This window comes from Halichoerus grypus, chromosome 9 (genome assembly GCF_964656455.1).
Source record: "Halichoerus grypus chromosome 9, mHalGry1.hap1.1, whole genome shotgun sequence".
In the NCBI taxonomy this organism is placed as follows: domain Eukaryota; kingdom Metazoa; phylum Chordata; class Mammalia; order Carnivora; family Phocidae; genus Halichoerus; species Halichoerus grypus.
In genome coordinates this window covers 144,893,726-144,962,777 of record NC_135720.1, presented here as the reverse complement: position 1 = coordinate 144,962,777, position 69,052 = coordinate 144,893,726, and the positions used below count along the sequence as shown (strand labels likewise).

The 69,052-nt window shown below is 54.8% G+C and overlaps 4 protein-coding genes across 7 annotated transcripts in view; 2 read left to right on the top strand and 2 right to left on the bottom strand.

The window, feature by feature from the left end:
• The first annotated feature begins 13,258 nt into the window (after nt 1-13,258).
• TRIM40 (tripartite motif containing 40) lies at nt 13,259-24,773 on the top strand. Its single transcript, XM_078054380.1, has 5 exons — nt 13,259-13,603; nt 23,279-23,374; nt 23,878-24,102; nt 24,337-24,359; nt 24,521-24,773. Exons 1-5 carry the CDS (start codon nt 13,259-13,261, stop codon nt 24,771-24,773), a joined length of 942 nt encoding a protein of 313 aa, XP_077910506.1.
• A 1,625-nt stretch (nt 24,774-26,398) lies between these two features.
• Nucleotides 26,399-34,021, bottom strand: LOC118547706 (tripartite motif-containing protein 10). Its single transcript, XM_036111289.2, has 8 exons — nt 33,594-34,021; nt 32,955-33,445; nt 31,843-31,938; nt 31,231-31,461; nt 30,576-30,598; nt 30,218-30,333; nt 29,242-29,274; nt 26,399-28,292 (listed from the first exon to the last, which is right to left on the bottom strand). Exons 2-8 carry the CDS (start codon nt 33,381-33,383, stop codon nt 27,775-27,777), a joined length of 1,446 nt encoding a protein of 481 aa, XP_035967182.2. The 5' UTR covers nt 33,384-33,445; nt 33,594-34,021; the 3' UTR covers nt 26,399-27,774.
• A 1,551-nt stretch (nt 34,022-35,572) lies between these two features.
• On the top strand, nt 35,573-42,251 carry TRIM15 (tripartite motif containing 15). Its single transcript, XM_036111285.2, is given in 10 exon segments — nt 35,573-35,668; nt 35,670-35,802; nt 35,805-35,865; nt 35,867-35,939; nt 37,101-37,196; nt 38,366-38,596; nt 39,299-39,321; nt 40,468-40,583; nt 40,948-40,980; nt 41,749-42,251. Coding segments are annotated over 10 exon segments (1,365 nt in total).
• Nucleotides 42,252-58,701: 16,450 nt separating this feature from the next.
• The window catches only part of LOC118547707 (tripartite motif-containing protein 26), a 20,949-nt gene continuing 10,598 nt past the window's right edge, over nt 58,702-69,052 (bottom strand). For all 4 annotated transcript variants that reach the window (XM_036111292.2, XM_036111290.2, XM_036111291.2 and 1 more), the window contains exons 2-8: nt 67,539-68,008; nt 67,332-67,427; nt 65,760-65,990; nt 62,149-62,171; nt 61,565-61,680; nt 61,295-61,327; nt 58,702-60,887 (exon numbers count right to left, since the gene is read on the bottom strand). In XM_036111292.2, coding sequence (XP_035967185.1) covers nt 60,205-60,887; nt 61,295-61,327; nt 61,565-61,680; nt 62,149-62,171; nt 65,760-65,990; nt 67,332-67,427; nt 67,539-67,976 — 1,620 coding nt within the window. In that variant the 5' untranslated portion in view covers nt 67,977-68,008 and the 3' untranslated portion in view covers nt 58,702-60,204. The remainder of the gene's footprint in view (nt 60,888-61,294; nt 61,328-61,564; nt 61,681-62,148; nt 62,172-65,759; nt 65,991-67,331; nt 67,428-67,538; nt 68,009-69,052) is intronic.

Genomic DNA, 69,052 nt, shown 5'->3' with positions numbered 1-69,052 from the left:
TTTCTCTGGAGAACCCTAACACCGTCTGCCCACCCTCAGTCATCACACTGCTTGTGCAGTACATGACATCAGAGAAGACTGGCAGGAAATGGGATGGCCGCTAAGGATCTCAACAGACCCCTATCAGAAGACATGGGCCTGTTTGACTTCGCAGCACAGATTTACTGTGTCCGTAGCCCAGCACAGAGCCCTTCGTAATTCTCCACTCGGAGAGCCACCTTTTGATAAAGGCACCCACAGACAGAGACGGGACTGCCTTCCGGGAGGAATCCCGTGGCGGGAGGGGCAGATGCAGAGCTGGTGTTAGCAGAGGGGACTCGAGCGCAGGGCAGTTGCCTTCTGAGCTCAGGCTGGTGGTGAGGTCTCCAGGCCTCTGTGCAGACGGCTACGGGCTGGAAGGCATATGTCAAAGTCCTAACTCGCAGGACTTGGGAATGCAACAGCCTGTGAGGCTGGCTCTAATCTAATCTGACTGGTGTCCTTGTGAGGACAGAGGTACCAGCAGTACTCCCGCACACAGCAAAGACCGTGTGGGGACACAGCAAGAAGCTGGCCGGGGGCCAGTCATGGGGAGAGGCCCAAACCACGTTGATCTTGGACTTCTAATCTCCAGAACTCTGAGCAAGTTAAGTACGTTGCTGAAACCACCCAGTGTGGGGTATTGCGTTATGGTAGCTCTAACTGACACACAGACTTACTCCCCCATGGATAGTTCTAGAGGCCGACCTGCATCTCCCCCCAGGTCGGAGTGCCCAGCTCCCCACGGGGGTGTGCCCCCTGCTCCTTGCACTCCCCCCCCCACAGTCATGCTCTTGGCTGGTTGCTTCCTCCATCACCAACCCCCCCTTGCACACCCTCTGGGCAGCATTTCTACCTGCCAGACATAGCTCTGGGTGCTGGTGACCTCAGCCATCGGGGCACAGCCGGACAAGTCTGCCAACCAAACGGAGCGCCCGTTAGACGGGAATATGACGGAAGAAAACTAAAGCAGGATGGGGCAGGGGAGGAGGAGGGAAGGGCCCAGTTTTCAGTAGGGCGCCAAAACAGGCCAGGGGGTGGTAACCCAGCAGCGCCTGGGAGGCACTTAACAGCGGCACGTCCACGAGGTTACGGCTGGCTGGTGGAATTATGGCTAATTATTTTCTTCTCTTCTGTGCTTTCCGGATATATTGCAGTTAACAGGCTTGTTTTTACAATTAGAAAAAACCCACAATAAATATTACTTACAAACCAAGTCTTCCAGCCACTCCCGTTTTCTCCGAGACAGAGTCCGGCAGGTAGGGGTCTCCAGCGGCCTCCCCGCCTCCACCCAAACTCATCTTCTGCTCCTCTCAGGACAAACTGTCTTGTCCAGTCAGACAGATACTCTGTGACCCACATTTGTCAACTAGGGTTGCCTACTTTATTTGGCAAATAAAAAGTACGGGACACGCAGTTAAATCTGAATTTCAGAGAATGAATAATGCAATTATTTGAGACATACTAACAAAATTATCTGAAATTCAAGTTTAACTGAGTATCCTCTCTATATTTTATCTGGCGACACTATAAGTGATTTTCCTTGGCCATCAGCTGGAATAATCTTTTCCATCTTCCCCAATCTTTCCACTTAGGTGGGGGCATGGGTGATTTGGGGGTGGGGGGACAGAACCACAAGCCTGTCAACTCCTCCATAAGGTATGTCGGGGTGGCTTGAAGCTTTCCTGTACATAATGCAGGACCTTTGGGGGCGCCTGGCTGACTCAGTTGGTGGAACATACACCTCGATCTCGGGGTTGTGAGTTCAAGCCCCATGTTGTGTGTAGAGATTCTTTAAAAAAAAAAAAAAAAAGTGCACCTTTGATCAGCAGCCTCTGACCCTGGAGTAGGGTAAAAAGGTGACTGGCCAAAGGCTCTGAAGTTTTCCCCAGAAAAGAAACTGTATTCTAGTCTACAGGATATTTATTTCAATCTTCCAACTATTTTAATTGAGGTAAAATGTCCTTAGTCATTTTTTCAACCCTAGTGTCAAAAAAAACCTACATTTTATTGGTTTTAGATGAATAATGTAAGGAGCCTGTTAAAACTGACAGCTTTCGTTGCAGACAAGAGTGCATCCCTGTTTGTCTGCTTCCCTGTGGCTTCACAGGCTCCCTCACCCCGATCCTTAGCTGCACAGGCCCAGCCTGCAGTGGACAATGCTCCCCCGTTCTCCTGCGAGACAGCCCTGCGCTCTGGCCAAGGTGGCAAGGAGAGCCGTGTGCCCGGCGGCCAGAAGCTCCCAGGTTATCATCAGCATCGCAACGTGCAGTGTGCAAAGCCTCTGAGCCCGGCCGCTGTTACAAGGAGTCCACAGCACAGTGTCATCCTGCCCCCAGCCAAACTCTAGACAAGCTTTCCCTTCAAGACTGTGAGAATCAAGTTTCTCCCCCATGACCACGTCTCTCCATCTTTATGTCCTCAGCACCTACCCCAGCGCCTGGTGCAAAATAGCTGATTTTCACTGCTATGTTAAACTGAGCCATTTTGGGACTCCTGAGTGGCTCAGTCGGTTAAGCGTCTGCCTTCGGCTCAGGTCATGATCCTGGGGTCCTGGATCGAGTCCTGCATCAGATTCCCTGCTCAGTGGGGAGCCTGCTTTTCCCTCTGCCTGCCCTTCCCCCTGCTTGTGCTCTCACATGCTCTCTCTCTGGCAAATAAAATCTTAAAAAACAAAACAAAACAAACCCCCCAAAACCTGAGCCATTTTATAGAGGCTTTATGTGCTGAGGTGATACAAATCTTTAGGCTACCTTGTTAAGTGAAAATACAACAGTGTTTAGTGCCCAAAATTTTGCTTAATAAAAGGGAGAAACACAAATATATACTTGATTTACTTCTACTTAAAGAAAACACTGAAAGGACACACAGAAAACTAAAAGAATTTCTCTGTGGGGGCAGGGATGGGTTCGTGGCAGAGGCCTGAATAGAGGCAGGGTGGTTGTAAATTTTCTCAACGTACATCTTTTTATGTATTAATTATTGAACCAAGTGAATAAGTGTCAGGGGCGCCTGGGAGGCTCAGTCGTTAAGCGTCTGCCTTCGGCTCAGGTCGTGATCCCGGGGTCCTGGGATCGAGCCCCGCATTGGGCTCCCTGCTTGGCGGGGAGTTTGCTTCTCCCTCTGCCTCTGCCCTCCCCCTGCTTGTGCTCTCTCAAATAAATAAAATCTTTTTAAAAAGTGAGTAAGTGTATAACCCTTTAAAAATTAAATTACATCGTGAGAATTACATTAAATATTTTATTTTTTGGGCGCCTGGGTGGCTCAGTTGGTTAAGCGACTGCCTTCTGCTCAGGTCATGATCCTGGAGTCCCTGGATAGAGTCCCGCATCGGGCTCCCTGCTCGGCAGGGAGTCTGCTTCTCCCTCTGACCCTCCCCCCTCTCATGTGCTCGCTCTCTCTCATTCTCTCTCTCTCAAATAAATAAAAATCTTTAAAAATAATAAATAAATAAATATTTTTTTGGCTGTATCATTTTGTCATGAAAGAGGCTGAACAGGAAATAGGGAGCTACTCTCTCCAAATCACTGTGATCTTTCCACTTCCTGGACTCACGATGCACCAGCAAGCCCACCAGACTCCGTTCCCACGACTTTACGACTTTGGGGCCCAACACTATGTCAGTCTTTTTTAAAATTTTTTCCCCAAGTCTGCTATGCCACTTGTTATAATTCCTAGTTCTCTGCCAGATCTTCCCAGCTCGGCTTTGATTTCCTTGAGCGCATGGTCTGCGTCCAGCAACCCCAATGTCTGAAGACCCTGTGGCCTCGTTCTGTTGTCTCCTGTCTGCTTTAGTCCTGCTCTCTTCTCCTTCTGGTGCTGGTTATCTTTGCTTGTGAGCTAGATATTTGGAAAAGTATCTGCAGAATCGTTCGAGGCCTACAATATTAGTTTCTCCCCGGAAAGATTTTCGTTTTTGACATGAACTGTCTAAGAGTCACCTTAAACAAAGTCAACATGACATTTTGGGGCCTGGGACTTCATTTCTAGCTCCTTTAAAGGCTGCCCAAAATACAGCTTGGCATCTCAGCAGCCTGCAAAATCAGCAAATGTCCCCAGAAAGAAGCAACCCCAGGTGCCTGGCTCCCCTCTACAGCACCCTTTCCTTTCCCAAATTTTGAATTTTTCAGGTACTTTAAAAATATTTTATCCAGACTTTTTAGTTGTCTTCACTTGCAGGAAGTTGGAATTCCCCAGTGCACCCGTGGAGGTGGAAACCCTTTGTGATCCAGGCTCTGGTTTCTCAGGGGTTGGCTTTCAGAAAACCTGCTTTCCTTTGTTTCCTTTAGTAGACAAGTCTTGAGCTCGCACACAGCCCCCCACGCCCCCAGTCTTGCATCCAGAAGACCCAGGCTGCACACCCAGGAATTCTAGCTTCCATACAACACCAACATCAGGAGCTGCCCTGAGGCATTAGGGCCCCTGATAGGTCTCAGTTTGCAGACCAGGATGTGACAGGAGCTTGGAGCTGAGTAGCTCTAGAGGCAGAAAGAGGAGCCAAACAGAAAACAGTGGTGTTAATGATGCATTAAAAACCTGTAAGTGAGCAAAGATTTCGGAGGCCTCCACTTCTAGACAAAGCTTCTTCATCCCACTGGTTTGGGCTGAACTGTTCCTAGAGCTTTTGCTAAGTGGATTGGTGCAGGGCTGACTTGAAGGGCTGAGGTTCCCACAGAGAAAAAGGTCAGTTTTCTGAGGCTGCCTCTCTGGTGGGAAATGGAGTGTTGATCTTTTCCAGAGTCACTTACGGAACTGGCTTTGGTGAGCACCCTTTCAGGACCCCGGGGCGCGTCGCTCCATCTGTAGGATGGAGATGGCGCTCTGCTCCAGGTTCGCAGGACCGCAGTGCGCGGTGGGGCAGGCCAGGCGGTGGCGGCGCGGACAGTCGGCGGACGGTCCCCCCGGGCGGCGCCTCCGCGGCCGAGAGCAGCTCGGTGTAGGGTGGCCGAGTGGCCCTGGTCAGGGGACCGTCTGTCGTTGGGTGGCCGTTGGGAACGTTCGGGTGGTTGGGCGCGGGCGGCGGTGGGCGCGCTCGGGAAGGAGCCGGGCGCACGCCCCCCGCGCCTGGGGGACTGAGGGAGTTTAAAAATCAACGGATTTGGGGTCAATCCTGATTCTATTGCCCCACTTTCCGTGTAGGTGGAGCCCTGCCTAGAAGTCGGCAGCTGCGCGGGCGGGACGGAAAACAGCCCGGAGCGCGGGCTCCCGAGCGCGTGGCCGCGGGGCGCACTGGCGGGGCGTGCACCCCGCTTCGCACCTGCCGCTGCCCCCCACCTGCCGCTGCCCCCACCTGTCTCTGCACCCCACCTGCCCCCTCACCCCACCTGCCTCTGCACCCACCTGCCGCTGCCCCCACCTGCCTCTGCACCCCACCTGCCCCCTCACCCCACCTGCCTCTGCCCCCCACCTGCCGCTGACCTCACCTGCCGCTGCACCCACCTGCCGCTGCCCCCACCTGCCTCTGCACCCCACCTGCCCCCTCACCCCACCTGCCTCTGCCCCCCACCTGCCGCTGACCTCACCTGCCGCTGCACCCACCTGCCGCTGCCCCCACCTGCCTCTGCACCCCACCTGCCCCCTCACCCCACCTGCCTCTGCCCCCCACCTGCCGCTGCCCCCACCTGTCTCTGCACCCCACCTGCCCCCTCACCCCACCTGCCTCTGCCCCCCACCTGCCGCTGACCTCACCTGTCTCTGCACCCCACCTGCCCCCTCACCCCACCTGCCTCTGCACCCACCTGCCGCTGCCCCCACCTGCCTCTGCACCCCACCTGCCCCCTCACCCCACCTGCCTCTGCCCCCCACCTGCCGCTGACCTCACCTGTCTCTGCACCCCACCTGCCCCCTCACCCCACCTGCCTCTGCCCCCCACCTGCCGCTGACCTCACCTGTCTCTGCACCCCACCTGCCCCCTCACCCCACCTGTCTCTGCACCCCACCTGCCCCCTCACCCCACCTGCCGCTGCACCCACCTGCCGCTGCCCCCACCTGCCGCTGACCTCACCTGCCGCTGACCTCACCTGTCTCTGCCCCCCACCTGCCGCTGCCCTCACCTGCCGCTGCACCCACCTGCCGCTGCCCCCACCTGTCTCTGCACCCCACCTGCCGCTGCCCCCACCTGCCTCTGCCCCCCACCTGCCGCTGCCCCCACCTGTCTCTGCACCCCACCTGCCCCCTCACCCCACCTGCCCCCTCACCCCACCTGCCGCTGACCTCACCTGCCGCTGCACCCACCTGCCGCTGCCCCCCACATGCCGCTGTCCCTGGAGCCACTCCCAGTTCTGCGTGAGGACCTCACAGCCACTCTCCTGGCGGGGCACTCGCCATCCCCACACTGTCCTGGGCGGGAGGAGTGGGGGGCGGCCCCAGGCTGGTGGGGCTTGAAGCTGACACATCGCGGGACCCCCGTCAAAAAAAGGACACAGGGCCGCCTGGCTGGCCCACTCGGTAGAGCATCTGACCCTTGATCTCAGGGGTGAGTTCAAGCCCCGCAAAATAAAATGGAAAAAATAAAAAAATAAAAAGGATCCAAAAATGGGAAAACGTAATTAGGAGGCAAAGTGAATATTTACTTGCAATAACGGCAAATTACAAATATTAAAAAGCTGACCACAAACATCAAAACATCCACAAACACATTTTTAACTGTCTGATCACCTCTATATTTCCCCTATATTTTTAGCTTAATACCTTTTGATTCCATCTTTACTTGACAACAATTTTTAATACATTTTCTCTGACAAGAATGAATAATTTGATATTTCCTCTAGCATGGTTAACACGAGGTTTTTAAATTGAAAGTTTAGAAAAGTTAATTTCATACCTCTGAAACAAATAATGCAATATATGTTAAGAAAGAAAAAAGAAGAATGTAGCAGGAGGGGAAGAATGAAGGGGGGGAAATCGGAGGGGGAGAAGAACCATGAGAGACGATGGACTCTGAAAAACAAACTGAGGGTTCTAGAGGGGAGGGGGTTGGGAGGATGGGTTAGCCTGGTGATGGGTATTGAGGAGGGCACTTTCTGCATGGAGCACTGGGTGTTATGCACAAACAATGAATCATGGAACACTATATCTAAAACTAATGATGTAATGTATGGGGATTAACATAACAATAACAAAATTTAAAAAAAAAAAAAAAAGAAAAGTTAATTTCAGTTTTACAGTGATTATTGGTAATGTCCGTTTTCAGTATTGTTAACTTTGGGAAAACTTCTATCAAGACATTCTTAGGTGAGCTGTACAATTTAAGGGCATTTCAAGTTTTCTGGGGCGGTGACTAACCTTAAATTGCTAAAGGTCATTGGTGTGTTTATTTTTAATTCATTGTTGTAAAAGTGTATTATGAGTTCTAGATTCTTTGTAGATGCCCATATTTCATGCCAAATCAACAAGAAATTTTAAAAATTTCCATGTGTTTATAGGTTTATTCTTTTTCATCAATTGATTTTCAAGAGATCTAGGAGTATCTTCTTCTATTTAAATGTTTATCTCCTCAGTTGTTGATTTGGGTTTGATCTGAAAATATTTTTCCTTTCTGTTCACTTTCTGATGTCAGAATAACTTCTGTTGATTTCATATAGAAACATGTGAAATATAATTTTATTTTATGCTGTAGATAATTGTAATACAAATATAAATAAATATATTCCTGAAGAAGAGAACTTGCACTTTGACCAGACACTGATGGACTGAATCATGCACTTACAATTGTCTGGGGGTTGGGAGGGTTTGCTGGCTCCGCCGTCCCCAGATTTCTGGTGCGTGGAGTCACATGACATATTCTTACCGTGACACATCTGTGGGCCCTGCACTTTAGTCCCGGATGCCGGGTGAGTTGTCTCAGTGGGCAGCGGAGGTGTTCCTGGAAGCCCTTTGTATGCAGAGACACCCGGCAAGAACTGATGAACCCCCCAACCTTGGTGGAGGCTCGGGATTCTGCCCAACAGCGGGAAGGGCACTGAGGCAACCAGCCCCTCCTCCAGGCTGTTAAAAGACCCTTGAGTCCTAAACACCATATGATCCACTCACGTGTGCAGCATAAGGAATAGCGGGGAGGACCACAGGGGAAGGGAGGGAAAACTGAAGGGGAAGGAGTCAGAGAGGGAGGAGAACCATGAGAGACTCTGGACTCCAGGAAACAGCGGAAGGTTTCAGAGGGAGGGGGGTGGGGGATGGGGTAGCCGGGTGACGGACACTGGGGAGGCCACGTGATGTAATGAGCACTGGGTGTTGTATGCAACTGATGAATCACTGACCTCTACCCCTGAAACTAAATACACTATATGTTAATTTAATTGAATTTAAATTTAAAAAACTAAGGAAATAAAATTAACTGAAGCTGGAAAAAAAAAAAAAAAAGAATCCTTGAGTCCTGCGGGGTCAGCCAGACGGACCTACGTGGACACTCTGACTGTAGGGGTGGTAGGAAGGGCCAAACCCCCCCACCCCCAGGGGCATTTGTGTGCAGGGCTGACTGTCAGCTCTGGGTTGGAAACACCTGTTTCAACAAAAGGATGGCGCTACGCAGTTAGCCCCTTCCCCGTAAAGGGGGATTTGGAACCTCCAGTCCCAGACTCGCGGAGGGAGGCGTGCTTGAGAATCAACAGGAGCCCACAGTGCAGGCGAGGCGGACTGAGGGTCAGCGGTCGCTGGCCGGCACAGAGGACTCCGGAGGCCGTGTGGCTGCCAGAGTGCACGGCGGGGGTGGGGTGGGGGTGGGGGACTCCTAAGGTGTCTGCCCAGCTCTCCGTGTCTCCTGAGTCTCGCATCTTGGGGCCCTGCTCCCCCCGACCTTGCTTTTCATAATTCCAGAGATACCTTAAGGCTCAGTGTTAGATGTTCTGTTCTTACTTCTTTGACATTTTCCTGGCAAGCCTCCTTCCTGGGCCCTCTGGCCCGGGCTGCCCTGCAGGCTGACTCTCCTGGGCTAGACCCTTCTTCCTCTTGCACCGCTGGATGCCCCCTTCCCCTCCCAGACCTACGCATTGACAGTTAACTTGCCTTAGCCAGAAATCTCTTGCCCTGAGGAATTACAATGCCCGCTTTAAAGCTATCCTTTTTATTTTTAGTTAAGTTTTTTATTTGATTTATTTACTTTTAAAGTAGGCTCCATGTCCAGCATGGAGCCCAATGCCGAGCCCAACGTGGGGCTCGACCTCAGGACCCTGAGATCATGACCTGAGCAGAGGTCCAGAGTTGGACGCTCCATGGACTGAGCCACCCAGGTGCCCCAAGTTCTTTATTTTAATTCCACTGTAGTTAGCACAGTGTCCTATTAGTTTCAGGTGTATGGTACAGTGATTCAGCAATTCTATACATCACTCAGTGCTCATCCTGATAAGTGTCTTCTCTAATCCCCGCCTATTTCAACCATCCCCCTGCCCTCCGTGGAGCCATCCTTTTTAAAAAAGAAATACCGCAGGGCCCCTGGCTCCTGGCAGCGTTGTCCCGTCCAGAGAAGTGCATGGAGCTGCGTCTTGTGTTGGGGGACAGCGCCCCCTGCGGCCCATGGAGAGACAGGGCCACGCACAGCTGAAGGAACCCCTCCTTTGCCTGTTCCAGGCTGGGGGGCAGGTAATCCAGGTAAGAATAATTCAGAAGGTACCTTGAATTTGAGGTGGTGATGATGCATCCAAGAATCTGTACGGAGACCAGGAGCAGAGGGAAGGATGTGGATGGCTCTGGGGCTCAGGGGGGCCACAGGCCCACGTAAGCTCCACCACCACGGGGCAGAGTGGACGGCTGCATGTGGCCTCCCCTGGAGCGCTGCCCTCTCTGCGGGCTGCACATGTGCAGTGGGCAGGCTGCCCAGCTGTCCGTGGGGACCTGAAGGGACGAAGAGTGCGTGGCCGGGAAGGCCTCAGGCAGGAAACCGGCTGAGCGGGGCTCAAGCTGATGTGAGTAGTTCAGGGTGGCCGCAGGGAGGATGCAGGGAAGCCTCCGACTGAGGCAGCAACAGGGGGCCAAGCAGAGGGAAAAGATGCAAATCATCTGACTCCTGGCTGTAATATTTTACAGGAGCTAGAATCGTTCAAAAATGTACTGAGCGCCTACTCTGGGCAGGAGCTACGGCACGTAGGCCCGAGACGGGGTCGTAACAGCACCTTCCAGTACCTGTGCACCTCCACTCCCAGCTGGGACGCCTGACCCACTGTCCGGGATGCAGGCCGAGGGGCCCCCGACAGGGAGCTCTAAACCTCTGGAATTAGGACCATGATTCAGGCTTTTTTTTAAAGATTTTATTTATTTATTTGACGGAGAGAGAGCACGCATGAGCAGGGGGAGCAGCAGAGGGAGAGGGAGAAGCAGGCTCTCCACTGAGCAGGGAGCCCGATGCAGGGCTCGATCCCAGGACCCCGGGACCACGACCTGAGCCGAAGGCAGACGCTTAACGACTGAGCCACCAGGCGCCTTGATGCCCAGACGTTTTGCTGAGTCTAGAATTCCTTTCATTCTAGCGACCGATTGTCCCTCTTCTAAATCATGTGAAAACTTAAGTAATGGTTTAAACTTTGTTCCAAGTTAAAATGTGCAGGTGGGGTCCCCGGGGAAAGTCCCTGCCCTGTCCTCTAGTCATCCAGACATCTGATTTCAGTGTCATTGTAATGGGATTTTCTTCATGTGAGTGAGATTGAGCATCTTCTTATGAGTTAGAGATATTTTGTAGTTTTTCTATGAAGTGTCTGTTTACTCTGCCCAATTTTCTACCTAAAGTTAGTATTACTTTTGTTATTTGTAAGCACTCTTGCTATGTCGGCAAATCAGCCCTTTGAATTTGATGATAGTTGTAAACATGTTTGTTTTTACGATTTCATCTGGTCATTCGTCTCTTGACATTGCGTTTATGGTTTTTTTCCGTGGAGAGATTTAAGAAACTGTTTATTACTGAAGCATAGCGGACCAGAGTGTTACTGCGTTTCAGGCGTACAACATGGAGGACGGACAGTCACGCGCAGTCCGCGCTGCTCATCACCACGAGTGCAGTCACCGTGTGCCCCCGTGCAATATCATCACAGGGTCCCGACCGAACTCCCTCCACGCAGATCTTTCTAGATGGGGTAGACTCTGTCTTTCGGTGCACGATGTCTACGCTGAAACATTCTTGAGCTAGCGTGAACTCAGATAGAGTGGACCCTTGCCTTGCAGTTGTTCGGTTAGCTGGTAGGAAAATCAAGAGAGCAGCGAGTGACTGTAGACACTACCAGATGGTCTAGGTGCTGTTTCTTCCCGTCTGTCCAGAATCCAGCTGTTGGTCCCCTGTCCACTTATCAAGCTTGTGCTGAGCTCTAAGACACGACATTCTGTGGTGAGGGAGCCTGTGCTCAGCACGACACACATCGGGACCGGGGTCCTGGCTCTCCGTTTGCCCCGTGTGGCCGTGGGCAGGTTCCCCATCTCACATCATGAAATAGGACAGGAATGTGGAAGGATCAAGGATTAAAGGCTGAAGAACAGATGCGGTCAGGTGGAGCTTGGGTCCAGTCCTGGATTGCTGATTTCAGGAGGTGAAATCTCAATTCTGCCACGGTTCAGAGGGAGGTCGCTGGACTGAGCGAGTCAAGGAGCTGAAGGGGCTCCATGCTGGATGTTCGGGGGCGGGTGGGGAGAAGCTGGGGGCCTCCTGCACACAGTCCCCGTGTGTGCGTGTGCATTTCGAGAGGCAGCTCTGTGGAGGCCGGCTTGGAAGAGGAGAGTGGGCACGAGCTCCCTGGCTCAGGGGAAGCTATGCAATGAGGTGGTGCGTGCAGCGAGGAGGATGCCACCCACCCCCCCATGCGCGGAGCTTCCCGGGAGCTGCCTCCTCGGAGCGGAGGTCAAGGACCTGGGCAGCAGGCCGGGGCCAGTGGGGTAGAGGGAGGGGCTACGGAGTCAGGCTCTCCCAAGAACCTCGGACGTTTACAGCATCCATGGCAGCTGTTTTTGTTTTTTAAAGATTTCATTTTTAAGTCATTTCTATGCCCCACGAAGGGCTTGGACTCAGGGTCAAGAGTCGCAGGCTCTAGCGACGGAGCCAGCCCGGCGCCCACCTGTCAGCCTCTATCGGCGGTGCCCCCGGGCTGCTGGTGTCAGGGCAGGGGCCAGCCCCAAGACAGCGGGCTGGGCTGTCCCGGGGTCGTGCGTAGATGCGGGGCTCAGGACCCGGGGCTGCACAGGCTGGGGTTCTGGGGAGTGTTCGCGCTGACAGTTGGCTCTTGCTCGTGTCATATTCACACTGAACGCACTGAGACCTTTGTCCTCCCCGTGTGCAAACAAGCCACACCCTCTCCAGCCAACGTCCACCTCACCCATCTGCTACCCTAGACCCGTCACCCAGCCCTGTGAGCTTCACCTTCCTGGCAATCCAGTGTTTCCAGCGAGGGGCCTCCTCACCTCTCCCCCAGTGTTCCTGGCACACGGGCATTGTCCGAAGGACACACGGGAAAGAGAGCCGTTCACCTGCTGGCTCTCTGTCCAGACAGCCCGGAAGACGTCCTGGAGTGGAGCACAAGGGAGCTTCTCGGGAGGAGGACCAGGCGAGAGGTTTGGGGATGCGGGAGTGAGGATGTTTAAGACAAGTGCGGCCGTCTTGGCCCCTCTTTGGAGACACTCTGAAAGGAAGGGAAAAGGCCTTCAGACTTCGCACAGGTCCCTGGTCTGCTCTACATGCCCTGTTCTCTTTCTCACCGTGGAATCCATGTAACCCCGGAAAGGATGTTGGTTGAGAGAGAGAGGCACGGATGCAACGGCTGGACTCGGTGGCAGTAGCCGAATTCTTGGACTGTTGCCACGAGCCTCCTGCTGTCCCGTGTGGGAGAGGACACGCCGAGCCCCCGCCGCATTGTCTCCACCTCAGGCCCATCAGCGAAGACGACCAGCTTCAAAGTTCATGACGCTCTGGCCTCGTCACTCTGAGCTGTGCAAGGACAGAAAGCTCTGGAGAGGAAAACAGAGTTGGCTTCTGAATCGCCGGCTTGCTCCCGACGTGTGACAAAGAAGAAGAGATTTTCAGCGGCTGGAGGGAGCGCGTCAAGGCTGAGCAGAGAGCTTTGCCACGGGTGCAGACTCGGGCGTGCGTGGTCGGGCTGCGGTTCCAGCCACAGAGAGCGGGCTGTTGCCTGACGTCGGGGCCGAGCCAAGCTCTCTCTGCTGCCCGGGGGCTGCCCCCCAGCTGGGCCTTCTTGTCTGGCCTGTCTCGGTCCAGGCCCTCCAAAACCCCGCAGGAGAAGGAGGCCCTGGGGCCGGGAGGCCAGCAGAGGCCATGGTTCTTCCGCAGGAGGACGGCCGGGGAGAGGGCGTCTGCGCCATCTGCCAGGAGCTCCTGAAGGAGGCCGTGAGCACCGAGTGCGGACACCGCTTCTGTCGAGGGTGCCTGGCTCGGCACGTGGCGAAGGCCTCGGCCTCCGGAGTCCTCTGCTGTCCCCTGTGCCGGAAGCCCTGTTCCGAGGGGGTGCTGGGGCCGGGCTACCTCTGCTCCAGCCACCAGAAGAAGGTGTGCTATTTCTGTGAGGAGAGCAGACTTCTGGTGTGTGGGGAGTGCCTGGCGTCGCCTGAGCACCAGGGGCACTGTGAGCTGGCCGTTGGAGACGCGGTCAACCACTACAAGGTAAGGCCCGGCCACCACCTGCCCCAGAGCCCCCTCCTACCCTCTGCCCACACAGGCTCCAGAACTGACAGTGTCCCGGTTCTTCTGCTTCATCCTACTTTGGACCCTTGTCCTGGCTTTTCCACCATACACGTGTCAGTGCACTGGTAGGAGGCTGAGCGGTGCTGTGTCTCTGGTGATGCATTCCCAGGAAGCGTGCTTTGCCCTCAGTTTGCTCATCTGTAGGATGGACTTGAGCCTGAGAATGCACAGATCTTTCAGGACTAGACTACATGGTTCCCCTGCTTGATAGAACTAGAAATTTGGTGGGAGATGTAATCAGCTTTTGCATATGCTGATAATTATCCTGCATATATATATATTTCATGAGACTTTTGTAACTATGGTTTTTAAAATTTAAACTCCAGTATAGTTAACATACGGTGTAATGTTAGTTTCAGGTGATTCATCACCTCCATACGTGACCCCATGCTCATCCCAGCAAGTACACTCCTTCATCCCCATCACCTGTTTCCCCCACCCCCACTCACCTCCCCTCGGGTGACCATCAGGGTGTTCTCCAGAGCTCAGAGTCTGTTTATGGTTTCCTCTCTCTCTCTTTCCTTTGCTCATTTGTTTTGTTTCTTAAATACCACACAGGAGTGAAATCATATGGTATTTGTCTATCCTGAAAATATATTGAAGCCTGGAAATTAGTACGTGATTCTCTCTTTTACCTCTTCCTTTGTCTCCCTCCATTCCTTCCTTCCTTCCTTCCTTCCTTCCTTCCTTCCTTCCTTCCTTCCTATAGTGGTTATTTTTATCTTATTCAATTTTTTATCATAAAAGTTACATGCTTTTGGTAATACATTCAGTCAACACTGTAAGGTATGAAGTCAAAATAAAAATCTTCCTGCTTCCCGAAGGTAACCATTGTTAGGTTTTTGTGTATCATCCTTCCAGAGAACTGTGCGTGTGAATGCACTCTTTAACACTCCCCACCACAGATTCTCCATTTTTTTTGTAACTCATTTTTGTCATCTATAAGTACATCTTGGACATTTTCCCATTTTCCTATCAGTGTGTATAGATAAATTTTTATGAAGTCTTTTTCAACCACCACACGGTACGCAATTCTATGAGTGCACCATCAACTGGCAGACATTCAGTTATTTCAAGGTTATTGTTTTGTTTTGAGATCGCATAGAATGTTTCGGTGAACATCCTTCAACACGTGTTTTAGAGGACTCAGCATATCCAAGATAACATTTTGGTGACAGTGTGAGTTAACTTCCAAGTGAGGATGGTTTTTCCCGTCCCAGTTTATTGAATAATCCAGAGTTGCCCCACGGATTTGGATCCCAGCTTCATAATCTGCTGCATACGCACATACAGTTGCATATTTTCCTGACTCCCTCTTCTGTTCTGTGCTTTGTCTATTCCTGCCTGTGTGCCCAACCATTGGAAATACGGACCTTTGCAATGTGTATTAACGTCAGGTAGGTCTTAGAACCCTCATGATACTCTAATATGTTAGATTTTTTTGTGGATATTCATTATGTTTATTTTGCCCCTTGGCTTTATCATTATTGTTACGAACCTGCCCACCCTCCAACCCCAACCCAGTTAGTATTTGATTGGGTGGAAAACTGACATATTTTCACCAGGGTGTCTTTCTGTCCAGTAATGAAAGACGAATATTCAGAATCTTCCTTTAGATACTTGACTTTTTGAGAACGTGTTCTGATACAGGAGGAGAAGGGGGAGTCCAGGTTGGAGGGGAGGATGGGAAGTGGTTACATAATTTAGAAAGCCAGGGAGGCCAGGTTTCTTCAGTGCAGGGCACATGGAGAGGTCTCCCACCACTCATGAGCCCGGCGCAATCACTCAGTGATTTATTCAGCTCTGTGCTCTGTGTAGGATGTTGTATGGTGTTGCAGGAAGCAGAGATGATTCAGAATCCTTGTCCTTGGGTTTGCCTTTAAATTATGACAGTAAGCCTGAAATAAATAACAATATTTGTTCACTTGTGAAAGACTTAAATTCCTGGAGTGTGTCAGAAATGACCATATATGCTGGGAATACGATGGACAAGACAGATGCCATCCCTGCTGTGAGGGTTCTGCAGCTGAGGGAGGGAGACAGACAAGAAATCAAGCAAACTCTGAGTTTTTTTATGAGCTAGGAGGAAAATAAACAAGGGTCTGACATGGGAGTAATGGTGGCCCACATCCATGGGGCCGGTGAGGGCCTCATGGAGCAGGTGACGCCCAGCGGGGACCTAGAGAGGAAGAGTTTGCAGGACCAGGTCCTGAGAAAGGCCATCATTTAGATGTGAGGTCGAGGGTGACTTGGGAGGAGCCACCCACCAGGGGCAGGGCCGGAGAAACACCATGGGCGCAGCATTCCAGATGCTGGAGATGGGGCACGCGGTGCGTCTGGGGGTGCTGAGCACAGGGCCAGGGGCCGCAGCAGGGGCTCGGGGAGGGGCAGGAGAGGGGTCTGCGCTGGGGGTTCATTCCGGGTGGTGGCGCGAGTGTTCGATGCACTGGGGAAGGTGTCAGCAGACAGCAAGCAGGAGGTGTGGCTTGGGAAAGAGAACCCAGGGGTCCCTGATGCTGGGTGATGTTGAGCAGTTTTTCATGTGTCTGTTGGCCATTTGTGTGTCTTCTTTGGAGAAATGTCTGTTCATGTCTTCTGCCCATTTCTTGACTGGATTCTTTGTTTTTGGGTGTTGAGTTTGAGAAATTCTTTATAGATCTTGGATATCAGCCCTTTGTCTGTAGTGTCATTTGCAAATATCTTCTCCCATCCTGTGGGTTGCCTCTTGGTTTTGTTGACTGTTTCCTTTGCTGTGCAGAAGATTTTTATCTTGATGAAGTCCCAAAAGTTCATTTTTGCTTTTGTTTCCCTTGCCTTGGAGACGTGTCTAGCAAGAAGTTGCCTGCAGCTAAGGTCACAGAGGTTGCTGCCTGTGTTCTCCTCTAGGATTTTTTTAAAAGATTTTATTTATTTATTTGAGAGAGAGAGAGATTAGGAGAACTAGTGGGAGGAGGGGCAGAGGGAGAAGCAGACTCCCTGAAGCACAGGGAGCCCGATGTGGGACTTGATCCCAGGACCATGGGATCGTGACCTGAGCCGAAGGCAGACGTTTAACCGACTGAGCCACCCAGGCGCCCTCTCCTCTAGGATTTTGATGGATTCCTGCCTCACATTTAGGTCTTTCACCCAGTTTGAATTTATTTTTTGTATATGGTGTAAGAAAGTGGTCCAGTTTCATTCTTCTGCATGTGGCTGTCCAATTTTCCCAACACCATTTATTGAAGAGACTGTCTTTTTTCCATTGCACATTCTTTCCTGCTTTGTCGAAGATTAGTTGACCATAGAGTTGAGGGTCCATTTCTGGGCTCTCTATTCTGTTCCATTGATCTATGTGTCTGTTTTTGTGCCAGTACCATACTGTCTTGATGATGACAGCTTTGTAATAGAGCTGGAAGTCCGGAATTGTGATGCCACCAGCTTTGCTTTTCTTTTTCAACATTCCTCTAGCTATTCAGGGTCTTTTCTGGTTCCATACAAGTCCTGTTCCAGCTCTGTGAAAAATGTTGCTGGTATTTTGATAGGGATTGCATTGAATGTGTAGATTGCTTTGGGTAGTATAGACATTTTAACAAGGTTTATTATGATATGGTGTCCTTCTTCATCTCTTATGACAGTCTTTGGTTTAAAATCTAGTCTGTCTGATATGAGGATTGCTACTCCAGCTTTGTTTTGATGTCCCATTAGCATGGTAAATGGTTTTCCACCCCCTCACTTTCAATCTGGAGGTGTCTTTGGGTCAAAAGTGAGTCTCTTGTAGACAACATATCGATGGGTCTTATTTTTTGCCCAATCTCCTACCCTATGTCTTTTGATTGGAGCATTTAGTCCATTTACGCTGAGTGACTATTGCAAGATATGAATTTAGTGCCATTGTATTGCCTGTAAGGTGACTGTTACTGTATATTGCCTGTGTTCCTTTCTGGTCTATGTTGCTTTTAGGCTCTTTCTTTGCTTAGAGGACCCCTTTCAATATTTCTTGTAGGGCTGGGTTGGTGTTTGCAAATTCTTTTAGGTTTTGTTTGTCCTGGAAGCTTTTTATCTCTCCTTCTATTTTCAATGACAGCTTAGCTGGATATAGTATTCTTGGCTGCATATTTTTCTCATTTAGTGCCCTAAATATATCATGCCAGTCCTTTCTGGCCTGCAGCTCTCTGTGGTCAGGTCAGCTGCCAGCCTAATGTGTCTACCCTTGTAGGTTAAGGACCTCTTGTCCCAAGCTGCTTTTAGGATCGTCTCTTTATCTCTGAAATTCAAAGTTTCACTATACTATGTCATGGTGTTGACCTATTTTTGTTGATTTTGAGGGGAGTTCTCTGTACCTCTTGGACTTGAATGCCTGTTTCCTTCCCCAGATTAGGGAAGTTCTCAGCTATAATTTGTTCAAATAAACCTTCTTCCCCCTTTTCCTGCTCTTCTTCTTCTAGGACTCCTATAATAGGGATATTATTTTGCTTTATGGAATCACTTAGTTCCCTAAGTCTACCTTTGTGATCTAATAGTTTTCTTTCCCTCTTCATTGCAGCTTCATTATTTCTCATCATTTTATCTTCTGTATCACTGATTCATTCTTCTGATTCGTTCATCCTCATTTTTATGGCTTCCACTTGGGACTGCATATCGGTTGTAGCATTTTTAATTTCAGCCTGACTAGATTTTAGTTATTTTATCTCTGCAGTAAGGGATTCTCTAGTGTCTTCTATGCTTTTTCAAGCCCAGCTAGTATCCTTATAATCATTGTTTTAAATTCTAAGTTCAGACATTACTTACATCTGCATTGATTAAATCTCTGGCTGTCATTTCTTCCTGTTCTTTCTTTTGGAGTGAATTCCTCCATCTTGTCATTTTGGAGGAAATAAAAAAGAAAGAAAAAATAGAAAAAAGAAATAAGAATAAAAAAATAAAAAATAAAAATAAAAAAATTTAAAAAATAATTAAAAATAACATAAGATAAAATAATATACATATAGGAAGCTAGTACCTAGGTGTGTTTTGGTCTGCTTGTTATGAGAAGCTTGTTAGAAGAAAGGTAGAAAGAAAGAAAAGAAAAGGAAAAGAAGAAAAAAATTAAAAACTAACATATATATAGATATATAACTAATATATGTATAAAAACTATATATATATATATAATACAATAAAAAGTTTAAAAATGCTCTTTCTGTATTATAACGTTCATTTTCAGGCAGTTAGCATTATAGATTCAAATAAGAGTCTGCTGGGCTCATATTTCCTGTAAGCTACTTTCCTGACATTTTCTAGATGCACAATCATGTAGACATTGTCAGGCTTGGTCATCAACACCATTCCCCCTCATAAAATGTAATGGGTGATTTCATTCTTATTCATATTTTGGGACACTTTTGGCTTCATAGGGAGCATATTTTTGAAAGCTGGTAATTTGTTTTGGCTACTGTATTAGGAAAATGTAAATTTTGGTCTGTTAGCCACTTCTGTTATGCATTTTGTGAACAAAGCTTTTGAGAAGGAATTTCAATGTTGCTAGATTCTCACATTTCATTACTACTCAGTGCCCTTTTCGGTCAGTGTTTCTTACTGTGAAACCACGTTTTATCTGATATCTGATAGGATCACAAACGTTTAAAAATATTCATTATGACAAAAGAGGTCTTGCACTATTCCCTGTATTTCAATCTGTCCTTTTTTTCCCTGCGGGATATTTTAGGAAAGCAAAAGTTTGTACAATTTTTATTTTAAATTCTAATGAGTGCATATTCGTATGACATTCACCCACTAAATATTATTTTAATGCAAACATGGAGGGATCCATTTATTTATTATTTATTTTTTATTTTTTTAAAGATTTATTTATTTGACAGAGAGAGACACAGTGAGAGAGGGAACCCAAGCAGGGGGAGTGGGAGAGGGAGAAGCAGGCTTCCCACTGAGCAGGGAGCCCAATGTGGGGCTCGATCCCAGGACCCTGAGATCATGACCTGAGCCAAAGGCAGACGCTTAATGACTGAGCCACCCAGGCACCTCTGGAGGGATCCATTTAAAAAAAAAGTGAACTTTACCTTATTCATTTGAATATTGGCAATGATAGGTCTGTATTATCTTTGATTATTTCATGCATTTATCTTTATTACTACCTTTGCTTTCTTTTTTCACTTACACAATGTTTGCCGTTGACTTCAAACTTTTTATTAAAGTTTTAAACTATATAAGCAGAGAGGGAGAAAAACCATGAGAGACTCTTAATCATAAGAAACAAACTGAGGGTTGCTGGAGGGGAGGGGGGTGGGGGGATGGAGTAACTGGGGGATGGACCTTAAGGAGGGAACCTGATGTGATGAGCATTGGGTGTTATACACAACTGATGAATTATTGAACACTACATCTGAAACCAATGATATACTACATGTTGGCTAATTGTTAAAATAAATTTTAAACTATACCAGGAGGTAAGACTGTGGCTTTTCACCTGCATCTTGAGAATCGGTCTCATTCTGACAGGCAGAAACAGGTAGCATTCCTGGCAGAGGGAAGTAGGTGATAAGGCTAGAGGGGGTGTGGCTGCATGGGGTATGTTCAGGAAGCCACACGTAATTCCTTTGGTTAGTGGGGAGACTGTGGGGAGGTTGGGGGGAGCACTGGGAATGGAGAGTGGGGTCAGGTCCCTGAGAGCCATGGACACGGGGTTAAGGAGTTTGGGCTTATCTTTGGTAATGAGAAGTCATTTTGAAAGAGGAATAACATGGGTCAAAGATGAAATATGACTGAGGTGTCCAGCAGGAGGAAGGAGATGGTGAGTCCAATGACAGAGCAGTGGACTGCACAGAGGAGTGGCGAACGGGATGACGCTTGACGTTCCATATTGACTTTGAGCTGCTGGTAGGACAGTAGGAGAGACTTAGCTCTCAGCTGGAAACATGGGATCGCCTGTTAGGGGAAAATATCTGTGTTGGGAATTAGGATGAAATCTGAAGCCTCCAGAATGGAAAATTAAGGGCATAGTGTGGAGATGGAGAAGGGTTCAAGAAGCAACCCGAGGAAGGCTCCTTTCCCCGGGAAAAGTGCAGAAGCAGAGGGGCAGCAGTGGGAGGGCCCAGGACAAGGAAGGATGGGTGAGGGTGGGGGAAATGGGGAGGGACATGGGGACAGTCACCTCAAAGAAGAGAGGCCCTCTGGATGGATTTCATTCCCAGAGATCTCTGGGGACCTTGGAGGGAGCGGTTTCCAAAGAGAAGTAAGCGCCTGGCTGAGCAGCGCAGGGACCCTGAGGAAGTGGGGCCCAGAAGGTGGGCAGAGAAAGAACAGGCTGGGGGAATGTGAGGTGAGGGCTGTTTGTTTGCTTGTTGGAGCTTTTGCGTTCACCTGGACATCTCCCCTCCCCATCTCCCCTCCACCTCTGCGACCCACGGTGCCCATTTACCTCCACCCAACTCCTTCTGCCAAATGCTGCAAGTGACACCTGGTGACGTCCCTGTCCACTCTGCCTACTTGGCTTTCTGATTGCTTGGATGTTGCTGCTGACCTCTGGCCTTTGACCTCGATTCATCCACAGACTCTGAGGGCCAGGAAGAGCTTCCGAAGTCACCTCCTCCAACTCTAGGCTCTGCCTATACATCTCTCCTTTGCCAAAGCAATACATTTTGAGAGTTTACAAGAGGAAATGAGGCAAAAAATGATAAAAATAAAAAAAATGCTCCTAATAAATAGCCAGCAGCAACAACATCTCCTAAAAATATTTTTCTGACCTGCTGCAGGAAAGATGTAGTGAATGAAACCTACTCTTCAGTTAGCAGCACATCCTTATCTTCAGCCCACAAATGCCCTTCTTGTCTTACTTATTTTTCCACTTAATTACTGTTCCTCCCCCTCCCAGGGCCACCTTTGAAGTCTTTGTTGGATTTTTATTTGTAGACGGCTTGGTAAAACACATTGCTGCATCGTGCGCTGATGTGCTGAATTAACACAATACTACTGTAGGCTCGTTCTGCTTCTTGATTTTCCTCACTGCCACGTTGCCCTTGCACATTCCCAGGAGCGGACTGGACATGACCCAATCTCTCTGGTGGCACAGGGATGCTGTCGTGAGCCTTCCTCTTAGCACCGACGTGAGGGAGCCCCTGGGACACTTACCCAGAGACAGTACCACTGGATCATAGAGGAAAGCACACTTAGGTGGCTGAGCCCGTGCACCTGTCACCAGCCTGCCCGCCAGTCCTCACATCACAGTCATCTCCTCTCGCCCAGGGGTTATCCAGGTGTCTGATTTGTATTAGTCTGACAGACATCCAGTAATGTTTCGTCGTTCTGTTAGTTTCCATTTCTCTGGTCACTGGTGAGCTTGGGCTTCAGTTCACACACGCAGCCCTTTGCATGCCCTCTTCTGGGAATTAACTATTCATGTTCTTTGCGAACCTTTCTCTTGGGTTCCTGTCTTCCTACTGATGTGCAGGCTTTCCTTTCCGTATTCCACATCTGAGTCTCTTGTTGGTTTTGGACACTGTGCTGTGATCTCTCAACCTGGCCTTTCCCTGTGAATTTTGTCCATGGTGTGGTCACTGAACCACAATAGTGACTGTTGATGGGGGTTCATCTCTAGACAGCTTTCCCTCCCCGCAGGTCACGATTTACTCTTTGACATTATTTTCTGCTAACTTTATAGTTTTACCTTCACGCCTGGGTCTTTACTCCATCTAGAGTCTGTGTCACGTATGGGTCCAGGGAGGGACCCAGCTTAGTTTTTCTCTATTGTGAGCCAGTTTTCACAGCGTGGTCTTCTCCAGACTTGGCCCCTTCTCTCGCTGATTACGTTCTACTGTCTCTTTGTGACCTCCTTGGTAAACATGGGTCTGTCCCTGAGCCCTGGCTTCTCCCGCCTTCTGTGTGATCTTGTCCCCGGGACTGTACCGTTTTATCTCCATGGCTTTGTCAGTCCTGCCATCCCGCAGGGCACACACACCTGTGGCTGGTCCGACAGGGGCTACCCCCACCTTCCCTTCCACTTTCATCACGAAATCCTATGTCGATAGCAGCACCAGCTTTGTTTAGTTTCCCTTATTGTTTGTCAAAAACTTGAAAGCAGATTTTTTTAGGAACTGAAATCCTGTATTGTATACAGATATACAATATATCTGTAGCTTCAGGGACATAGGGACCCATCGAGACACTGATTTGGAATTGAGAGAGAGGCCTTGCCTCCTCGGGCTGTGGGTTTGCGGGCCCCGAGGCTCTTGTCCACGTAGCCAGGACGGGGCAGGAGGTGCCAGAAGCCTTCCGTCTCCGCGGAGTCAGTCCTGCTAGACTGGCTTCACGGGGTGCACAGTCGCAGGGATCCCCATACAGCTTCTAGGTGTTGGCAGAAAACACCCTGGAGTCAACGGAAAAAGTCCTGCTACTGTGTTATTTTTGTGTAGTTAAGGCTTTAAACAATTACCCATTGCTTTCCCCGACATCGTCTATTCAGTGAGCTCGGGTGCCCCTTACCCCAAGCACGGCGCTTCCAGCACGCTCTGGTTTTCGGCAGAACTTTCCTGTACCTCATCCTGGGATCACGAGCTCCCGGGGCGCGCCATCGAGCACCCCCCGCACCCCCAGGCTGACAGACAGGTGTGTGCATCTCTCTAGGAACGGCTCAGCCGCAGGAACAGGAGACTCCGAAGAGACCTGAGGGCGCTCTGCCGGCTCAGAGCGCAGGAGGAGGAGAAGCTATGGGCAGTGCAGGTGGGATTCGCGGGGTCCCGGGAGGGGCGCCTCCGAGGCTCCTGGCGGCCGGACGCCCTGTTCTGGCCACCGTGTCTGAGCAGCCTGATGGGTGTGTCGGGAGGGGGGCCTGGGGGCCAGAAGCCTGCGGGCTGGGTGACTCGGGTCACGTCCAGCCCTGTGATCTTCATGTGGTTTAAACGTGCATTGAGGCCAGTCCCATCCGCCCGGCTCGCAGCGACCATCAAAGCCGACGAGCAGCTCACCACTGGAAATCACACAAAGCGTAGGCCTTTGTCTCTGATGGGCGAGGCCTCCCGAAGGCTGTCTGCCCCTCTTGCTCCTGTAAATGTGGGGTCTCTCCTCCATCTGGGATGGGCAGGCAGCTCCGGGCTGGCTGTGCTGTGGCCTCTGTGGACGGTCCGAGTTGGGGTGGGGGAGAGCGTTCTCGCGGGAATATCCAGAGGCTGAAGGGCGGGGAGGGGCGCACCGACGCCGAGTCTCTGGGAATCTGCTTTCCGTAGGCCCAGGTAGGCTGTGGGACCCGCAGGCTGGGGCCTGAGCTGGAGGGCCAGTCGCGGAGCAGGAGGGAGCAGGAGGCCCCCCTCGGGCAGTGGCCAGACCCGCTGGAGGACACGCCGGCCCCGGGTGCCAGAATCCTGGACGTGTCGCGGGCCATAGCGCAGCTCCGCAGCCTGGTCGCAGCTCTGGACAAGACCGCCAAGGGACTGGGTGTGGACACGCTGAAGGTGCAGACCGCGAGCCCCCCCCGCCCGAAGGCTGCGCTCCTCCTCAGTAGCCGGCGGCACCTGCTGGCTGGTGTGACAGGGACAGGCTTCCCTGGGCCGCGTGGGGCAGAGCGGGGTGCCGGGGAGGGGCGCCCCCCTGGGTCTGCGTGGCGTCCGGTGACGGGTTGGGGGGGCTGCAGGTGGCAGGAACCTGGGAACCCACTGTGACTGTCACTCTCTTGCCCTGTGTCCTAGGAGGCCAGCGACTTACTGGACAGGTAGGAGCCGTCCCGTCTCCCGCACAGCCACACCACAAACACACACCTGCACTCGGCCTCACACGGTCTGGGGGACCCCTGGCCCGTCGCTCGTGTCCCGTCATGCCGCATGGCCAGGGGACGAGTCCACAGGGCATACTGAAGGATTTCTTTGTTCCTAGGAGCGCGCCACAGAAATTAGAGGCTATGTACCCCCAGCTGGAGAAAAGAATCCAGCCGTCCCTTCTGCCATCCTCAGCGGCTCCGACCTGCCCATTCCTGGGCCACCTTGCCTCAGACTCGCCTTCACCTCCTGGCTCTCCCTCTCCCAGCCCGTCCAGCCCCCCACGAGGTCGGCCCAGCATGTCCTCACCACCCCCATCTCCCGAACGTGAGCCCCTGAGCTCATCCCCGCAGCTGGGACCTGATGCCTGAGCGTCTGACCCGGGCACGGGGGTCACGGCCTCCTTCCCGAGCCATGCTCCCGCTCACGGCTGCCCCCGCACGCATCAGGGGACGGCCTCCGCCTGGCCTGAGAGCAGATGGTGGTACCCTCACGATGTCGTACTAGGACAGGAGCACCCAGACGCCCGGGGGGCCCGCACGCCTGCACCGGACCCCCGCTCTTGCTCTGTATTTCTGTGACCCCCCTTCCCGTGAGCAGGACTGAGACTGGAATGGGATACAGAAAAGGGCATGAGTGTCCCTCCGGAGACTGTGCTGTGTGGTCACGGCTGGTAGGACTCCTCGGACACTGAACCTGCTGGGCTGATGAAGGGCGAGGGCCGGCACGGGGACCAGCAGGCGGCCCCTCCGACCAGCAACAGCCTCCAGCCCCCAGCCCACAGGCAGCAGGGCCCTCAGTCCTGCCGCTGCAAGAACGTGAGCCCTGCCAACTGTCTGAGCGAGCCTCCGGGAGGCCCCGGCCCGCTGCGCCCTGCTTGCAGCCTCGGGAGACCCCAGGCAGAGGACCTGCCAGGCCCGGGACACCCAGACACTGATAAGGGTCTCGGGCGCGGGCATGGAGCCAAACCCCCGAATCCAGATGTGCCGTGTGCGTGCTTGCTCTTCGCTCCCTGCTGATTTGGGACGGCTGGTCAGCCTGGACAGGTCTTGTTCTCTCACATACACTGTGGGGTTGCTAGTGCCGACACCCTCCTCACCGGCTATTGGGAGGATTAGATGAGTAAATATATGGAACGTGTCAGAGGAGAGTTCCATAGCTGTGTTTCCTAGCTCTTCCTCTGAGGCCTGGTTCTGCCCCCTCCCCACCCCGGCCATAGCTTCCCAAGACGCCTGGCTAATGGTGGAAAACCCCATTTCCTTCTTTACACGTCTGTTCTTACAACAAGCTTTTCTTTTTTGGAACTAACTCGAGGGAGTCTCCGTTCTTGGTACTAGAGAGCGCCGCCACTGCATAGGGTGTGAAAACCTCAGGTGAGCCCACGGCGGTCAGGATGGGGCTGCAGCCCTCCCGTGGGGTCCTGGGGAGGGTGGCGGGGAGGACAGGCTCAGACCTGAGCACTTCTGGGGAAGGCAGGGGCCCCGAGGGCAGATCTGGGACAAGCAGAGCAGCCAGGCCAAGTCACCGTGTGGAGGGATCCACCCTCCTCCTCCGCACAGACGCCCCCACTCCAGGTCAGGTCAGCAGAACTGAGGGTCGGACGCGCAGTCTGAGCGTCTTCACTCACTAGCAGTTGTATTTCTCAGCGAGGGAAACACACGTTGTCTTTCTGGATGCAGGCCCCTCGTGGGGGGTGTGGCCACCGTTAGCGTGTTCACCGGGACCCCGCGCACCTGTTTCTGAACGAGGCGTGCCCCGCAGTGGTTCAGGCCCCTTAGTCAGACGGGCTTCCAATCCTGGCTGCATGATCTCGGCTGTGCAGACACCCACGCTTCACTGGAAGATACCAGCAGGAAGCACCTCCTGCAGTGACCAAGGTTAGGGGACATAAAGCACGCCCGTCCTCCCACAGGTGGGGACCCTGGAGGCCAATCGTCATTTAACAGGCCCCGCTAACACCAGTTAAAACACACAGAAAAGCACAATCCACTTCTTGGTGGAACCCCAGGTTTGGGGCTTTGGATGTGTATTATCATCACACAGAGGCTCACATGTGCCTATTGTTTGGAATATACAACATTTTCTGTGACTATATTTTATAGACAATGAGAACATGCCCAGAGGAAGCGGTCAGCCCCTGTGCAGCCCCTGCCCTGGGCACACGTCTCCTCCACCTGCTGACCCGAGGAGGAGAGGCAGACCCCCGCGCCCCGGGCCTCAGCCTGCACAGGCCTCCTGGGCCCCGGTGGGGAGGTGACCGAACATTTCAGTTTGTGTCCAAGCAGAGCAAACACAGATCCTATTAAAGAGGCTGTCAGTGAGCGGTACCTTTAAGCAGAGTGAAAGACAACAACTAGGAAACAAAAGCTGTGAAGACCATACTTCCACTGGGCATAGGATCTCACATTCCACCCTGGGGCGGCTGACGTCATTCTCCGAATTCCAGGCCTGTCCCTGCAGCCCTAGAGCTTCATCAGTGCTGCTGCAGGCCACCCAGCACGCCCCGAGGGGACTCGGCAGCCCTGCCCGCTCTGCCCCGCAGTGGGGCTCTCTGAGCCTCATCCCTTCCCACCGTCCCGCTCTCGAGCTCAGACGGTGAGCTCACCGCAGCAGGAACGGGATTCTCTGCAGGGGAGAGTGCGGGCCGTGGGTTACCGTGTGCGGCCTGGCCTTACGTCTCGCAGCCAGACGTGCCCCTGGGGGAGGGAGGCCGTGGGTGGTGTCAGGGTCTCATGCCCAGTGTCCAAGGGCTACAGGGTCAGCCAGCCGGGTCTCTGCCAACCCTCCTCCCCTCACTCGGCTCTCAAGTGTCCTACGGCTGTCTTCCCCAGGAAGCCCTCCCTGCTGCTGGGCCCCTTGCCCTGAGCTCCCCCCACACAGGGCAGCCCCGACCAGCACCTGCCGCCCCCACTGCGATGTCCTCTTTCCACCTCTGTCTGGTTCGTGAGTTCCTCCAGATACCAAACAGATTTTCCTTTCATTTTCATACCACCAGTGGTGACCATCCTGCCTGGGTCACAGGTAACACCCAAGAAATGTTTCTCGAAGGTACATGTATATGAACCCTCATTTTTCTGGAAGAAGATGTAATGAAGAGAGGTGCCTTGCCCAAGATCACACAATGGTGGGCCACAGGCTGGTCTAGAGCCCGGTCTTCTGGCTCCAGACCTGGGTCTCCTGTGTCCGCTGGGGACCGCTGGGCCGCGTCCCCGGAGCCCCTAGCCCCCAGGTGTCAGGGAAACAGTCACCCACTTTGTCCTTGCAAGTCCTTAGTCTGCCGCGCTTCTGCCCCAACCCCCAGGTGAGCCCGCAGGGTCAAGTTCGTGCAGTGCTCTCCTGAGCCCCCTCCCGACAGGAGGGTGACCGCCCCTCTCAGGAACTCACGGAGAAGCTAGACCCTCGGCCCCAGAGCCCAAAGAAGGGAAAGACCTTCTGGGTGAAGGAGGCCGTGAAGGTGTAGATGGGCTCCTGGCTGACAGCGTTGACGAAGGTCACCCAGCCCACCTCATAGTCCAGGGACACACGCACCTGCCGCGGCTGCTCCCCCAGCGCCAGCCGCGTGGGGAAGGAGCCCAGCGCCGACACGAAGCCCCAGGCCAGCCTCACGGCCCACACGCCCTCCTCCGGCCGCAGCCGCAGCTCCCCCTTCCGCGCCACGTCCTCGCTCACCACGCCCACCGTGCAGCTGCCGCCGTGGGCCAGGTCCACCTTCACCAGCCACGTGTGTCTCCCCTCTGTGAAGCCGCCGTGGGCCAGGACACAGGTGGCCCGGTCAAAACGCTGGGGGTTGTCTGGCGAGTTCTGCCACTTGTAGGAGAACTGGGCGCGCCGCCGGTCCTCAGACAAGAGGAGCTTGGGGTGGGAGGTCTGGGGGTCCAGACAGATGTCAGCTGGGGGGGGACAGAGACGTCAGCAGACATCTATCACCTGCGGGAGGACCTAAAAGCCCTGCCTCCACCCGCTGGTGTCCTTCTCCACGTCGCGTGTGTGCGCGCGAGAGTCCGGGCGGAGCGGCTGCGTGGCGTCACCCGGGACCGTGTTAGAAACCCCCACGCTCCGACTTCACCCCAGACCACCCCGAGCAGAGTGTGGGCTCTGAGCTGGTGACTGGCGCGTGTTACCGCCTGCCCGCAGGACGCCTGGCTCCCGCAGGACACCTGGCTCCCGCACGCCCGCCCTCATCAGCTCAGTGCGGTCCTCGGAAAGCAGCTGGGTCCCTGCAAACTGGCGGCCTCGCAGGGCCGCGCCCGCCGCCGCCGACACCCGCCCCGCTCCTGCGTCTGAGATCTCAGAGGGTCGGGGCGCATTCACCGTCTTCTCCTGCAAGCTCTCTGGCTCGCCTGCGGGCTATTCCTGCTGCCTCAGTCATTTTAAGGCCACCAGAGTCAGAGGACCACTTCTTAGCACAAAAAGCTCCCAGACACCCTGCCCAGTGTGGCTTTTAATATCCGTTAAGTTGAGACACTCGTAAATTCCGATGTGGCGACGGGTCAGAGAGTCCCTCCCAACAACGCGACTCCCCGGGTCTCTGGCTGAAGGACGCCCTGGGTGGCATCCTGCCCCGGGCCGCCTTCCCTCCGGCTACCCTAACTGTGAAGCTCCACTGACGGGTGCGGTTTCCAGTGACTCCAACAATGGGCTCCTAAACCCAGATCAAAGGCCCCTCGCCCAGGAAGCCCTTCCTGATAGCCCTCGTCCTGTTCTGGTCTGACCTTTCTCCCCGGCCGTGTCGGGTAGATGAGAACACGCGCTCCGAGCCGGGGGACTGGTGTGTGCGCGCGTGGGCGGGAACCCTACGCACCGCGGCTCCCCCACTCCCTCCCGTCCCAGGCCGCCTACCTGGCTCATAGTCCAGCTCGAAGCAGAGTTTCTCTGTAAAGAGGATACAAACCAGGATGAGATCCCATTCGTCTCACAAAACCACACAGCATTCAATGATGAGGAAACTGAGCCCCAGACGGAAGGGACAAGAGAGGGACCGACCCGGGCACTAGCCTCAGAGTCCCGCGTCTGATTCAGGCGTCTAGGGGGTGGGCCCAGAGTGCGCGCTCCAGAGACATCCACCGCATGAATGGATAAGGGGCTTAATTTACTTCTTACTGTCCTTGGAAACAATTTTGGGAATAGTCGAAGGTCAGGTTTGATCAGAGGACAATGTCCGCCACGGCCAGGCCCGAGTTCGAGTGTGGGCTCGTCCGGGGCGACGCTGCTATGGGCGGGCCACGGGGTGGCATCACTGCGGGCGTCCAAAGGGTGCTGGCGGAGAGCCGCGCCTGACTCATTCCCCAGCATCACGCCTTTTCCCACCAGCACCGCCCGTTCCAGGAACCCGGCAGAGTCCGCCGCCCAGGGGCCTGGAGCGCCCGCCGGATAGGGGGATGCGAGAGAGAGTCAGCCGCCCCACGGCGCGGAGAAACGCTCTCCCTGGTTATTAATTAACCGTGTTCATCATCAGAAACTTATCATGCATTACAAGGGCCTCTGTAGATTTTTTAAATTATTGAGAATGGCAGGTTTTGTTAATCATTACTTTTTATATTGTTCAAGGTCAGCGGATCAGATTTATTTGTGCAATTACTTTTCAAGTCAGTTAATTTTTTTTTTTTCAGAAATCTTCATCTTTACTATCTCTGTTCAGTGTCATGTTATCCCGATAGGCAGATTTTATAAAGATGTGCAAGTAAGGACAGCCAAGGAAGGCACCAGAAGGGTACGACCAAAGGCCACTCAAGCCTTGGGCAGTGGATCGTGAGGGTTATTCCCAGGCCCGGGCTTCTCGGACTCCCGCCCCCAGGGAGCCCTGGGGTTCTCTTACCCAGAAACACCTTCATCTCCCTCTGCAGAGGGATGGCCTGCTGGGGGAAGTCCCGAATCCTCTGGCCCAGCTCAGGGGACACAGCCTCTGGTTTCCGGCACTTTCTGGTTTCACATCTAGGGGCACAGAAATAGTGGGCTTTGGGAATTCTCCAGACCCAGCTGGCTCCTGCGAATCGGGTACAGAGACGGACACAGGCAGACACACTTCCTCGGGGACGCACCCCACTGCCCAGGCTCGGGCAACTGCCCGTGCAAATGCATGCACGTGCATGAAGGTGTGCCCTGCTGGCGTGCAATAGCCAGATGCGCCAAGCAGTGTGTGTGCACACCCTGAGAATGAGGGAATGGCAGCTTACCTTATCAGAGTGCTTCTGATGTCCTAGGAGAGAGAGGGGAGAGTTCAGCAAAGACAAATACCACGTTCCCACATAGGAAAAAGGGCCCAAGATCCTGCCGGCACAGAGTTTTGGGGTTGATGAGGTGTCTGGGGTCACACAGGCCACCCCTTTATCTCATGCATCCACACAGTGGAGGGACCTGCCTGCAGCTGGAGGCCAAGGCCCCTGCTCTCAGTCCCATAAACCAGGAGTGCGGCCCCCAATCATGCTGCCCTTCTGATGCCTCGTTGGGACCCCGATATCTTCCGTCAGGTGCCACAGACCAGGAAGAACTTCCTGAGGGTGGCGACAAAGCATAGTCTGCCTCGGAAACAGAACGTGACATCTGTTTGCAGAGCACGTGATGCTCTCCAGACTGCTAGTTTCCACTGCATTTTCCCATTGGATCCTCACAGAACCCCTGACAGGTAGGTAAGGGAAGGACCCACTGATTCGATGGATGTGGGCCAGACAGTGAGAGGTCGGGGAGCAGAGTGACCAGGGGACTGTCCAGGGAGCAGGGACAGGAGTTCAGGACCTGTCTTGCACACGGGATGCAGGGACATGGGATGAAGGGCTTGGACAAGTGAGATGCCGGGAGTCAGAGGCCAGCCTGCGGGGGGGCAGGTCTCACCGTCAGGAGCTCCCGGGCCGGCCTCCCGTTCTTCTCCTCCAGTTCGGAGATCAGGTTGCTGAACCGGCAGAGCTCCTCGCTGACCAGGACATCAAAGTCATCCTGTTGCTTCAGGATGTCCCCGTCCAGCTTCTCTAGCTGGGCCAAGAGGATGCTCTGCTGTTCCTCCAAGAACTGGCACAGATGCGCAAACTCGAAGATCACTTTCTGTCTCTTGGTGGCCACCTGACACTGAAGGGGCGGTGGGGGGAGGCCGGGGGTGATCCCTCTGTTTCCTTACTTGTCCACCCCGGCTCCCTCGGGCTCACACCCACGTCCTCCACGTTCGGTGGAAAGTCGGAGCCCCCGCCCCAGGTCCCTGCACTGTCCGCACAGCACGAGGCTGCCTCGTGGGCCCAGTCGCCTTCGGTCCTTACAGCATTTCAGCAAGTCCGGGAGGGCCTGCCGACTTCTCCTCCCCACCTCGCACAAAAACAGAGATGTGCTACTTGGGGTGGGAGTCAGTGCTGGGACTTGAGCGACTTCCCACCGGCTACGCTGGCTACCCTGCCTTGGCTTCAGGGGGCGCTGGATCCCGGGGCAGGCCGGTGCTGGGAGGGCACGGAGACCTACCAGGAGGACTTGTATCCTCTCGTTTTCTCTTGACTGGATCCTTTGAATCTCCTCTCTCTCCTTTCTTAGACACTCAAGACACTTCTGTATTTGCTCCTGGGGAGACAGAGCATGAAGTTATGTTACATGGAAGCAATGACTCGTGAAGAGGGGTCAGCCCGCTGCCTCCAGGAGGGACACGCCCGAGGGAGGGAGCCCTCCCCTCGCCGTCAGCACCCACGCCCGGACTGTCCTCGGCAGCTGGCCCTCTCTGGGCCTTTTCCTTCTAGCTTTGCTCTCCAGGAACTCTGACCAGAGCTGTCCCCTCTCCCTGGGCCGGCACAGTCTGCGACTTGGTTTCCCCATCTGAGCCTGGCTGCCTTCAGCTTAAAAACCCTAGTTTGTTTTGTCTTTGGTAAGTTAGACCTGGGATCTGTCCCCAGCCTGATATGCCCTTCTTTGAAAGTGTTCCAACTTGCTCGCATATCTCAAAGGGAACGCATACACACAATCCTTTCTTGTGAACAGAATCCATTTTCTGTGTATGATTCCAGACGGGAGAAGAAACTTGGATAATATAAAAAGAGTCGACACTCTGTTTTAAAAACTGCTTGCTCTAGAATAGAGTTAGGAACAGGTATTCACACACAAATGTCCACATAGGGACATTCAGAAATATAATTAACGCTCTCACCGTCAAACGCTAGGGAACTAATCGGCACAGACAGATGCCCACTTTTACTAAAGCACAAGGTGTAAATGACTAAAAAGAGCACGCAGTTAATGGTGGATAAGACTGCACACCACATGTTTACCGACCCTGCATATAAACACTGGTTTATTTACAAACATGAGCGCGCACACAGACCTCCCCCCAAACACCACATGCACGGCAACCATGCACACGTTGGTGCACATCACACACTATTTGCACAATTGCTCCCCCAAATGCAGACATCCGCGGAAGCTCCTGCCTGACCCACTGTGGTCACTCAGCCGTCCTGCGTGTCCTTGTTGAGCCCTGGTCTGTGCTGGCCGTAAGTGAGCAGCACAGAACATGCTTCAGCACGCGCGCCTGGGCTCCTGCCTGAGGGGTGACAGGAAGAGGGAGACCCCTGCGTCCCCGCTCCTACCCGGTAGGGCCCTGCTGCGTCCTCCAGGAAGCGCACGGTGTGCGCCCGGTGCTCCCAGGCCTCCCGGCACACCACACACAGCTGCGCCTCATCGTCCTCGCAGAAGAAGTAGATCTTTTCCCCGTGCTCCTGGCAGACGTCCTCCTCGTCTGAGCCCGGCGTGGACACCAGCTTGAGGCGCTCGATGTTCTCCACCACGCTGGCCAGCTGCCAGTTGGGCCGGAAGTTCCCAGGGCGGAAAGGCTCCTTGCAGAGGGGGCAGGTGAGGGCCTCCTCGGGGTCTGGGCCTGGGATTTCGCAGTAGCGGGTGAGACAGCCACGGCAGAAGTTGTGGCCACAGTCGATGGTGACCGGCTCCCTCAGGGTGCCCTGGCAGATGGGGCAGTTGACCTCGTCCGCCAGGCTGGTCACAGAGGCGGCTGAGGCCATGGCGTGGCTGTGCCCGTCGGCTCCTCAAGGTTAGCGTCTGTGCGTGGCTGAGCAGGAAGGATCTGGGAGAACAGCAGACACACATTCATCCTCGCACGGCCAGACGCGGCACGTCTTAAATACACACCAACGCCCTCGTGGTCATGGACGAGCGCACACACACGTGCACACGCACACACAGACACGCTTGCCCAAGGGCAGGGCACCCACCTGCATGCCCGGGTCCTCCTGTCCTCCTCCCAAAGGAGCGGACACACGTGCTCCAGGACAGGGAGGGAGGAGGGGCCTCGGCATTCCAGACACGGCCTCAGTTACTGTCCGGGCTGCTGCCCACAGCCTGGGGCCCCGCGTTGCTCCCGTCCATCCGCACACGCTCACGGTAAACGTGAAGTGGTATCTTGGCCGTCCACAGTCGGCAGAGATAGTCCTTGCTTTGGGGTGGGAGGGGGACCCGGTCGGGGAGCAGAGACGCCACGCCAGCCCCCTGCAGTAGGACCAGCTGTCTCCCGGGAGATACGGGTATCAGCCGGCGCAGGGAGCGCGAGGGCGCAGATAAGGGGGTCGTGCTCGCCGAGCACTTCACCGGCCGGGCACCGGCTTCCACGGAGGTTGGAATGAGCCCTGTGTGGGAGCAGGAAGGAAACCCGCAGCGGCCCGCACCTGTTAATGACCCACACCCGGGGCCCGCGTCCGTCTGCGGCGCGCCCCGAGCCCCCCCCCCCCCCCGCTCTGGGGCAGAGCCTCCGGGCTGAGAGCGCGCTGCTGGGGCAGCCGGACCCGCGTGTGCGTGGGAAGGTGAGGGCGCAGTGTGCACTCAGATCTGAGTGTCCCAGAGCCCTGCCCTCACACAAACACCACGTGAGCCACCTGTGCAACTAGTTTCCACGTACCATATTTGAAAAAGTGAAGTTAATTTTAATATTTATTTAATTTAGCCCCAAATATGATCATTTCCAGTGTAACCAGTCTAAGAATTAGTAATGAGATATTTTGCGTTCCTTCTAACTGATGTACAGTTTGGATGGCCGAGCAATCTCCGCTGGGACCGGCTGCATTCCCGTGCCCCGCGGCGCCGTGGGGCTGGGGGCTCCCGTGCAGGGTGGGGGAGGGGCTGCACCCCCGGGAGGGCCAGGGCGGGTGGGAAGGAAACGGGGTACACACACCAGCTCAGGTTCAGAGCGAGGGAAACAGCGCAGGGGGGATCGCTAGCGTCAGAGTGGGAGTTTCCTTGGGTTTTACGCAGAGATGCAGGGAGCGGATGAAGAACCGAGGCGTGGACCATCTTGTGGGGGGAGGACCACGGGGGGAGCACCGCCGAAGCCAGGAGACTCGGACTAACCCCGCCTCGCAGCTCTCCAGCTCCGTGACCTAGGGGAAGTCACTTCTCGCGTCTTTCTGTAAAATGAAGGTAATCATGCCTGTCCCAAAGGGCTGTTAGCTGATTGGGTGCAGTAATAGGAAAATACTGAGCCTACATAAATGTGCTTATGAAGTCCGTTATCTCTTGGGCTGAGTTTTCTAAATTTTAGGGATATAAATCATTTGTATTACAGTTTCTTGCCTTCTCCCGCCTGAGGTTAAAAACTAAAATCGAAGGACACTGTGACCCAGCGTCACCGTGTTTGGGGGCACTGGGTCCAGGCCTGGCAGCAGTAGAGTTTAGGAGGCCAGCCTGGGTGGATGAGGTGACGAGCTGAGGAAGCAGAGGAGGGGCCCCGGCCGCACCTCCCAGGGCAGCCTGGACTTTGACGCTGAGAGCACATCCCAGAGCCAGAAGCTGACGGCTCCCACCTGTTCCGATGGCAGGAAGCTGTGTCTCCTCCTTGTGTCTCCACCCCACAGCGGCCGAGGGTGGGGTTCCAGGAAACCCATCTCCCTCTGAGCCCATGCACGCTGGGCTCCCCACCCCAGGGACAGAAGGAGGCAGAAGGAGTGGAGAACGGGCTGACCAGGCCCCTGCTGGGAAATGCTGGGTCATTCGAGGTGCCCTGGAGTTTGAACCCACTCAGCTGATGGGTGGTGGCCAGGTGGCGCCCGGTGGCTTCCCAGGCTGAACCCTCCTGCTTTCTTCTCTCAGCCTCCTATCGTGTTCCCTCCATGACTCACGCAGAAGTGACTAATTTCACGGTTGGGGGATTTGTGTGGCCTGAGGCAGAGGCTTCCGTGGACAGGCTGGGGATGGCACCAGGATGCCCTCCACGCCTTCCCATGAGGAGACCACCTATCCGGCCTGCAGGGGACCCCCGAAGGATGCAGTGGCCAGCACCTGTGGACACACCGTCTGCGGGGCTTTGCGTCCTCCCGCCCTCCCAGATGGGGGCCCAGCCCTCCAGCCAGGTGCTGCTCTGTGCGCTCTGCAAGGAGAAGGGGCCCATGGAGCCTCTCATGGCCCCTGTGCCCCTGGGCCCTCTGGGGGAGACAACTATGAGCAGCATGCTGAGAAGATTTACTTCTTCTGCAAGGTCGATGCTGAGTTCCTCTGTATGGTGTCGGGAGGGTCCCTCCCACTGCACCCACCCCGTGGGCGTCCTCGCCGGGGCGGTTCAGCCCTACTGGGTAAGATGGATGGCTTTTCCTTGGGCTTGTGTGGACTGGGACAGTGTCCCGTCATCCACAGTGAAGGGAACCGATAGGGATCTGGATGAAGGACGTAAGGCCGTTCCCAGGCTTAGGGGGACTCCCGCCTCAGGGGCCCCACGGGGACAGAGCTGTGGGGTGGAGACACAAGGAGGAGACACACCTGCAGGATGAGTGCTGTGCATGGAGGGTCTTCTCTCACGGTGGGCAGGGTGTGGGATCTACCGAGGCCCAGACTGCGGGGCTCAGAGGGACGCGAGGGGTCAGGAAGGGCAGCCTGCAGGTGCCACTCTTCCTTGTAAGAAGGGGAGGCCCCCCGCCCCCCACCCCGGGCTGCCCTCAGATCGCTCTGGTCATCCAGTGTCTGGGTCTAGAAGTGACTTTCTCAGAAGCACCTCTTGAATCTTGAACTCGGCCTTGTCCCCACAACCACCTCCAAATGCAAGCTCTCGCCGTCCTCAGCCAGACCTTGCATAGCCTCGAACACACTCCCTATGTCCATTCTCACCCTCTCAAGCACCCTCCGGTCCGCCAAAACACGCAGCAGACCACGGTGTGCCCCTGTGCCAATCCCTCCCGGGGTCCCCAGCGCCGGGAAAGCCCGACCTCATCAGTAGGGCACCAATGCCACCCGTAGTGAGGACGCAGATCCCGCCTGTCCACCTCAGCCCCAGCCCCAGCCGTCCCTCCAGGCACCGCGTGTCCGGCGGACTGGCCCGTGTGCACCTGCTGTCTCCTGGACGTCTCTGCTCTTTCCTGCTTCTGACTCTTCCTCCCAGACTGCTGTCCTCTCCCTGAACTCTTTCTTTTTAAACCATTTTAGCAATTTCTAAGTGTACAGTCGGGGCATGCGGTCCTCACCACCCCCTCTCTAGACCCACGGTAAATGCCTTCTGTCTCTGAAACCTCCCCTTGTTCCGCTGCGTTCCCACCCAGCCGCTCGCACACTGACCCCGCCTTCGTCTGTCTGTACTTCAGCCCCGAGTGACAGGGCTGGTGGCGACCTCAAGGTAATCTCTGCAGGAATACGGACGGGAGCTATTCACCTTTGACTCTCTCACCAACAGCCATGCACCTGGGACTCAGCGGATAAGACCTGTGGACTCAGCCACCTCTTCCTGCCCGTTCTTCTCCCCACAGGACCATCTCCGGAACCAGTCGGAAGCTCTGAGCTTGGAGAAGAAAGAGATGGAGGACACACAGAGGCGGGAAGACGGGAAGCTCCAAGCGCTTCTGGTAAAGTGCTTCTGCCACCTGCTCTTTTGGGGGTTTTCTGAGCAGACTCTGGGGAAGCTTGCTGTCTGGTACTTTTGTACTGTTCTCATTCACTTCCCTGCCTCTGTACGAGGGCATTTGGGGTCAAGGCTATGGAATCCCAGAGCTTCACAGCTGGAGGTGGTTCTGACATCTAGCCCAAGACCCATCTTACCAGCCATTCTACAGAGCCGAGAACTGGTCCAGGAACGTGACGGTCCACAGAGAGCAAAGCCCACGTTCATGAGGACATGGCTACAACCTGGGTCTTTCTCTCTCTTAACATTTATTTATTTGAGAGAGAGAGAGAGAGAGAGAGCAGGGAAGGGCAGAGGGAGAGAGACAAGCAGACTCCCCGCTGAGCTCAGAGCCCGACGCGGGGCTGGATCTCACGATCCTGAGATCACAACCCGAGCTGAAATCAAGCCAGACGCTTCAGCAACTGAACCACCAGGCGTCCCTAGAAGCCGGGTGTCTTGACCTGGAGCCACCCTTCCCATCCCAGTCTGTGTGCCCGAAAGCACTGCCCTCAGACGGGAAGGGTGGGGCAGAAGCTGGTACCCGTGTCTGCTTCCAGTCCTGACCGAGGCTGGCCTGCGCACCGTGGGAGAGCGGTGTACTGGTGAGCTCTCTGTCATCCCGGAGGAAAGCCGCAGTCTGAGAACTTCCGGAGCCCCAAGCAAGGCGGCAGAGCTGGAGGCAGGAAGAGACCCGCAGCACTCCTCTGCTCCCTCCCAAGCAACCCGTGCAAAAGGCGACGTCAGGCCGGAGAGCGATGCCGGACCCCCCGTGCTGACTCGAACCATGGCCTGTCTCCTTCAGTGGCCCTCTGACGGACGACTACCACCTGCTCCTCCTGACTCTAGGGAAGGCATGGTGGGGTTAGGACGGTGTTGTAGATGGGGAAGGATGCTTGAAAAGTTCAACACGGCTCTGAGGCATATGGGGCATTGTCATTAGAATCCCCAGGTAAGACAAGAGCATAGCCCTCCTTGCTGCCAAGTCTATTCTGAGACCCATCTGCTTCTAACATAGTATTGGGAGAGCTAGTGACTCCCTATGTCTCCGAATCAGGAAGATCCAGATGATCCTCCTGCAGACCGGCCTCTTGATCTTCTTCCTGGCCCTGTCTATCTTTCCACCCCTCGCAGACTCACACTGAAAGCAAGAAGCAGCAGGTGGATGCGGTGTTGGAGAGGTTGCAGCTGGAGCTGATGGACCAGCAGCGTCTGCTGCAGGCCAGGCTGAGGGACCTGGAGAGGAAGATCTGCATGGAGAGAGATGAATACATCTTCAGGTCGTCTGAGGAGGTCGCCAGGCTTGGGGCCCAGGCCCAGGAGCTGAGGGAGCAGAGTCCGCAGCCAGCAAGGGTCCTGCTAGAGGTGAGGCCGTCCCCACCACCCCGTGGGCTAGGAGAGGGGCCGCACAGGCGGGGACGCCGGCGGAGGCCGGGGCTGCTGGACACAGGCAGGAAGGGCACGCGAACCCTGTTTCTGCTGGGAGGGACTGCCAGTCCTTGGGTTCCTTTGGCCTGGAGAGCTGACAGATGCGCAGACCCAGGAAGGCTGGATGACTCGCCACCCACCAGGGTCGTGTCGAGGACTTTGGAGTCAGAGGGCCTTGGGTTTGAGGGCAGGCTCTTCCAGCCGTGTGACCATGGGGAGCCTCGTGAGCCCCCTAAACGTGGGGGTAATAATAGCACCTCCCTCACAGAGCTCGTGCAAGGATTGTAAGAAACAATCCATACAAAATGCGTAGCACAGTCCCCGGCGCACACAGATTACGGTGTGATTATCGTTGTATCATCCCGTTTCACATCAGGTCCGGCGGGTGAGTCAGGCCTGGACCTGTTCTCCAGCATCCCTAAGCCCTGGAGGTAGAACACAGTTCCGAGAGAAGGCTAAGACAAAGAAGCCAGCTCAAAAGACCTGAGCAGCGTCCCCAGTGAGTCGGGAGACGTGATGTCACGAGCAGATGCAGCTCTCTGGAAGAGAGAGCTCTGAGGCCGACGCTAAGGAGGACAGGCCGTGCAGTTGCGGTGGGAAGGACTTGTGGACCCTGAGAGAGGTTCTTTTCTTTTGTAGGATGTCTGAGCCAACCAGAGCAGGTAGGTCTCCTTTCTGCCTGGAGCGTACACTTTGTTCTTCTCACCTCTGTTCCCCTGGACACAGAGACCGAGGGGGGTCACTCTCTACCCTGCCCCCCACAGAAATGCAAATTCACTTTGACACACACACACACAAACAGCCTCCACGTAAAATTCTGTGCTCTAAGAGTCCATTTTTTTAATTTTTTTTTTTTAAAGATTTTATTTATTTATTTGACAGAGACAGCGAGAGAGGGAACACAAGCAGGGGGAGTGGGAGAGGGAGAAGCAGGCTTCCCGCCGAGCAGAGAGCCCGATGCGGGGCTCGATCCCAGGACCCTGGGACCATGACCTGAGCCGAAGACAGACGCTTGACGACTGAGCCACCCGGGCGCCCCTAAGAGTCCATTTTTAAACTGGTTGTTTGGTACCAGGGATACAGTTCTCCCCTGGAGGTGAAGTTATAAGCCATAATCATGTTTTTAGGCTGATGCAGAAACATCTGTTTAATTCCCGAAGTTATTGGTGCTCGAGTCCGTATTGAACAGCATGTAAACTGTGACTCCGAGGGGAGATACCTTCTATAAACTGTGGTAGGCACAGAGCGGAGCGGGGGAAGACCAGCCTGTCCTTTCGGCCGTGTCCCCCCTGGCTCAGCTGCTGCACGTCCTTCCGGGTCACAGACACCACCACAAAGGGAAGCCGCTGGTCCCGTCCTGTCCCCTGCTGGGAGCACCTGTCCCTTCTCCGTGCTCGCCCTGTGAGGAACACTTCTCATGCAGCCATAAGAACCTGGACCCGGGGCCCGGGACTCAGGAAGTGTCTCCCAAACTTTCCAAGAGTGTTAGAGGTGTGGAGCTAAAGGGCTGTGCGGGTCTTCTGGTCTGATGAGGACCCTGAGCCTGCTCGCGGTCAGACCGTGGGGGACAGGCAGGGATGGAGCTGATTCGTGTTTTCTCTCATCTCTTCCCCGCCCCAACCCCCTTTCCCCTAGTAATGAACAGCACCCAAATTAGAAAGAGGAGTTTAAGGTCGTTTTTTTTTTCAAGTGACACTGTACTGTCCTCTAGAGGCAAACAGGGTAATGACCTCTGCCCCTTGCCCCTCCGCAGACCCCAAACATTCTCTTAAAGGACCCACCTCTAATTCTTAAGGGACTGATTGTAGGTATGAGACAAAGACTTTTGTGAGTCCAGAGACCATTTCTCCAGACCTTGTCGAGAAGATCTGAGATCTCCACAGGAAAATACTCCCCCTCCCAGTGACGCTGAGGACCTTCTCAGGTAAAGGGGAGGGGCAGCAGCTTTCCCCATCCCCTGATGGCAGAACAGCAGTATCTTCCACCCATCACCGTCTTCCCCTGCCTGCCAAGCCTGGTTCACGGTGTCTTCCTTCCCTTAAGCCTTCCCTTGGTGGTCCCACTCTGCCCAGCAGGACCATCCTGAGAGCATTGTCTCTCCCCAGGGGCCCGCACTGGGCTGAGCGTCCAGGCAGGTGAGGGCTGCTTCTGTCTCAGTAGACCCCAGCAGAAGGCACAGAGCAGAAGGCCGTCCCCCGCCCCTGTGCTCACATGGTTTCCAACACTGCCCTCGGGAATGCCTGTGGGAAATAACAAGTCACACCTCTTTCTGTTTCTGTTTCCCTCAGAAAACCTGGCGCATCATCTGGAAACAGACTCAGGTAAACAGCTGGGGGCTTGGGGATCCATTCTCGCCTCCCTCCACTCAATCCAAGCCAGCAAACAGAGCAATTACATATATGAAGTCTGGAGCTTGATCCCTGGGTCTTCTGTTCTCGCTCTTGCTGGTTATGAGCCATGGGCAAGCCAGTGTACCTCCTGGTTCCGGTTTGTTCACCTTAAAATGGAACACACACTCGTCCTGACCCCATGAGCAGCCACGAGATAAAGGAATGCATACATGTCAGGAGCTTAGTGCTGTTAATGTTTGTTCCGCGTATGGATATTATTTCCTCAAAAATACTTACGAAGGTCTTGGTTGGGTGGGTGTGTGTTCTGCCCAGCATTGTGCCAGACTCTGTTGACTCAAACACATATTGTATAATTTTAAAAAATAGCATTTACTTCGAAGATGGTGCTTCATTTAGAAACTATTTCCACAAATATCACCTCATTCTGCGTCTCAAACTTAACTGCAGAAGGAACAGCCGGGGGGTCTTGTTAAAAGGCAGACTGTGGTTCAGTAGGTCTGGGACGGGGCCCAGGATTCTGCATTTCTCCTCGGCTCCCTGGCCAAGCGGAAGCCGCTGCTCTCGCGCCGCGCTCTCAGAAGCGAACCCCCCCAGGGCAGGAGCACTTGCGGGCCGGCGGAAGGCCGCCGTTCTCTGTCTGGAAACGGAGGGGAAGCCAGGCGTTGGCAGGCCGCGCAGCGCCCCCCACATCGCGCGCGCTCTAGGGCGCATCTCCCCAGGCCCCCTCTCCTCCCGCAGGGGCCGTCACGCTGGACGCTCGGACCGCCAGCAGGAGCCTGGCCCTCTCCGAGGACAGGAAGCCGGCGACGTTCACCCGGGACAAGCAGGACCTGCCGCACAGCCCCCTGCGCTCCGAGGGTGTCCCGGCGGCGCGGGGCTCCCCCGGCTGCCCCTCCGGGCGCCACCCCCCGCTGGTGCAGCCGGGAGCCCGCGGGGAGGCGGGCAGCGAGGGGGCCGGCCCTGCCGCTCTAGCACCTGCTGCCGGGGCGCGCACCTGCCCGACTCCGCCCTGCCGCGGAGCGGGACCCCCCTTCGCCGCCTGCGTCCCCGCGGACTCCGCTGCTTCGCCGTCTGGGAAACGGGTTCCTGCAGGCCTGAGCGGCGGAGGGGCGCGTCCCAGGGGCGCTGCAGCGGAGAGCGGCCGAGCTGGCCGCCGGAGACCCAGGGGCTACTCCGGCACCCGGGCAATGCTGGGGAGCCCGCGCGCTTTTGAGAAACAGAACAAAACACCACTCCAATGAAGACTGCTAGAGCTTCAGAAATAATCATCGTGGGGGAAAGCAGGCCTTTGTCGGGCTTGCACTAGCACACAGCTGACTGTTTCGGTTGTGACACGTGCTTGGAGATGCTTCAGGCGCAGGGCCTCTTCCTCCAGCCCCGGGTGGACCCAGGCCCCTGCCTTTCTGACCTTTCGGCCATGTTTCTTTCTTGTAGAGGATGTCTGATAAAGTGTAGGAACCAGCCAGACTTCTGCATGTCATGTGTCTCATTCGCGCGGAAAGTCCACGGAATCTCGGGGACCACGACACGATCCTGTCCTGATGGCAGTGGAACCAGACCCCACTGTTCAGGTCTAACTAACCTCTCAGATATTTACGACTATTACCATTATTATGATTTGGATGATGGGGCTTTGTTTCACTTCCTATGCACTGATCTAGTGTTTTGGACAAGCAAGGCTTTTTTTTTGGCCGAGTATGAAATTGAAAAAACAAATGAGACACTTACACTGTATTTCCAAGTGTGATTAAATTTAGGGTGAGTGGCCCAGGTAATTTAGGGGTGTGGATAGGCTCAGGTGGAGGCTCTGGGCCTAAATTAAATTGCCCTGCATAAGAAAGAAAATGGAATTTAAAAGCTTAAGGAGAGGGTTTAGGAGTCGTCAACACTCAAATAGGAGGACTGGGAGCTGCCTGGAGGGAAAGAATCCTTCTGGTGGCCCCACTGGGCGGTCTGAAAATAGACATTGCCCCCCCATAACTGCCAGGCTGCTGGCTTCTGTGAGGGGCTGTCATGCACTTGAGGTGCCCCAGAGAACCGGAGGGGTGGTTGTGAGGACCCAGCTGGGCTCTGTAGGAGGAATCTGTCCGAAGCCCAAGAACTGTGACTACAGCAAGCTGTGAGCCCCAGCATCGTCTCCAGTCTACTCGCTTTGCTCTGCACATGGGGCGGTTTTCCCGTCTGTGGGCAGGCTTGCTGGCTTTACTTGTGCCCTTTATTTCCCCACTCCTTTCCATTCCTCCCTTTTCCTGGGACTTCAGGGCAGAGAGTTGTCTCTGTCATACTCCACGGTTCCGGGTGCACAATCATCAGCAGCCCAGGCAGGTTTTCTCGTGTTCTTTATACTTTCTCCTGTCTCTCCCATTCTCTTTCCCATTCTCCTCACCCCCATGGGCACTACTCTAATGTTTTCACATGTCCTCGGATACAGAGGGATCTCTGAATATATACCTAGTACAGGACTAGCTCTGCTTCTTCCTTTTTTGACCTAGTACCACGGTTTTAAGATCTAGTCATGTTGCCGTACATGCATCTAGTTTACGGCTTCTAATTGCCGAATACTATTCCATAGAACACGTCAGCCATGCTTCATTGTACTTTCTTTTGGCACAGGACATGTAGGTTACCTCCTTCTGCCTATGACAGTGAGCAAAATTGATGACGAACAGCCTCATACTCTCCCCTTATGAAGGTAAGGTTCACCCCCAGGAGGGGGTGACTGGCATTTGCACACTCACTTTCCTTCAGTATCACCAAATTTCTTCGCAAGATGGCTGTATTCATGTATACTTCCACCAGAGGGGCACAGAGATTCCTGCTTTCCGACCCCCATACCAACAATGGGTGCTATCAGACTTGCTCATTTCTGCAAATCTGATGACTGTAATGTGTTATCTCATTTTTTAAAGATTTATTTATTTATTTGAGAAAGAGAGAGAGAGAGCAAGTGAGTGCGACGGGCAGAGGCAGAGGGAGAGGGAGAGAGCATCCCCGCTGAGCACAGAGCCCGATGCTGGGCTCGATCTCACGACCCTGAGATCACGACCTGAGCCGAAATCAAGAGTTGGCTGCTCAACCGACCGAGCCAACCAGGCGCCCCAAGTGATACCTCATTTCTAAAAATTTGTCCTTTTCCACCTGTCAGGTTGTGCATCTCTTCTCGAATTTTCTCCATCTTTTCCCCATCTTTCATGTTCCCATCTTTCTTTCATTGATTTCCAGGAATTTCTTACATACTCTAGCTACTAATCTCTTGCTCATTTTAGACTTGAAAATATCACTTTCTTGTTAACTTTGATAGTGGTGTTATTCATTAGATAGAAATCCTGAATTTTGGGGGCACCTGGGTGGCTCAGTCAGTTAAGCATCTGCCTTCGGCTCAGGTCATGATCCTGGGGTCCTGGGATCGAGCCCCACGTCGGGCTCCCTGCTCAGTGGGGAGTCTGCTTCTCCCTCTGCCACTCCTTCTGCTTGTGTTTTCTCTCTGTCAAATAAATAAAATCTTAAAAAAAAAAAGAAATCCTGAATTTTGATGACAAATTTGATAAACTTTTCACTTTGTGGTTTATATATATTTTTTTATTTTTAAAGATTTTATTTATTTATTTGACAGAGAGAGAGAGATAGCAAGAGCAGGAACACAAGTAGGGGGAGTGGGAGAGGGAGAAGCAGGCTTCCCGCCGAGCAGGGAGCCTGATGCGGGGCTCGATCCCAGGACCCTGGGATCATGACCCGAGCCGAAGGCAGACGATTAACGACTGAGCCACCCAGGTGCCCCGGTTTATATTTTTAAGATTCTTTTTCACCACCACAAGATTGTGTGTGTGTGTTTAAATATATTGCCACTAGTTCTAGAAATTTACTGTTCACACTAATATCTTTAGTTTATCTGGAATGAAGAAGACAACCAGCTTTATTTTTCCCCGCATAATAAGCCAGTTCTTCTGACCCCATCTACTTAGATAATCCATCTTAGTCCTACTGGCTGGTAGCACGTCTACGACACCCATTTCCCACGAATGCAGACACTGTTCTGAGCTTTCGACTCCGTTGTCCCCGGAACCGGGACGTGCAGCTTTTTATTGCCATGACCTTGTAGTGCAACGTAATGTCTAATCGGACTGCTCTCCCCGCCTTGGCTTCCTTTTCAAATGTATCTTACTTATCTGTAGACGTTTATGCTTCCATATAAATTTAGAATCAATTTGTCAGGTTCTTTTTTAAAAAATCCTCGTGCTCTTTTAACTGAAATTACATTGGCATTGATCGTAATTTTATTAGATTTGAGGACTGAAGGAAATTAGTTTGGAGCAAATGGGCATCGTCATCCTATCCATAAACATGTTATCTCTCTCTGGCGGTTTAGATCTCCTTTTATGCCTTTAATGGAATTTTGAGATTTTCTGCAGATAAGACTTTGGCAACATCTAGTGACATGTCTGTCCGTTGACCTGGTCATTTTCCCTCCAGACAAATGCTCACACCAGTGTACAACAGTTTGGCACGGCATAGTTTACATCATAGAACAGATAACCAACTAGTATATTCATGTACAGCGCCATACAACAGTTAAAACGATGAATCATAGTGGTTCCTTCCGGTCCGGAGGGCAGGGAGGAAAAGTGAATCATGTTCCTCAAAAGACAATGGTTTGAGAGAGTTGAGCAGTGGCTTACTTAAAACACTCTTCTGTGGATCTGAAATACTTTATAAGAAAAAACAAAATTTGCTCTTCATAAAATGTGTACATTTTGGGGGGCTACAATTGTTATAAGGATTGCATTGTTATTATAAAACATTCCTTGTAAAAAAATTATAACTCGTATTGATTATTCTGATATGGAGGAACGATACTGATTTTGCTAATCTTGTTTTTAGCAATTTTGTCACATCCTTATTAGTTCTAATAGTTTGTTAATTCACAGGGTTACCTATGTAGAAAATTGTTATTTCATCATCTGAAAATAACAGTTTTGACTCTTTCCTTCTAATCTGTATAACTCTCACTGCCATTTTGCATCCTGTTGTGTGGGCCCAGACCTCCAGCATGCTGTTGAACAGTGTGGAGAGAGGGCATCCTTAGTCCATCGCTAAAGGGAAAAGCAGCTCACTAAGGTTTCTCAGTTAAGCATAATGACTATTATGGATTTCTTGGTAGAGAGCCTTCATCAAGTTAGAGAGAGCTTTTCTTTTTTTCTTTTCTTTTTTTTTTTTTAATATTTTATTTATTTGACAGAGATAGAGAGAGGGAGAGCACAAGCAGGTGGAGTGGCAGGCAGAGGGAGAGGGAGAAGCAGGCTCCCCGCTGAGGAAGGAGCCCGATGTGGGACTCGATCCCAGGACCCTGGGATCATGACCTGAGCCGAAGGCAGACGCTTCACCGCCTGAGCCACCCAGGTGCCCTGACTTTTCTGATAACTTTACCTAATAACGATGTAGTTCACTGTTGAAGTGTTTCATAATCACATACGGATTCTTTGACCCGCCCAGGACCCTCTTGGCTGAGCCACCATCTACCTCAGTGCTTTGCAAACCTTAGCATTTAAACAGCATTTGAGAGTTTTGTTCAAATGCAGTTCTGATTCAGAAGATGTAAGGAGGGACTTGGGATTTTCTAAAAGCTCTAGGGTGATGCTAGGTCTGCAATTAGACCCCAGTCTAAGTGCTTTCACCCAACACACCCTACTGTGGACCTTCAATCCCAAATTCCTGACAGAGGTTTTTGACTGGTTGGGTACTGACTTCCGTGCTGGTTTGCAGTCACTAGCTCACGTGTGCTGGTGACCCTGGGTAAGCGCCTCAGGGCCAGTCATTGTGGCCAGCAGCACCCGCTGCAGTTCATAGCCCTTTGCTTGGTTATTATGAGTTCAAACCGTAGTTCTGCCAGAGGGAAGTTACTTAATTTCTCTGAGTCTTAGCCTCATGTGAAGAAGAGATCAAAATGCCTGTTCTCTAGGATTAATGTGGCTAAATGGATTAATATGTGTAATATGATTCTGGAACCCAACCCCAACGTGGGGTAGATGGGTTTTCCTGACACTGACACCAATGACCTGGACACCAGCTGGGTGTCCACCAGATTCCACTCAATTCTGACACCGTCTACCCAGGAACGGCCTCAGATTTCACAGGTTAAGGGCTTTATTTTATTTTTCCTTCCCTTCCCCTATGTTCATCTGTTTTGTTTCTTAAATTCCACATGGAGTAAAATTGTATGGTATTTGTCTTTCTCTAACTGACTTATTTCACTTAACATAATCCCCTCCAGTTCTGTCCGCGTTGATGCAAATGGCAAGATTTCATTCCTTTTGAAGGCTGAGTACTAACTATTCCATTGTGTGTGTGTGTGTGTTTATGCAACTACTTCTTCATTATCCATTCATCTGCCAGAAAAACAAAAAACAAAAAACCAAACTTACTTAGGAGCCGGGTAATCTCCACTATCCATTCCTTCTCTCACGTGTAATTGAAAAGTCTGTGGTCAAAATGAGAAATCTGGGCTAGGTCCAGTACAACACTTGGGGACACAGATGACCGAGGCCCAGAGCTCACACTCAGCACCGCCGGTGAAGGAAGGAGCGAGCCAGGGCTGGCTTCTGGTCGTGGCCGGCTTTCCGGCATCTTCAGGGCTGGGTACCTCCCAAATTCAAAGAGCACTGTAACTTCATTGCTGGAGGGTCAGAATAGGGAGTGAAAAAAATGTATTCAAATCCAACAGAAGAGCCAAGAAAATTAAACTGAGAAGCGCTGTGTAGACTACCTTTAGTTTGGGACTAGGTGGCTATCAGCAGTGAATATTATCTTTGTATATTCTCTCCGCCCCAGCCCCTTCCGAAGGAGGACACAAAGCTAATTATTTTCATGTGACAATAAGGCCATTGCCACCAGGATCATCAGCTCACAGATGTCTCTTTGTAGAGGGCTCCAGAGACTGGCTGGGTGGGGCCCGAGAGCCACGCAGAAGGAACAGTGAGTGTGCGAGAAGTCGGCGCAAGTGCCCTGGGGAACAAGGGCTCTTGTCTGCGCCTGACTCAACCTTGGGAAATCCTCCCCTCTGCCCAGGGCCCAAGAACATAGAGGATCCCTCCCACCTTCGAGACCTTGTGTCTTCACACCTGTGCTCACAGAGCAGTCCATTCACGGGCCGGACGAGTGCGCTTCTACGCCCTGAAGCATCACCTTGTTTCCCACAGGGCTGGGGACCAAGTGCACGCACTGTCTCCCAGGTCCCCCAGCAAAGCAATGACCTCGTACCTTTGTGCTCAGTGGAAACCACGGGCTCTAGGAACAGGGATTCCCACGTTTTACTTGTGTGAGCTTCAGGAGGTTTACTTCATCTCCCTAAACGTCTAGTCTGCTGGTCTGAAAACTGAGAACAAGTGCCTACTTTGGGACTGTTATAAGGCGTGAACGAGACAATACCTGTGTAAGGAGAAGCACAGATTTCCCTTCTCGGTGGGGAAACACACAGCTCTTCCTACTGTGTGTTTCTACTGAGGCTCCTGTCCTGCTTGCAGGCAACACGTCAGTTCTGGTCGGCAAGCGCAGAATTTTCCCTGCATCAGGCCATCCTTGGAGAAAGCAGGGGGATGCCCTGTGATTCATCTCTATTCTGACACTCTCCACTGGACGCAGCGTCAGACCCCACAGGTCAAGGGCTCAGTCCCACAAGACTGCCCCCCTGCCATGTCAGGAGCCCCTCGGCAGCCCACATTATCACCTGTGCTTCTGCTGATCAGCTGTAGATCAGAGTTCCAATGGGGGCTCCTTGGGTTGATTAACTTGTTAGGAACGCTCACAGCACGCAGAGAAACACTGACTTTCATTCACTAGTTTATTTAAGGACATGATAAAGGATGCAGATGAACAGTCAGATGAAGAGACACACAGGGAGAGGGTCCCAGGCGCAGGAGTTTTGTCCCCACGGAGTTGGGGTGTCACGCTCCGGGCGTGGGTGTCCTCAGCCGCCTGGAAGCTCCCTCAACTCTGTACGATTGGGATTTTATGGAGGCTCCCTCACATAGGCATGATGAATCACTACCTCCATTCCCAGCCTCTTTCCCCTTCTGGAGAGTGGGGGATGGCGTGGGGAATTCCAAGCTGCTAGTCGTGGCTTGGTCTCTGGTGATGAGCCCCCATCCGGGAGCCCGCCCAGAGTCACCACACTGAGCAGGAGATGCTCCTGCTGCTGTTATCATGTAGGACATTACAAGGGTTTTAGGAACTCTGTGCCAGGAACTGGGGCCGAGACCGATGTACGTACGTTCTACTATCTCACAACGGGTGGAAATGCGGGCACGTTGCCTGGCGCGGGGCAAGGCTCCCGGCTGCCGCGGCTGCTGATAACAATGTGCAGTGACTCATAACCGGCAAACATGTGAGCGAACATCAGGAAACACTAATTCTACAGACCAACAATAACAGGGCCTAATGGCAGGCATATGAAAACCAAGGGGGCACACGACTGTTTTCAGGTAAGTTAGACAACAAAATGTGAGGGAGACACTGTAAAACTTTTAGAAGGTAATATGGGGGGAAATCCCCATGACCGTGGGGTAAGGGAAGACTTCTTAAGTAAGACCAATTAATAAACGAGTAAATACAGCACTCTCCACAAAGGTTTAGATCCATAAATCTCCCAGCATTAAAGTTAAGAACTTCTCATTATTAAGACAGCAAAAGAGAGTGAAGAGATAAGTCACAAACTGGGAAAAGATACTGACAATACATATAACTGACAAAAAACTAGAAACTGCAGATCCAGACGCAAGAAAACCTCAGAGAAAAATACTGAAGACTTGAGCAGGCGCTACCCAGAGGGGAATCCCAGAGCCACCCTCCTCAGCTACCTGGGAAATGCAAATTACAACCACAGTGAGATCCATGGGGAGGAGTTCACAGGGCTGCCGGACCAAAACGGAAGAGTGGTGAGAAAGTTCAGATGCCGCAGCTGGAGTGTGAATCAATATGACCACTTTCAAAAACAGTCTGGCATTGCCCGGTAAAACTGAAGACGTACTACACTATGACCTGAATTTCACTTATGTGTCTATCCTGGAGAGACTCCTGCACACGCTCACTGGGAGGGATGCACAAATATACTTAGCAGCATTGTTAGGATGGTGAGAGACTGGAAACAACACCAATGTGGAACCAAGCTACGAATAATAATATCATGCACATGAAGATGTGTTCCAAGTTCAAGCTTTCCAAGGTCTTGTACTGTCTGGGAGGACAGAGGGACACTGAGACACTTCATCTTTTGTTAATTCAAGCATGCATGTAAAATTTTATGGGAAGAGAGAAGGAAAATATGTAACTTCCAAACCAGCAGAGGAGAAACAAGGGAATAAAGAAAACTTAATCAACCCAACAAAGATAAGAAAAAAAAAAAAAAAGCACAGAAAAGAATGATAAATAGAAATCATAAAATAACATCATAGAAATTTATTGATTTATCAATAAACACAATAAATGTAAACAGGATAACTCATGTTTGCCAAAAGACCAGCTTCTAAATTGGAAAAAAATCCAGCTATGCTGTTTACAAAATAAGTAATAAAACAATGACCCTGAAAGATTAAAAATAACATATTGGGCAGCAATAGTGAAGGGAAAGTTGATGTGACTGTACCAATATCAGAGAAGATATACTCCAATGCAAGAAGTATTATTAGGGGAGAAACAGGGACACTACATTCTGGCAAAAGGAACAATTTATCTGGAAACTGTGACAATTCTAAGCTCTCATACATCTAACAATTCATAATCAGTTACAGAAAGAACTTAGCAGATTTTAAAAGATATTTCTTTCAGTTACTGATACTCAAATACGAAGAAAATAATAAGGATCTAGAATATTTGAACCACAAAATAAGATTCTTCTAATAAAGATACCCTGTATTTGATAACAAAATAAAATTCATCTAATGATTATACAAAGAACCCTGAACTTAACAGTAAACATAGTCTTTTTTTAAAAAAGATTTTATTTATTTGAGACAGAGTGAGCACAAGCAGGGAGAAGGATCAGAGGGAGAGGGAGAGCAGACTCTCTGCTGAGCAGGGAGCCCGACGCAGGACTCGATCCCAGGACTCGGGATCATGACCTGAGCTGAAGGCAGATGCTCAACCCATTGAGCCACCCAGGCGCCCCAAACATAGAGTCTTTTTGAACACTCATGAAACATTAGGAAAAAAGTGAACAAGCCCTAGGTACCAAAGTCAAACATCACTATCATTGTCTGTTTCAAGCTTTCTTCCATGTGTGAGTTTTGACCCTTCTCCTTTAGCTCTGTTTTCTTGCTTGCGACCAATGCAGTCCTCGTGTTTCACTCTCCTGCACCCCAGCTGCTGGGGAAAGAGTATCAGAAAGGCACACAGAGCAGTGCCCTCTCCCGCTAGTTCTGCGGAGGGGTCTAGCCAGGGGCGTCCCCGAGGGCATCACAGGCCGTGGGGCTGGATGGCAGCTCAGGACCACGACTGCCCGGTCTGTGTTCTGCTGTCAGAAAACTGTTCTTGCAAATGTTATTTGTAACAAGAGAGTATTTCAGGATTCCTCAACTCCACATATTATGACTGCTCTGTAGAATCCGGTAAAACTTCTAGTCTCCACAGTGTTTGCTTTATTAAATGATTTCTTGCATGATCATAATTGCTCAGGGAATAATATCTGAAGAATCATGTTTTCTAAAAGTATAAATGTTTGAAAGATTTATTAATCCGAAGAGCTTTAAAAACCACCTGACCCCCCTCCCACCCGCAAACGTCATAAAGTCACAAGTAACAGAGCTGTTTTCCTAAAACAGTGCATCTGAGGAAGATCTCTGACCACAGTGTAAGAGAATGAAAAATCAGAAAATAAAGTCATTTTCTCTACATTTATAGAAGCTCTTACGTTTAAAAACACACTTCTAAATTAGTTATGGGCCAAATTTGAAATCATAATGAAAATTTTGAAGTATTAAAACTGAAAGGTAAGGCAAACACCAAAAGGGTATGATGCAGCTAACACTGTGTTCATCAGCTGTTGGGGCCTAACAGCACCTGGCCCCCAAATCTAGCAGCTTGAGGTGACAAACATTCACGATCCCGGTTTCTGTGGGTCAGCAATGGGGGCAGCTGCGATGGGCGGCTCTGGCTCACGGTCTCTCCCGGGCATTTGAGGTGCCGGCTGCAGCCGTGGCCGCCAGGAGCTGGACCATCCAGTTCATTGCTCACAAGCACCGCTCAGACTCCTGTCTGTGGGGAGTGAGCCCCCCACACCCAGGGGAAAGGAAGTAAGCTTTATCTCCCGAACGGGACATAGCAAAGAACTCTGTGCACACAACTTTAAATCCATGACGGTGTTGCTGGGATCAAAATTTACAGCCTTAGGTGCATTTGCTAGAGATAAATGAAATCATAAGATTAAACTACCTCGGTCAACAAATTAAAAAGAATGGAGTAAGCTTAAAGAAAGAGGAAGTGAGCTACGAGCAAACATAAGTGAAAGAAATGCTAGAATGTTCAACAACACTGAAAGCTCCTTCTTTGAAAAGACCACTAAGGTAGCAACTCTTCAGCAAGACTGGTCAAGACAGAAGCAAAAGTACAAACAACAATATTAAAAATGGGAAACAGAGGCGCCTGGGTGGCTCAGTCGTTAAGCGCCTGCCTTCGGCTGAGGTCATGATCCCAGGCTCCTGGGATCAAGCCCCGCATCAGGCTCCCTGCTCTGCGGGAAGCCTGCTTCTCCTTCTCCCACTCCCCCTGCTTGTGTTCCCTCTCTCACTGTCTCTCTCTCTGTCAAATAAATAAATAAAACCTTAAAAAAAAAAGGGAAACAGAGGGGCGCCAAGGTGGCTCAGTCCTTGAGCGTCTGCCTTTGGCTCAGGTCATGATCTTCAGGTCCTGCGATCGAGCCCCACGTCAGGCTCCCTGCTCAGTGGAGATTGGGCTTCTCCCTCTCTCTCTGCCTCTCCCCCTGCTTGTGCTCTCTCTGTCTCTCTCAAATGAATAAATAAAATCTTAAAAAACAATGGGAAACATGGCTACTGAGGAATTGGGAAGAAATTTACGTCAATAACTTTGAAAACAGAGACGTACTGGACAATTTTGTAGAAAATATCACTTACCAATACTGACGCATGCTGACACAGAAGACCTGAATAGATCTATTACCATTTATTAAATCAAGTTAGAAATTAAAATTTTAAGCCCTCCCTCCTCCTCCCCTCCAACAAAATTAAATATCAGATCCACTGGCGTCTTACAGGCAAATTTCATCAAACCTTCTAAGAAAGAGATAATGCCCACACTGAAGTATTACAGAAAACAGAGAGATGCTCCCCAAACCACTTTATCAGCCCCGTGTAAATGAGATACTAAAACTAGATGTAGACAGGGGGAATCCGCAGTCCAGTTTTCCTTATGAACACAGATTCAAAAGTCCTAAATAAAGTTAATAAACAGAACTTGGCAAAAATGGTATTAAATCATAGAGTTTACCCTTGGAATATAAACATCGGTTTAACATTTAAAAAATCATCAATGTCATTCATTAATAGATTAACGGAGGGAAGAAATATCACTTCAAGAGAAATAGAAATGCATCTGATATAATTGAATACTCATTCCCATTGAAAATGCTTCATATGCTAAGGACTGAATTTTCTTACCCTATAAAGCACACCTTACAAAATCATACATCAAACATTGAATTCAACACACTTAATAATCCTAACTAAAACACGGAAGCATCCTTTTAAAATCAGGAACAAGACAAAGATGCTATCATCTTGCTATCATCCTCCTGCTAGCTAATTAAATAAAAGAAAGAGCAGTACTTACACAAGGAGTGTAAGTATTGAGATGCAAGAAGGAAATCTCTCATGGTTTCTACCATCGTTTTCATCGTGCAATCTGTTTTTATTCAAAACTGCTCTCCATGTGCAGGCAGATTCTCTGGGAACCTCTGATCTTTCCTCTCTGTCCTGGGCTGTGATCTGGGCGGGGCACCAACCCATCAGCCCCCCAAGCCAAGCACCTGCTGCAAGCTGCTTTCTCTCTCTCTTTTTAAAAAAATTTTATTTATTTGAGAGAGAGAGAATGAGTCGGGGAAGGGGCAGAGGGAGAGGGAGAATCAGGTTCCATGCTCAGCGGGGAGCCTGACGCGGGGCTCGACCCCAGGACCCCGGGATCACGACCTGAGCCGAAGGCAGACGCGTCACCGGCTGAGCTGCCCAGGCGCCCCTCTTTTCCTCTTATCACAGCCCTTGGAAGACTACCTGAATCATCAGCATCTTACCCCTCCGCAGGAGGGCCAAGGGCCTGGAATTTAATGCGAACAGCACAAGCCAGGTGCTGAGAGTCTTCTCCGTTCCTGTTCTGGAAATGCGCGTGTCACAGGCCAGCCCCTGGTTGCAGCAGCCGCAACCTCGCCCCTTCCTCTCCGTCCCTCCATCACCCCAGCCCTGGGCTGGTCTTCTATCAACAGGGGTGACTGAGGAGGGCTCAGTGGAGGCACTATTTACAAAGATGCGTGCGGGGCTCAGCAAACCCCGCGGGGCGGCAAAGCATCACTGCGCTGCAGGGGCGAGGCGGCGAGCCGCAGCTCCGACGCAAGCTCCGTGACCGCTCCGGGGCGCCCCCTCCGCCCCAGCTCTTGAGTTCATCTGCTCCTCCGCTGCACCTCTTCCTAACCCGCTGCTGCTCACTTCTGGCCCGTGGACAGATGCCCGAGCGCCCAGGGGTCAGCACGGCCCCATCCTAGTGCGGAGCTTCACACCTGCCAGGGCCTTAACTGCTGGCACCTGTGTGTTGCTGACTCCCAAGTCTGTGGCTTCGGTCCTGACTCTGAGAGCCTTTCCCTGCGTGACTTCTCCGGTCAGATGCCCGACAGACGTCTCGGACGGAACGCGAGCAAGACCCGAGCCCGATCCTGCCACCGCGGCCTCCAAAGCCGCTCCCCAACCACGCGTAGCTGCCCGCGCCTGAACCCCAAACCCAGGGGCCGTCGGCCTAGCAGCCAGTCGTGTTCACCGCCTGGAACCCGCTCCTCCTACCACCACAGTCTACACTATCATCACTCGGCGGATTCACCACAGACTCTCCTCTCCAGGACTCCCTGCTTCCTCACTTATCTGCACAAAGATGTTTCAAAAAGCAACCGTAGTGTTTTTGGTCCATTGTGCTTATTTTCTAACATACGCTATGTTTTGTATTTGCCATGCTTATTTTTATTATTTGCTTATTTATTTTTTAAGATTTGTTAATTTGAGAGAGAGCATGAACGGGGGAGGGGCAGAGGGAGAGAGACGCAGCCCCCCCACTGAGGGTGGAGCCCAAGGCACGGATGGATCCCACGATCCTGAGATCAGGACCGGAGCCGAAATCAAGAGTTCGATGCTCAACCCCCGGAGGCACCCAGGCGCCCGTCATGCGTAACTTTGCGTCTGTTGTAGAACGAGCTCCTTGAAGACAGGGAGCGTCCCAGCGAAGAACAGTACCTGGTCAGTACGAGGTGCGGCATACCCGTGTCTGAGTGGAACCACTACTCCTCTGCCTGTAAGACTTGAGCAGCTTCCCAACGCCCGCGGGAGAAACCCGGGACCCTGCAGCGCGGTCCACGAGGCCGCGGACCCTCCCCTGCTCTCCCGCCCCTCTGCCCACCGCACTGCCCTCGGGAGAAACCCCGGACCCTGCAGCGCGGTCCATGAGGCCGCCGACCCCTCCCCTGCTCTCCCGCCCCTCTGCCCACCGCACTGCCCTCGGGAGAAACCCCGGACCCTGCAGCGCGGTCCACGAGGCCGCGGACCCTCCCCTGCTCTCCCGCCCCTCCGCCCACCGCACTGCCCTCGGGGGAAACCCCCGACCCTGCAGCGCGGTCCACGAGGCCGCGGACCCTCCCCTGCTCTCCCGCCCCTCTGCCCACCGCACTGCCCTCGGGAGAAACCCCCGACCCTGCAGCGCGGTCCACTCCACGAGGCCGCGGACCCTCCCCTGCTCTCCCGCCCCTCTGCCCACCGCACTGCCCTCGGGAGAAACCCCCGACCCTGCAGCGCGGTCCATGAGGCCGCCGACCCATCCCCTGCTCTCCCGCCCCTCTGCCCACCGCACTGCCCTCGGGAGAAACCCCCGACCCTGCAGCGCGGTCCACGAGGCCGCGGACCCTCCCCTGCTCTCCCGCCCCTCTGCCCACCGCACTGCCCTCGGGAGAAACCCCCGACCCTGCAGCGCGGTCCACGAGGCCGCGGACCCTCCCCTGCTCTCCCGCCCCTCCGCCCACCGCACTGCCCTCGGGAGAAACCCCCGACCCTGCAGCGCGGTCCACGAGGCCGCGGACCCTCCCCTGCTCTCCCGCCCCTCCCCCCACCGCACTGCCCTCGGGGGAAACCCCCGACCCTGCAGCGCGGTCCACGAGGCCGCGGACCCTCCCCTGCTCTCCCGCCCCTCCGCCCACCGCACTGCCCTCGGGAGAAACCCCCGACCCTGCAGCGCGGTCCACGAGGCCGCGGACCCTCCCCTGCTCTCCCGCCCCTCTGCCCACCGCACTGCCCTCGGGGGAAACCCCCGACCCTGCAGCGCGGTCCACGAGGCCGCCGACCCTCCCCTGCTCTCCCGCCCCTCCGCCCACCGCACTGCCCTCGGGGGAAACCCCCGACCCTGCAGCGCGGTCCACGAGGCCGCCGACCCTCCCCTGCTCTCCCGCCCCTCCGCCCACCGCACTGCCCTCGGGGGAAACCCCCGACCCTGCAGCGCGGTCCACGAGGCCGCCGACCCCTCCCCTGCTCTCCCGCCCCTCCGCCCACCGCACTGCAGACACGCGGGCGTCCCGGCCCAGCCTGTCGCTGCCCGTGACCCTGGCCGGTGCGATCCCAGACTGTCCTCCTCGGAGCAGCCCTGGCTGACCCGGAAAGCGGACAGCGGCTCACCGCCCGTCACCGTCCTGTGCCAGTTCCCTGCGTGTCGCCCTCCCCTGGAATATGACCTGCACGCGCGCCTCACCGCTGCCCTCGCCCGGAAACATCCCGGCCCGCCCCGGCCTCTCAGTGACCCGTGCCGGAGCCCTGCGAAGGCCGGAGAGCACGGAGAAAACGGAGGAGACGCAACCGTCAACAAATAACTCGGGAGAACCGAGGGGCCGTGAACCTGCCGATACTCGGCATTTCAAACCACGTACGGGCGCCCTCGGGAAGCTCCTGGGCCAGGACGAGGAGGCCAGCTAACGAGAGGGTCAGGGACACAGGAAACACGGGGACAGGAAGCAGCAAAGCCAAGCCCCGACCCCCGACCCCCAGAGGGCTGTGCACAGGCCGGGGCGCAGGCCTCGGGACAACACGACAGAGCAGCTGACGAGCCGCCATCCCGACGGATGCTGACAGTGGGTAAGGACGCCGGGCTTTGATCACTAGGACGTAGGCAATGAAGCCAAAGGGCAGAAGAAGGCAACTCCCCAATCCGGGAAGAGCAGGCTGGCCCCACCGACAGCTTCCGCACACACAGCCCTGGGCGCGCCGGGATGGCCAGGTGGGGCGCGTGCGCCTGGGCTCGGGCTCCGCCGCGGGATGGACAGGTGGGGCGCCCGGGATGGACAGGTGGGGCGCCCGGGATGGACAGGTGGGGCGCGTGCGCCTGGGCTCGGGCTCCGCCGCGGGATGGACAGGTGGGGCGCCCGGGATGGACAGGTGGGGCGCCCGGGATGGCCAGGTGGGGCGCGTGCGCCTGGGCTCGGGCTCCGCCGCGGGATGGACAGGTGGGGCGCCCGGGATGGACAGGTGGGGCGCGTGCGCCTGGGCTCGGGCTCCGCCGCGGGATGGACAGGTGGGGCGCCCGGGATGGACAGGTGGGGCGCCCGGGATGGACAGGTGGGGCGCGTGCGCCTGGGCTGGGGCTCCGCCGCGGGATGGACAGGTGGGGCGCCCGGGGACGGGGCCGGACCCAGAGCCTCGGCTGCTGGGGGAGCGGAGGACAGGGTCCCACACCAGCGCCGTCCAGGAAATGGTCCGCCAAGAAGCGCCCCGGGAGAGGGAGGGGGCTGCTCTTTTCTCTCTCCCTGATAAACACTACGTAGATCTGACCATACGTGTAGGTGACGTTCACATAAAAAAATACTTAAAAATATGATTATAAAAAATAAAAAGGTTCAAAAGAATTAGCCAAATAAGTACACGCGGCAACTTTCTGTCCTCAGGTGGCGGCATAACGTGCACATTTTTATGACTTTCAAAGGCTGTTTCATACGGAAACTTCGTCGTCTACAGTTCATTCTGGAAGTTTCACACTCAGGAAACTCGTTAAACCATGACCCGAAAGCATTTATATTTTGTTCAAATGCAAATGTTCCCTATTTAATAAATAGGAAATTTTAATTATACAATGATCATCTTAAAAAGTTACAGAAATCTCATTATATAAAAATTCTTTCCAAGAAAGGATAAAAGGCATTTTGAGAATTCTGAAATTTTTCCATAAATAAAAGATTAGGAGAGTATAACGTTAGGGAACAATTCACATCAATCAACAAAATAAATGTAAATTTTCAAGAATATGCTACTGATCATTCTCTCTCAGGATTCGAATGTAGATTAACTGACCTCATTATATTAATAACGTGTCTTATTTCTAATAATTGACACACTTTGCATATCTCTATTTAGAAAGAAAAGTAAAAAGAACAAATGAAAAATAAAAAGGGGGAAGAGTCATAAATGAGATCTTGAAAGGGCTTTATGTAATTCTTCCTTTTCTATCTTTAACATGGCAATTAAAAAACCAGCAGAAAGAAGAGACCAGAAATGGTTGGGTGGCTGAGTGTGTCCAAGGGCAGGACAGAGGCTCAGCTGGTTGCGTTTCCTTCGGGGCAGGCACCGCGCATTGTCCAAGGGAAGATTCTGGGTGTGCCACGGAATGTCGCCGTGTCATGGGCCGTCATGGGCTGCACGGATGCTCGCTGTCAACATGGGGCCAGCACAGTGGGAGAGGGAGATGTGGGGGTTCCTGTCTGGGGGCAGCGGGGTGTCCCAGGAGAGACCCGGGGCCACTGCTGTCCACGCGACCGCTCTGGAGCCACAGGAAGGTTATGATAAAATATATGAACCCAGGCTGTTCATCCCACAAGTCTTTACTGACCACCTGCTGTGTACCCAGCACTGCAGGAGTGCTGTGGGGGGTACAAAAGTAGAGGCAGAAATCAGAGGGACATTTACAGATGATGTGGGGGCCGAGGTGCTGGGGTGCAGGATGCTGGTGCCAGGCCTGGGACAGGTGCGGACAAAGGCTGTGGGCGTCCGGCTGAAGCAGGGGGCACGTGGGCGCAGTGAGGCCGCGCTCTAGCCCTCTCCCGGCAGGAAGACCAGCACGAAGGCCGGGCGAGCTCCGGGAGCCCCGCCGGCGTCCTCTCCTCTCCCCACCGCCCCTGTCCCAGGACAATGGAGCCCAAGCTTCCACCCTGCTGGAGGCACTGACCAGGGCTTCCGAGGGGGAGGTTCTCCTGGACCGGATGTCTGCCCTGGTGATTTTAGGTGACTGATCAAGAGCAGGATATTCTGGATTCCCTTTACAATTTCCCCTCCCAAGACCCCACCCTCAGGTCATTTATTGATCACTGACCACACGTGTGGCCGCAAAGCCACAGGTCTCCAGATCCCTCCCCCAAGAGGCTCCGAGGGTCCTGGCTTCTTTGATGTGGAAACGTCAGACGTTGGACCCTGGTCTCAGAAGCGAGGCACCCACTCGGGGCCTGGCAACTCCACGGCGCTCCAGGAGGCTTATTCAAATGGCCCAGAAACCGTGGCGGGTTTTCTCTCGCGTGTCACTCTGAGTTAGGGTGGCAGGGAAGGCCGGCAGCAGAGCGGATGTTGGCGAGGGGGACGCCAGGGGATGGAGGACGGCAAGTGACCTCAGGTGCAGGCCAGCACCAGACGCCACACTGGGCGACAAAATGCTGTCTCGTCTCCATTCAACAAAGAGCGTGCAGCGCTGGGCCAAAGGCCGTGGGCAGCAGAGGGGCCCTCGTGGACTCCGGGGTCAGAAATCTGCTTGGGAACCCCCGGGGCTGGGGGAGGAGCTGTGTGACGGAGCGGCGGCACCGAGCAAGCCTCAAGGGGCCACAGCCACGGGGGGGGGGGTGCACCTGCTCCAGGTGCCATGGCCAGACACCCCTCCCCATCACGGTCCTGGAATCCCCAAGAAGGGAGGCAGCAAGCGGTGGGCTCAGGGTCGCAACAGGAGGCGTGTCCCAGGCCACTTGAGCCACAGGAAGGGGACCAGGCGCCGCGTGAAGGTGGCGGTGAAGGTGTAGATGAGTTCTTGTGACTCTGCGTTGGTGAATGTCACGGTGCCTCCTTCATAATCTAGGGCGATGCCCAGCCTCCGGGGCCGCAGCGCCGGGAAGAGTTCGGCCTCGGGGTCCGTGTTGGCCCAGATGCCCGCAGAGGAGAGGCGCAGCGCCCACACCCCGTCCTCTGGCCGCAGGGACAGGTCCCCCTTCCTCTTCACAGAGTCTCTGGCCACCCCCACCATGCAGCTTTCAAGAACCTCCTCCTCCTCCTCCTCCTCCTCCTCTTCTTCCTCCCCCAAGGACTCCTCGTCCTCGTCCGTCTCCCAGTCCTCATACCCATCCCCGTAGCCCGCCTCCTCTTCCTCCTCCTCCTCCTCCCCCTCCTCCTCCTCCTCCCCCTCCTCTTCCTCCTCGGACCAGCCCTCCCTGTCCACCTCCACTTCCCAGTACACCTTGCCCCAGGTGAAGCCCTTACTGCCCAGCACCCCCGGCTCGCAGTCGAACTGCTGGGGGTGCAGGTAAGCGCCCTGGTAGAGGCTGCTGTAGGTCACACACTTCCAGTCCTCCGACAGCTGCAGGTACCCACTGGCCGACTGCGGGTCCAGCGTGACACTGACTGTGGGGACGACAGAACGAGCAACGGTGTCACTGGTGGGCCCCGCGGGGCTGCCACACCCTACAATCAAAGGGCTGCTAGTCACAGGGCCCCTCAGGGCTATGCAGTGCACAACTGGACAGCAGGGCATGGAGGGAGCACAGTGCTGGGGCCTGCGGCACAGACGGCCTCCGGATGCGGGAGCCACGCATTCGGCAGAGGGGAACATTGTGCAGACAGGTCAGGCAATCAAGCAGAGGTCTCTGTCGCACACTAGAGACCCAGTGGAGGGAGCTGCGGACTCGCGGCTGGGAAATCTCAGCCGTGTTAGAGAACGGGCTCCCCGGGGGCAGCAGGGGAGTCTGAGTCTCTGTGGGGACAGTATTCTTCATGGGAGGTGAACTGGGAACAGCCCTTTGGACACTCACCTGTCTTATATTCCAAGTCTCTTAGCAGCTTCCCTGGGGACAAGAAAAGGACAAGAATGACCCTCGAGCCCAGCAAACTTACGGGCCCGTTTTCTACTCGGACAGGATTAATTTCCTGACGGGCCTCCCTCCCTGAGATCCCAAGAAGAAAACAGAAAACAACCAGGAGACCCAGGAGTGAGGCCAAAGATGACAGTAAGAAGCTCGTACCCTCCTTCAATGCAGAGCCCCAGCTCCGACTCCCACCCCAGTGCACCCCCCAGCCCTCACCTTGGAACTCTCTCAGGCCTCGCTGCAGGGACGTAAGTTTATCTGAGAATTCTCCCGTCTTTTTCTTAACCACCCGAGCAATGGGTTTCCCAATCCAGAACTTCTTCCGTGGATACCTGGGAAGATGACAGATGGACCTGTTACTTAGCTCTTCCTGCATTTCTCTCAATTCTCACAACAGTTATGAAGCAGGAGAGAAAAGTATGACAATCCCCAATCAACAGACAGAGAAACCAGGGCTCAAAAACACTGAGTGAACAGCCCACGGCTGGGCCAGGACTCAGAGCATCCAGAACGCTTCTGTCTGCTGAGCACGTCTCCACCCTCGTCTCCTGCCCCGTCTCGGACCAGGATGGGACGCTGGCTGCCTCGGTCTCCACCCTCGTCTCCTGCCCCGTCTCGGACCAGGACGGGACACTGGCTGCCTCGGAGAGCAAGTCTCCAGTTCCCGAGGCTGTGTTCTTGCTTCCCAGGAGTGCGGCCGGCCACCATAAACCGAGGTGGCACCATTCCTTCAAATGGGTCTCATGCAGGAGAAGGGGGGGGTGGGGGCGGGGTGCGCCGTGGAAAGGAAGCTCTGTTACCTGTTCACGAAGTCCCTGGTGTCCTGGAGGAGAAGAAAGCACAAGCATCAGCTGAGTGGAATCAGACCCCACTCACAGGAGGTGCCCACAATGCTGGCAGCCGGGCGCAACAGTGAACAGACGATGTGGCCCCTTCCTTACAGGGCCCGCACCGCCGCAGCAGTGGATAACCACGAGGGCAGGGTTCATTCTCCGCGGCCACCGGGCTTCCGCTGAGATTGGCCAGGTGAGGAACGGAATGGGGGCCCGGGCCATGCGGGGCTGGACGGGCACCGCGGGAGGTGCACGTGTTCCTGGTGGACGCAAACGCCCCGAGGGGATCCGCGTGGGGCCGTGATGTGTGCGAGCTGCTTGCCAGGTAGCTCACGCGGCTAAGTCCTCCCCCCTTCGACCTCTGAACAGCAGACCCCTGGAGTTACAGTGGGCATAGGGCCACCAGGGAAGACTACATTTCCCAGAGGCCCTTGTGGCCACGTCTGGTCATGTGACTGAGCCCCAGCCAATGGGACGTGAGAGCAACCAGTGACTACAATTTGTAGGTCATGTCATTTAAAAGGGGAAACTGCTGTGCACCCTAGCAGGCCTTGCAGCTGGGGGAACAAGCAGGTGGGGGTAGCCCAGCTTTCCGGAACCTCGCGGTCAGCCCCTGCCCTGACGGCTCCAGAACCCTCAGCTCTGTTCCCGAAAGAAACACAACTGTCTTTGCGTCTCTGTCCTTGGGTTTGACCCAGCACCTAGCCAGGGTCCTGGTAATCAGCCACGGGGCCGCCCTGCGCAGTGCGGGGCGGAGGGGCAGGTGGGCCGGGACGGCGCCTGTGGGGGTTTGCGGCCCCCATGAGACGCTCCCGTAACGGTGGCCCTCCTGTCGCTCCTCGCACACGTTCCTGTGCGCCTCCCCTGGCCCGGCCCGGCTGCGGAGCTTGGGGTGGGGCCATGGAGCCGGGGGACAGCCTTGCAGGGGACGCTAGGCGTTCTGCTCTTGCAGGAGTGGAGCCCAGGGAGGGGACGGGCTAGCCTCTCGGAGAGGGAGCTCCGGGACACAGAGTCACCGGACGGTGGCTGCTGATGCAGGTCCGGGGGTCTCAGGAGGACCGGCAGGCTCCGCTGCAGGGAGGCCAGATGGGCCGTCAGAGCCCCCGCTCACCCCGGTCTCACCAAGCACCGGCCGACACCAGTCGTGAGTTCCCAGCAAATCCTTCCAATCCAGCCAGCTTCGGTGGACGGGGCAACAAACGTGAGCCGCGTTCCCCTGCTGGTGTGCTGGGACACGGGGCTCGAAAGGCAGGCACGCGGGCAGCGGGGGGAGCTGCCAGGACTGCGGGAAGGTACAGACCAGCCAGGGATGAAAGCCTGGGAGTGGCCCAGAGACCGTGGGAGAGCACAGCGCGGGGGCCCGGGGGTCCACACGCCGGGCCTGCACAGGGAAGGGGCCGGCTCAGGGCTCCTGAGGACACCCCCCAAGACTCCTGCGGCTGTCCCGAAACAGGCCATCAGAGCAGAGAGGCCGCGGCTGGGGAGCGGGGCAGGGCGGAGGCACTCGCTCAGGCCCCCACGGCTGAGCTCGGCCCAACGGTGGGAGAGAGAGGAGCGGGCTGCGGTTCCCCCGGGCAAGGCCTGTCCGGGGATGGACCGCGGAGGATGTCCCTCTAACGTCTTCTGATATTCCCGGCCCAGAGATCTTTCTCTCCTTTTCTAGCACCTTCGTGCAAAGGTCTGTGTTTTCCATCTTTAGTCCTGCTGCTCCCCCCTCCCCTACCCCCTGCACCACACTTTACATCGGGGCCTCTGTTAGTGCGGTTTCCCTCCTGCTGGCTGCCCACACAGTCAGATAGCCTCTGGGAAAAGATAATGACCTGAGGGAGGTAGCTGTGCGGTTCCCCTGCCGCAAAAGCAAACCCAAACGAGCAGACAAAACCTACCAGTACCGACACTGAGTTCACGGATTGGCTGCCGCAGACGCCCAGTCCGTCCCCAGGCCTGCGCCCTGCGCCTGCGCCCGATCCCCTGTGCCCTCGCCCCATCCCTGCACCTGCGTCCCCTCCCCACACCCTGTCCCCGTGCCCCGTCCCTGCGCCCTCGGGCCGTCCGCGCCCCGTCCCTGCACCCTGTCCCCACACCCCGTCCCTGCGCCCTTGTGCCATCCCCGCCCCGCGCCTGCGCCCGTCCCCTCACCCCGTCCCCGCATCCTCACCCCGTCCCCGGTCCCTGCGCCCCCATCCCTGCACCTGTGTCCCATCCCCGCACCATGTCCCCGCCCCACGCCCGGTCCCCGCATCCTGTCCCCACACCCCGTCCCTGCACCCTCGCGCCGTCCCCGTGCCCCGTCCCTCTGCCCTCGCCCCAGCCCTGCACCTGCGCCCTGTCCTCACGCCCTCACCCTGTCCCCGTCCCTACCCTGTCCCCGCCCTGTGCTCCCAGTCTGTCTTCCATCTTAGTGGCGCTCCACTCCCTTGGGTGGAGCGGGAGGGGGTCCCGTCAGGATCTCAGCCCCCACCGGCACCCCAGCTTGTCTCTCTCTGCCCCCCACACAACTGCACATCACGTGGCGTGGCCACGGGGAAAGGAGGGCTGTCCCGCCCTGGGGAGGCAGGGGAGGGGGCAGTAAGTGACCCAGTCCCAGTCTGATGGAGGAATTCAAGGGAACACAGTGGTATCTGGAGGAAATGCCAGAGACACATTTTGGACAAAATGAAGGACAAGAACAAGAGGCCCAGGAGCAGAGCTGGGACAGGACTCCTGCCCTGCCCTGCCCTGCGCTGGGCCCTCAGCGACTTCTGATTTAGGGCCCTCACCCCCTGCCAGTCCCGATTTGGGAGTCAGAATGGACTGTGGCAGGGAGGCAGGCCAGGCCACCTGTTCATGTACCTGGAGAGCCTGCCTTGCTGTGTCTCCTGAGGCCACACTGCTGGCCGGGACAGCATCTTCCTGGAGGAGATCCTGGGGGGCTCCACTGCTGACAGCCCCAGCCACCAGAGCCTCCTCCTGACCCGCGAGGGGGAGGGTCCAGCACACCCCTCCAGATGCTGGTGAGCCCTGTTCCTGTTCCTGGAGGCTCCAGGAGGAAGGCGGCATGGTGCTGTTTCCACTTGGCAACCTGCTCTCTAGTTCAAGGCTCTCCCCTTCTCAGCATCAAAGCCGCCTCCTCCAGGAAGTACTCCAGAGGCACCCTGCCTGCTCTCCGTCCCACAGAAAACCTCGCCTGTCTCCTCCAGTCCCTCCTTGGGAGAAGCCGCCGTGCGGCCCTCCCTCAGCCACCCCAGCAGTGCGGGCTGCCTGCAGCTTCCCCTGGAGGCTGTCTGCCAGGGACCTGTGATGGTCGAGATGAGGATGGACAGTAGTGATGAAAATACGCATAACCTTCCCTTCCTCTTCACAGCACTTTCTAAATTCCTTGAACTGTTTTTTGGTAGAAAGTTTGCCTTCTGAAGGGACACCATGCCGGTCAGGTCCTCCTGTGCTCACGTGACCTCGGAGGAGGTGGGGCGGGTGGGGGTGACCTCCCGACATTTCAGGAGAGAAAATCGAGGCCTGAGAGGCGGTGGTTCTCCCAGGGTCCCGCACGCACGCGGGTGGTGGAACGGAGACCTCGCCGCCCTGGGGAGGCGTCTCACCTGCATGAGCTCTGCAGCCGGCTGCTGCGCCTTGGCCTCCAGCTCGGAGATGAGCAGCGCCAGCCGGGCCAGCTCCCCGACGCCCCTGCTCTTGTACTTCTCGCGGCCCTCCGCCAGTTCCTGCTCCAGCTTGGTGAGCTGGTCCAGCAGGTGCCGCTCGCGCTCCCGCAGGAACTGGCGGGCCTGCTCAAACTCAGCCACGATGTACTGCCTCTGGTCCTGGAGCTTCTTCTGCAGGGGTGCGGAGGGGAGAGGGGGTGACGCTTCTGCCTCGCGCTGGAGAACCCCTGCAGCGTCCGCTCTTAGAGCCGCAGAGGCCGGCTCCCACCCCCATCCGTGCGCTAAGGGGCCTCGGAGCACGCCTGGCCCAACCTCCCCCCGACACCGACTCTCCCGCAGGAAGCAGGCACAGCCCCTCACACCCCATCTCGGAGCAAGCACGCGGCGCGCGGTCTCTGCTTCCCGACCGCGGGCAGCCCTGGCTGCAGGACTCAGCAGACAGCGTCCCCAGGACGCCTCACGCCCTCCCAGGCCTCCCCCTCAGTGCTCATCCTGCAGCCAGCGCCCCCCTCCCAAAGCCCCTGGCTCCCCCCACCATCGGGAGTCCGGGCTCCCTCCCCTTGCTGACAGGAAGGACTGCGCCAGGACCTCCGCGGTCCCCTGCACAACAGCAGCTGCTGCTAGACACGGCCCACGGCCACGGTGACTCACACACGAGAAGGAACACCCATTCACACACCAGATGAGGAAGCCAGCTGGAAGCCACCCAGCTCAGACCGTCAGGGCTCAGCCTCCCAACAGGGCCTCCACTGTTCAGCCTCCAACAGGGCCTCCACCGCTCAGCCTCCACCGCTCAGCCTCCCGGCAGTGCCTCCACTGCCCAGCCTCCCAGAAGGGCCTCCACCACTCAGCCTCCACTGCCCAGCCTCCCAGCAGGGCCTCCACCGCTCAGCCTCCACTGCTCAGCCTCCCAGAAGGGCCTCCACTACTCAGCCTCCCAACAGGGCCTCCACCGCTTAGCCTCCATTGCTCAGCCTCCCAGTAGGGCCTCCACTGCTCAGCCTCCCATTAGGGCCTCCACTGCTCAGCCTCCCATTAGGGCCTCCACTACTCAGCCTCCCAACAGGGCCTCCAGCGCTCAGCCTCCACTGCTCAGCCTCCCACTAGGGCCTCCACTGCTCAGCCTCCCAGTAGGGCCTCCACTGCTCAGCCTCCCATTAGGGCTTCCACTGCTCAGCCTCCCGGCAGGGCCTCTACCACTCAGCCTCCCAGCAGGGCCTCCACTACTCAGCCTCCACTGCTCAGCGTCCCAGCAGGGCCTCCACCACTCAGCCTCCACTGCTCAGCCTCCACTGCTCAGCGTCCCGGCAGGGCCTCCACCACTCAGCCTCCACTGCTCAGCCTCCACTGCTCAGCGTCCCGGCAGGGCCTCCACTACTCAGCTTCCACCACTCAGCCTCCCAGTAGGGCCTCTGCTGCTCAGCCTCCCGGCAGGGCCTCCACCGCTCAGCCTCCTAGCTTCTGCTCCACATGGCCAACTGCCTCAGGCTCTCTCTTAACAGCCCCACTTACCAGTGCAGTCAGGATATCAGCTTCTCCCTTGGCCTGAAAGCCCTGAATTTTGTCTCTGTCTCTCCTTAGGGTACTCAGGTGGTTCAGGATTTTTTCCTGCGGAGAGACAAGCCGTGGGGACAGGTGGACTCAGGCTGAGCCCTGGGCCGGCCAGAAGCCTTCCGAAGGGTCTGTGCCAGGCCTCGCCTCCGGGAGGGGCGTGCTTACCCTGTGGGGCTGGGCGGCCTTCTCCACGAGGACGGCCGTGTGGGGTCTGTGCTCCCGGGACTCGCGGCACATGACGCACAGCAGCTTCCCGTCATCCTCGCAGTAGTAATGCAGCTTCTCCCGGTGCCGCTCACACAGCCTGGCGTCTGGCTGCTCCCGGGCCACGTCTCCCGGCTGCCTGTCCTTGTCCACCTTCAGTCGCTCGATGTTCTCCACCAGGCTGGCCAGCTGCCACACGGGCCGGATGTTCTCCTTCTTGAACGGCTTCTTGCAGAGGGGACAGACGGGGCGGCCCCCCGACACGGGGCGGACGTCGGTGGTGCAGCTGCGGCAGAAGACGTGGCCGCAGTCGATGGTCACGGGGTCCCGCAGGTAATCGAGGCAGATGGAGCAGGTGACCTCCTCCTCCAGGCTGCGCAGGGGGGCTGACGTGGCCATGGCGTCCTTGGCTCGGGGGGGGGCTTCGCGTCCTGGGAGACCAGACACGGAGTCAAGAGCAGGCCCAGTGGAGGGGCAGAGGCGGCCGCGCACACGGGGCCACCAGCTCCAGAAACCAGTCAGTCAAGCAACAGACACTCCTCCGCTCCTACGAGGCTCGGTGTCCGAGTGAAAGACCGCACCGAGTGCAGACGGGAACCGAGGCCCAGAGAGGGTGCTCGGGGCGAGCGGGGAGCAGAGCACCGCTAGCCGGTACCACGCTGCTGGGAAGCAGTGCTGCCTGAGACCCCGTCCTTCCACCTGCTGGGAGACGCTCGGAGGCACCCGCTATGACACAGTAAGACACTTGGACATGTGTCACTGCACCCACACCTCCCGTGTCTACACTGCACTCCCTCAGCTGTGCAGGGCACAAGTGTTCGTGGGGGCGGGGCACCAGAGTCAAGAGGCTTCTCCAGGCTGTGGGTCGCCAGGACTGAGAGCCCGGGGTTGTTAGCCAAGACTCAGGAAGCACGGGCACTCTGAGTCCTGGTGCCCCCGAACAGACGTGTCCCCGGGCTGTGCCGTGGTTTTGGTCTCGTTCCCTTTCCCCGTAGACGCGGTGTGCCGGCAGCACCCAGGAAGGAAACCAGTGTGGGGGGCCCCCAGCGGGCCGTCCTGTGACCTGCTGCTGCGGATCTGGCCCTCGGCGGGAGCACAGCACACACCATACACGGGACCTCAGCCCCGTCGGCCTCGGCAGCCCTGGCCCACGGCCTGTCCGATGAGCCTCCGCAGGGCTGCCCCGGTTCCGCGTGCCCACAGAAACCTCTTAGTGCTCTGAGCCTCGGTTTATCCATCGTAAAATGGGGACAGTGATACTTACCTTCAGGGCTTGCTAAGTGGGTTGAGCCAGAGAATCCAGTGGGGGGTCCAGGAAGGAAGCCAGAGCCCTTGGCTCCCGGACCCGGCGAGAGTTGCAAGCCCGGACAGAGCGCGGTGGGAATGCACAGTAGCAGTGAGAGAGGACATGAGGCTGAAGGAGCCGCAGTGACTCGGGCTCTGGGTGCCAGTCCTCGCGGGGTGGGGACCCATGG

What these genes read in the sequence shown, in the direction of transcription:
- TRIM40 (XM_078054380.1), top strand. Translation starts at nt 13,259, where the DNA reads ATGGTTCTTCCGCAGGAGGACGGCCGGGGAGAGGGCGTCTGCGCCATC. An exon ending in ACGCGGTCAACCACTACAAG is followed by an intron (nt 13,604 to 23,278) that starts GTAAGGCCCGGC and finishes GCATCTCTCTAG; the next exon opens with GAACGGCTCAGCCGCAGGAA. An exon ending in AGAAGCTATGGGCAGTGCAG is followed by an intron (nt 23,375 to 23,877) that starts GTGGGATTCGCG and finishes TGCTTTCCGTAG; the next exon opens with GCCCAGGTAGGCTGTGGGAC.
- LOC118547706 (XM_036111289.2), bottom strand. Translation starts at nt 33,383, where the DNA reads ATGGCCTCAGCCGCCTCTGTGACCAGCCTGGCGGACGAGGTCAACTGC. An exon ending in CGGCCCGGGAGCTCCTGACG is followed by an intron (nt 30,599 to 31,230) that starts GTGAGACCTGCC and finishes TCTCTCTCCTAG; the next exon opens with GACATCAGAAGCACTCTGAT. An exon ending in CGAGCTGGACTATGAGCCAG is followed by an intron (nt 28,293 to 29,241) that starts GTAGGCGGCCTG and finishes GTCCCCCCCCAG; the next exon opens with CTGACATCTGTCTGGACCCC.